The sequence below is a fragment of the Salvelinus fontinalis genome, chromosome 22 (assembly GCF_029448725.1).
Source record: "Salvelinus fontinalis isolate EN_2023a chromosome 22, ASM2944872v1, whole genome shotgun sequence".
Classification (NCBI taxonomy): Eukaryota; Metazoa; Chordata; class Actinopteri; order Salmoniformes; family Salmonidae; genus Salvelinus; species Salvelinus fontinalis.
The window spans coordinates 599,420-671,508 of NC_074686.1; the positions used below are offsets into that span (position 1 = coordinate 599,420).

At 43.0% G+C, this 72,089-nt stretch overlaps 2 protein-coding genes across 3 annotated transcripts; both read right to left on the reverse strand.

The window, feature by feature from the left end:
- Positions 1-1,732: 1,732 nt before the first annotated feature.
- Positions 1,733-16,270, reverse strand: ndufv1 (NADH:ubiquinone oxidoreductase core subunit V1). 2 transcript variants are annotated; one of them, XM_055875831.1, is made up of 11 exons: positions 16,166-16,270; positions 15,184-15,302; positions 14,989-15,071; positions 14,605-14,775; positions 14,192-14,375; positions 13,552-13,741; positions 13,131-13,343; positions 12,592-12,758; positions 12,256-12,337; positions 11,971-12,116; positions 1,733-1,920 (listed from the first exon to the last, which is right to left on the reverse strand). In XM_055875831.1, the coding sequence occupies exons 2-11, from the start codon at positions 15,292-15,294 to the stop codon at positions 1,843-1,845; spliced, it is 1,425 nt and encodes a 474-aa protein (XP_055731806.1). In that variant the 5' UTR covers positions 15,295-15,302; positions 16,166-16,270; the 3' UTR covers positions 1,733-1,842. The 2 variants fall into 2 exon arrangements, with proteins under 2 accessions (XP_055731806.1, XP_055731805.1); XM_055875830.1 differs by having other exon boundaries at positions 16,133-16,241.
- A 12,321-nt stretch (positions 16,271-28,591) lies between these two features.
- hcn3 (hyperpolarization activated cyclic nucleotide-gated potassium channel 3) lies at positions 28,592-41,809 on the reverse strand. Its single transcript, XM_055875832.1, has 8 exons — positions 40,996-41,809; positions 34,097-34,301; positions 32,865-33,089; positions 32,094-32,255; positions 31,638-31,856; positions 31,140-31,286; positions 29,189-29,429; positions 28,592-28,827 (listed from the first exon to the last, which is right to left on the reverse strand). Exons 1-8 carry the CDS (start codon positions 41,517-41,519, stop codon positions 28,625-28,627), a joined length of 1,926 nt encoding a protein of 641 aa, XP_055731807.1. The 5' UTR covers positions 41,520-41,809; the 3' UTR covers positions 28,592-28,624.
- Between the last annotated feature and the right edge of the window lie 30,280 nt (positions 41,810-72,089).

Genomic DNA, 72,089 nt, shown 5'->3' on the forward strand with positions numbered 1-72,089 from the left:
TTTACATATCTCGCATTACTCATATACTGTATCCTTCACTATCTATTCCTTACTATCTATTGCATCTTGCCGTTCTGTCACTGCTCATCCATATATTTTATACTTATATATTCTTATCCCATTTCTTTACTAGATTGTGTGTATTTAGTTTTGTTATGGAATTTGTTAGATATTTGGTTTTGTTGTGGAATTGTTAGATATTATCTGTTAGATACTGCTGCACTGTCAGCTCTAGAAGCATAAGCATTTCTCTACACTCGCAATAACATCTGCTAACCATGTGTATGTGACCAATAAAATGTGATTTGATTTCCACCGGTCCAATGTGCATTGCTCATATTTCTTTGCCCACGCAAGTATTTTCTTCTTATTGGTGTCCTTTAGTAGTGGTTTCTTCACAGCAATTCAACCACAAAGGACTGATTCACTGTCTCCTCTAAACAGTTGATGTTGAGATGTCTGTTACTTGATCTCTTTGAAGCATTTATTTGGGCTGCAATCCGAGATAGCAAAAGCAGGTTGCCCAGCCCAGCGGAGATACAATCTTCGGCAAAATCATTCACAAGGAGATTCCTGCAAAAATATTATCCTTTGCAGCAGAGGTAACTCTGGGTCTTCCTTTCCTGTGGCGGTCCTCATAAGACCCAGTTCCATCATAGCGCTTGGTTTTTGCAACTGCACTTGAAGAAACTTTAAAAGTTCTTGAAATTTTACACATTGACTGACCTTCAAGTCTTAAAGTAATGATGGACTGTCAATTCTCTTTGCTTATTTGAGCTGTTCTTGCCATAATATGGACTTGTTCTTTTACCAAATAGGGCCATCTTCTGTATACCACCCCTACCTTGTCACAACACAACTGATTGGTTCAAACGCATTAAGGAAAGAAATTCCACAAATTAACTTTTAACAAGGCAAACCTGTTAATTGAAATGCATTCCAGGTGACTACCTCATGAAGCTGGTTAAGAGAATGCCAAGAGTGTGCAAAGCTGTCATCAAGGGTGGCTACTTTGAAGAATCTCAAATATATTTTGATTCAAGACTTTTGTGGTTACATGTCATATGTGTAATTTCATAGTTTTGATGTCTTCACTGTTATTCCACACTGTAGAAAATAGTAAACATAAAGAAAAACCCTGAAATGAGTAGGTCTGTCCAAACTTTTGATTGGTACTGTAGCAATATAGTTTCTTTGCAACAAAACCTAGCCTAGTATTCATGGAACACTATAAATATCTGACCGCTACTAGGAAAGTATTCTGTACAAGACTAAATAGATAAATAAGACATTAGTTAATATGGAACAGTAAATTAAAATATTCAATATAACTTTTGTTTTGGATCAAGGTAGCTAGAAAACGACTGCCGGAGTATGCAGGGATTTGTAGTCTTGTACGAAGTCTACTTCTACTGCTAAATAGCATTTTCGAATCAGAGGACTGCCAAATATATTTATGTCACCTTGCCCAACCGATTTACACAATTATCAAAATGTCACGTCAGGGTAAGCCTACAGAAAATACAACCCTTATTTTAAGCGTTTCTAAAAAAAAATGTATGGTGGAAAAAAACTATTGGAACCATTTCCCTGTTTGACCGCTATGTTTTATGGGTATTATGAATCATACTGTGGCATTGTATGTGCTTAATATACCATGCGGTCATAACAGTGGCGTAGCTCCATTTCGCGGGGCCAGCAAAGTTAACGGGGAAAAGAAACATTTGCACTATTTAGTTACATACAGATTTATTGGGGACTTCAGACAAAGGCAAAAAAAAAATGCATTCTTATTTAAATAATTTGTGAATGAAGGGTAGAGGAAGGGGACGAAGGAGTGATTTAAGCTCTGGCTTGGTCCTTCTGCTGGAACTCTGCAATTCGGGTCTCCATGATAGGCCTGAAGTGTCTGATTAATCCCTATAGAGAGAAAGAAGAGTAGGAGAGAGTGAGTTAAGAAAAGGGAAAGTCAGCTGACTACACTATTTCCAAATCAAATACAGTCTGTTTAAATAGCGGTCTCTATGGACAGATACAGGTTTCTATGGACTGTGCCTGCATTACTTACCACCAATACACACTAATGGCTCACTCTATAGGACTGACCCGAACCATACTGTGCTGGCTTGGATATTTTCACTATGAGGGATTATTGTGTAACCAGGCCAGCCCAGTATAGCTTAGCTTGTCACTTTAATGTGAATCAGGCATAACAAGTTGAGCCTCAGTGAGTGTATGCACAGTGCATTCAGAAATGATTCAGACCCCTTGACTTTTTACACATTGTTACGTTACAGCCTTATTCGAAAAATGATTAAATTAAAAAACCAAGCCATGAGGTCGAAGAAATTGTACGTAGAGCTCCGAGACACGATTGTGTCGAGGCACATATCTGGGGAAGGGTACCAAAACATTTCTGCAGCATTGAAGGTCCCCAAAAGTAGAGTGATCTCCATCATTCTTAAATGGAAGACGTTTGGAACAACCAAACTCTTCCTAGAGCTGGCCACCGGGCCAAACAGAGCAATAGGTGGAGAAGGGCCTTGGTCAGGGTGGTGACCAAGAAACCGATGGTCACGCTGACAGAGCTCCAGTGTTACTTGTGGAGATGGGAGAAACTTTCAGAAGTACAACCATCTCTGCAGCACTCCACTAATCAGGCCTAATGGTAAAGTGGCCAGACGGAAGCCACTCGTCAATAAAAGGCACATGACATCCCGCTTGGAGTTTGCCAAAAGGCACCTAAAGGCCTCTCAGACCATGAGTAACAAGATTCTATGGTCTGATGAAACCAAGATTGAACTCTTTGGTCTGAATGCCAAGCGTCACATCTGGAGGAAACCTGGCACCATCCCTACTAGAGGTCGACCGATTATGATTTTTCAATGCCGATACCGATACCGATTATTGGAGGACAAAAAACCCGATACCGATTAAATCGGCCAATTTATAAAAAATAAAAAACATGTTTTATATATATATCATACACACACATTTTTGTAATAATGACAATTGCAACAATACTGAATGAACAATGAACACTTATTTTAACTTAATATAATACATAAATACACACACACACACACAGCTCTGAAGTGACAATGATACTGAAGAGTCTGCTTAGGAGACAAATACTCTCAACTGTTTGAATAAAAATAGAGTTTAAGTTACCTGTGATGAATGTTGAAAACAAAAACTGTCATTTCTATATGCAGGAAATCCTATTTTAATAATGGGCATGGTAAGAATTGACGACCAAAGTGCGAGTCAAAATTCCCATGACACCTTCTAGCAAAATCTGAAAAGCGGTTCCTTCATTTATTCCATAGGATATTTTTTAGATTTACTTAAAATAAGGTCTGTGTTTCGTGTAGGCTTACATCACCTTGCCAATTTTATAACTGTGTAGATATCCATAGGACAAGGTAACTCTGATCAATATTGGCTAAGTATAAGCGAAGATCATTTTTTTTGTAGAGTGGATTTATGAAAACATGTTGACAAACGTTACCTTATCCTAGTGAGATTTACACGGGTATCAAAACGTCGAAGCGGTTTAAGCCTGCACGAAACACAGACCTTATTTGAAGTAGATCAAGACATTCTCTATGGAAGACATGAACGGTAAAATAACGAAGGAACCCTTTTCAAGTTCAGCCGCAAGTTATTACAGGAATTATAACGCGTCGACTATTTATCTTTAAACCATATACCTTTGACTAATCCGGAAACTATCACCTCGAAAACAAAAAGTTTATTCCGTTCCGTATTTTATCTAACGGGTGGCATCCATGAGTCTAAATATTCCTGTTACATTGCACAACCTTCAATGTTATGTCATAATTACGTAAAATTCTGGCAAATTAGTTCGCAACGAGCCAGGCGGCCCAAACTGTTGCAAATACCCTGACTCTGCGTGCAATGAACGCAAGGGAAATGACACAATTTCACCTGGTTAATATTGCCTGCTAACCTGGATTTCTTTTAGCTAAATATGCATGTTTAAAAATATATACTTGTGTATTGATTTTAAGAAAGGCATTGATGTTTATGGTTAAGTACACATTGGAGCAATGACAGTCATTGATTGATTGTTTTTTATAAGATCATTTTAATGCTAGCTAGCAATTTACCTTAGCTTACTGCATTCGCGGCACAGACAGGCTCCTCGTGGAGTGCAATGTAATCAGTGTAGGACTAGTTAACTGTAAGGTTGCAAGATTGGATCCCCCGAGCTGACAAGGTTAACCTTTCTAGGTTAACACATTCCGCTAGCAGAACCCCCCCCCCCCCCCCCCCCCAACATTCCGCTGAAAAAGCAGCGCGGGAAATTCAAAAATATTTTTGAAATATGTAACTTTCACACATTAACAAGTCCAATACAGCAAATGAAAGATAAACATCTTGTTAATCTACCCATCGTGTCCGATTAAATAAAATGCTTTACAGCGAAAACACAACATATGATTACGTTAGATCACCGCCAAGTCCAAAAAACACAGCCATTTTCCCAGCCAAAGATAGGAGTCATAAAAAGCAGAAATAGAGATCAAATTAATCACTAACCTTTGATGATCTTCATCAGATGACATCATGTTACACAATACATGTATGTTTTGTTCGATAATGTGCATATTTATTTCCAAAAATCTTAGTTTACATTGGCGCCATGTTCAGAAATGCCTCCAAAATATCCGGAGAAATTGCAGAGAGCCACATCTAATAACAGGAATACTCATCATACACTTTGAAAGATACATGTTTTACATATAATTAAAGATACACTTGTTCTTAATACAACCGCTGTGTCAGATTTTTTTTTTTTTATTACGGAAAAAGCACACCATGCAATAATCTGAGACGGCGCTCAGATATAAAAAAACATTTCTCCGCCATGTTGGAGTCAACAGAAATACGAAATTACATCATAAATATTCCCTTTGATGATCTTCATCAGAATGCACTCCCAGGAATCCTAATTCCACAATAAATTGTTGTTTTGTTCGATAATGTCCGGTATTTATGTCCAAGTAACTATTTTTGCTAGCGCGTTTAGTACACATATCCAACGCTCGCGCAAGTCCCGCATAACGTCGGCCGAAAACTTCAAAATGTTATATTACAGGTCGAATAAACTGGTCAAACTAAGTAGAGAACCAATCTTCAGGATGTTGTTATATATATCCAATAACGTTCACAACCGGAGCATTCCTTCGTGTCTGTAGAAGTAATGAAACGCAAGGCGATATCATGTGGAATGCGCGTGACCAGGAACTGGGAATCTGCCAGACCACTGACTCATTCCCCTCTCATCCGGCCCCACAACACAGTATAAGCTTCATTCAATGTTCTACAGACTGTTGACATCTAGTGGAAGGCGTAGGAAGTGCAGACAGATCCATATCTTACTGGGATTTGAACAGGCGATGAGTTGAATATCGACCAGCCTCAGAATTTCCACTTCCTGTTTGGAAGTTTGCCTGCCATATGAGTTATGTTATACTCACAGACATAATTCAAACAGTTTTAGAAACTTCAGAGTGTTTTCTATCCAATAGTAATAATAATATGCATATATTAGCAACTGGGACAGAGTAGGAGGCAGTTCAATTTGGGCACGCTATTCATCCAACGTGAAAATGCTGCCCCCTATCCCTAAAAAGTTAACTGACTTGCCTAGTTAAATAAAAGTGTAAAAAAAGGTGTCCAAAAATACCGATTACCGATTGTTATGAACACTTGAAATCGGCTCTAATTAACTTCTTTGGGGTAGGCGGCAGTATTTTCACGTCCGGATGAAAAGCATGCCCAGAGTAAACGGCCTGCCACAAAGCCATAAAAGCTAGAATATGCATATTATTAGTAGATTTGGATAGAAAACACTCTGAAGTTTCTAAAACTGTTTGAATGATGTCTGTTAGTATAATAGAACTCATATGGCAGGCAAAAACTTGAGAAAAAATCCAACCAGGAAGTGGGAAATCTGAGGTTGATCGATTTTTAACTCAGCTCCTATTGAAGATACAGTGGGATATTGGTAATGTTGCACTTCCTAAGGATTCCACTAGATGTCAACAGTCTTTAGAACCTTGTCTGATGCTTCTATTGTGAAGTGGGGGCGAATGAGAGGGGAATGAGTCAGAGGTCTGCCAGCAGCCATGAGCTGACCATGCGCGTTCACATGAGAGTTCGCTCCCGTTCCATTTCCATTCCGATTAATCGGGGCCGATTTCAAGTTTTCATAACAATCGGAAATCGGTATTTTTGGGCGCCGATTTTCCGATATTTTTTTATTATATTTTTTATTTCTTATTATTATTATAATTTTTTTTTTAAATACACCTTTATTTAACTAGGCAAGTCAGTTAAGAACACATTCTTATTTTCAATGACGGCCTAGGAACGTTCTGCCTCGACAGATTTTTAAGAACACATTCTTATTTTCAATGACGGGCTAGAAACGGTGGGTTAACTGCCTTGTTCAGGGGCAGAATGACAGATTTTTACCTTGTCAGCTCGGGGATTCATTTTTGCAACCTTCCGGTTACTAGTCCAACGGTCTAACCACTTGCCTTACATTGCACTCCACGAGAGCCTGCATGGCAGGCTGACTACCTGTTACGCGAGGGCAGCAAGAAGCCAAGGTAAGTTGCTAGCTAGCATTAAACTTATCTTATAAAAAACAATCAATCTTAACATAATCACTAGTTAAATACACATGGTTGATGATATTACTAGTTTGTTTATCTAGCGTGTCCTGCGTTGCATATAATCGATGTGGTGCCTGTTCATTTCTCATCGAATCACAGCCTACTTCGATAAACGGGTGATGAATTAACAAGCGCATTTGCGAAAAAAGCACTGTCGTTGCACCAATGTACCCAACCATAAACATCAATGCCTTTCTTTAAAATCAATACACAAGTATATATTTTGAAACCTGCATATTTAGTTATATATAGATATATACACTGCTCAAAAAAATTAAGGGAACACTTAAACAACACAATGTAACTCCAAGTCAATCACACTTCTGTGAAATCAAACTGTCCACTTAGGAAGCAACACTGATTGACACCCCCAATAAAGGAGTGGTTCTGCAGGTGGTGACCACAGACCACTCAGTTCCTATGCTTCCTGGCTGATGTTTTGGTCACTTTTGAATGCTGGCGGTGCTTTCACTCTCGTGGTAGCATGAGACGGAGTCTACAACCCACACAAGTGGCTCAGGTAGTGCAGCTCATCCAGGATGGCATATCAATGCGAGCTGTGGCAAGGAGGTTTGCTGTGTCTGTCAGCGTAGTGTCCAGAGCATGGAGGCGCTACCAGGAGACAGGCCAGTACATCAGGAGACGTGGAGGAGGCCAACAACCCAGCAGCAGGACCGCTACCTCCGCCTTTGTGCAAGGAGGATTAGGAGGAGCACTGCCAGAGCCCTGCAAAATGACCTCCAGCAGGCCACAAATGTGCATGTGTTTGCTCAAACGGTCAGAAACAGACTCCATGAGGGTGGTATGAGGGCCCGACGTCCACAGGTGGGGGTTGTGCTTACAGCCCAACACCGTGCAGGACGTTTGGTATTTGCCAGAGAACACCAAGATTGGCAAATTCGCCACTGGCGCCCTGTGCTCTTCACAGATGAAAGCAGGTTCACACGCACGTGACAGACGACGCCGTGGAGAACGTTCTGCTGCCTGCAACATCCTCCAGCATGACCGGTTTGGCGGTGGGTCAGTCATGGTGTGGGGTGGCATTTCTTTGGGGGACCGCACAGCCCTCCATGTGCTCGCCAGAGGTAGCCTGACTGCCATTAGGTACCGAAATGAGATCCTCAGACCCCTTGTGAGACCATATGCTGGTGCGGTTGGCCCTGGGTTCTTTCTAATGCAAGACAATGCTAGACCTCATGTGGCTGGAGTGTGTCAGCAGTTCCTGCAAGAGGAAGGCATTGATGCTATGGACTGGCCCGCCCGTTCCCCAGACCTGAATCCAATTGAGCACATCTGGGACAACATGTCTCGCTCCATCCACCAACGCCACGTTGCACCACAGACTGTCCAGGAGTTGGAGGATGCTTTAGTCCAGGTCTGGGAGGAGATCCCTCAGGAGACCATCCGCCACCTCATCAGGAGCATGCCCAGGCGTTGTAGGGAGGTCATACAGGCACGTGGAGGCCACACACACTACTGAGCCTCATTTTGGCTTGTTTTAAGGACATTACATCAAAGTTGGATCAGCCTGTAGTGTGGTTTTCCACTTTAATTTTGAGTATGACTCCAAATCCAGACCTCCATGGGTTGATAAATTTGATTTCCATTGATAATTTGTGTGATTTTGTAGTCAGCACATTCAACTATGTAAAGAAAAAAGTATTTAATAAGAATATTTAATTCATTCAGATCTAGGATGTGTTATTTTAGTGTTCCTTTTATTTTTTTTGAGCAGTGTATATATATATATTTTTAAATATTGCCTGCTAACATGAATTTCTTATAACTAGGGAAATTGTGTCACTTCTCTTGCGTTCCGTGCAAGCAGTCAGGGTATATGCAGCAGTTTGGGCCGCCTGGCTCATTGCGAACTGTGTGAAGTCCATTTATTCCTAACAAAGGCCGTAATTAATTTGCCAGAATTGTACATAATTATGACATAACATTGAAGGTTGTGCAATGTAACAGCAATATTTAGACTTAGTGATGCCACGCGTTAGATAAAATATGGAACGGTTCCGTATTTCACTGAAAGAATAAACGTTTTGTTTTCGAAATGATAGTTTCCGGATTCTACCATATTAATGACAAAAGGCTCGTATTTCTGTGTGTTATTATGTTATAATTAAATCTATGAGTTGATATTTGATAGTGCAGTCTGACTGAGCGATGGTAGGCAGCAGCATGCTCGTAAGCATTCATTCAAACCAGCTCTTCGCAATTCTTCAAGCATTGCGCTGTTTATGACTTCAAGCCTACCAACTCCCGAGATTAGGCTGGTGTAACTGATGTGAAATGGCTAGCTAGTTAGCGGGGTGTGCGCTAATAGTGTTTCAAACGTCACTCGCTCTGAGACTTGGAGTGGTTGTTCCCCTTGCTCTGCATGGGTAACGCTGCTTCGAGGGTGGCTGTTGCGATGTATTCCTGGTTCGAGCCCAGGTAGGAGCGAGGAGAGGGACGGAAGCTATACTGTTACACTGGCCATACTAAAGTGCCTATAAGAACATCCAATAGTCAAAGGTATATGAAATACAAATCATATATAGAGAAATAGTCCTATAATAACTACAACCTAAAAATTCTTACCTGGGAATATTGAAGACTCATGTTAAACGGAACCACCAGGTTTCATATGTTCTCATGTTCTGAGCAAGGAACTTAATCGTTAGCTTTTTTACATGGCACATATTGCACTTTTACTTTCTTCTCCAACACTTTGTTTTTGCATTATTTAAACCAAATTGAACATGTTTCATTATTTATTTGAGGCTAAATTGATATTATTGATGTATTATATTAAGTTAAAATAAGTGTTCATTCAGTATTGTTGTAATTGTCATTATTACAAATAAATAAATTAAAATTATTTAAAAAATTAAACGGCCGATTAACCTGTTTTGGCTGCAGGGGCAGTATTGAGTAGCCAGATAAAAGGTGCCCATTGCAAACGGCCTCGTACTCAATTCTTGCTCGTACAATATGCATATTATTATTACTATTGGATAGAAAACACTCTCTAGTTTCTAAAACCGTTTGAATTATATCTGTGAGTAAAACAGAACTCATTTGGCACAAACTTCCTGACCAGGAAGTGGAAAGTCTGAAAACTATGCTCTCTTCTAGGTCCTGCCTATAAATGGGCATGATACGTATTAGTATACATGCACGTCATACACCTTCCCCTGGATGTCAAGAGGCGGTGAGAGAAGAAATGGGGTGTTTATCTTGGTCTGAAGTGGAATAACAGCTCTTGGAATGACGTGTCACCCATTTCCTGTTTTCAGGAAGGCGCGAGGAGGGACCTGGATTTGCCTTATGAAAAGCTTTCGTTATAGGCGACTACTATCTCCGGCTTTGATTTTATTTGATACATGTGACCATATCATCGTAAAGTATGTTTTTTCAATATAGTTTAATCAGATTATTGAAATTTTTTCGGGAGTTTTGCTGTGTTCCGTTCTCTTCCGTTTGTTGACATGGAGAGATTCGCGCCACTTGGCTAGTGTGCTTGCTAAATCGAGAGGGAAAGAGGCCGTTCTAAATCCAAACAACGATTGTTCTTGACAAAGGACCCCTTGTACAACATTCTGATGCAAGATCAGCAAAAGTAGGAAACATTTTATGATGCTATTTCATATATCTGTCGTACATGTGAACTAGTCGTCGGGGCCCAGCTTTTGGGTACTCTAGCTATACCGAAGCTGTATGTCGTAATGAAGTTATTTTTAGAATTCTAACACGGCGATTGCATTAAGAACTAATGGATCTATCATTTCCTATACAACATGTATTTTTTTGTTATGTTTATGAATAGTTATTTGGTCAGAATATGTGTGTCAGAAAAAGTGTCAGAAAAATATCCGGACGTTGTGGGAAAAATATGCTACCTTAGCACAATGTGTAACCACTGATTTCAGCTCTAAATATGCACATTTTCGAACAAAGCATAAGTGTATGTATAACCTGATGTTATAGGACTGTCATCTGATGAAGAATATCAAGGTTAGTCAAAAATTATATATCTTTTACTGGTTTGTCACGATCGCTAACTTTTACTGCTGGGGAATGGCTTGTGTTTCTGGCTATTGTGGTAAGCTAATATAACGCTATATTGTGTTTTCGCTGTAAAACACTTAATAAATCGGAAATATTGTCTGGAATCACAAGATACCTGTCTTTCATTTGCTGTACACTATGTATTTTTCAGAAATGTTTTATGATGAGTATTTAGGTATTTGGCGTTGGTGTCTGTAATTATTCTGTCTGCTTTCGGTGCAATTTCTGATTGTAGCTGCAATGTAAACTATGATTTATACCTGAAATATGCACATTTTTCGAACAAAACATAAGATTTATTGAATAACATGTTATAAGACTGTCATCTGATGAAGTTGTTTCTTGGTTAGTTCGGTTGGTTCTTGGTTAGTTAGGTTGGTTTTGTGAATGCTACCTGTGCTGTGAAAAATGTCTGTCCTTTTTTGTATTTGGTGGTGAGCTAACAAATATACGTTCTGTTTTCTCTGTAAAACAATTTAAAAATCGGACATGTTGGCTGGATTCACAAGATGTGTACCTTCCATTTGCTGTATTGGACTTGTTAATGTGTGAAAGTTAAATATTTCTAAAAAATATATTTTGAATTTCGCGCCCTGCACTTGAAGTGGCTGTTGTCATATTGTGGGCGGCCTCGGGCTTGCAGCCAGAAGAAGTTAATCGGTATCGGCTTTTTTTGGTCCTCCAACAATCGGTATCGGTGTTGCAAAATCATAATCGGTCGACCTCTAACCCAGGAGTGGCTTCGGGACAAGTCTCTGAATGTCCTTGAGTGGCCCAGCCAGAGCCCGGACTTGAACCCGATCAAGCATCTCTGGAGAGACCTGAAAATAGCTGTGCAGCAATGCTCTCCATCCAACCTGACAGAGCTTGAGAGGATCTGCAGAGAATAGGAGAAACTCCCCAAATACAGGTGTGCCAAGCTTGTAGTGTCATACCCAAGAAGACTTGAGTCTGTAATCGCTACCAAAGGTGCTTCAACAAAGTACTGAGTAAAGGGTCTGAATACTTATGTAAATGTGATTTCAGTTTTTTTTATTTTATACATTCGCAAAAATTTCAAAACCTGTTATTGCTTTCATTATGGGGTATTGTGTGTAGATTGAGGGGGGGGAAAACCATTTAATTTATTTTAGAATAAGGCTGTGGAAAAAGGGGTCTGAATATTTTCTGAATGCACTTTGTATACAGTATCTCCTGTATTTACCTGTACGGGCCACGCGGCTCCATCACCCAGGGCACAGATGGTGTGCCCCTCAATCTGCTTGCTGATTTCCCAGATCATGTCAATCTCAGCCGCCCGCGCATCACCCTTCACAAAGCGCCACATCATCTTGTTCATCCAGTCCACTCCTTCACAGAGGACAACAGAGATGGAGAGAATAAGTAAGATAAATATGGGAATAGGGTAGAAAGAGAGAGACAAACAGACTTGTAGCAGTCTTTAAAAGGCACAACGTTTGGATCAAAATAGTTAAGTAGCCTTCCTTACCCTCCCTGCAGGGGGTGCACTGGCCACAGCTCTCGTGTTTGTAGAACTCAATCAAGCGGGCGATGGCTCTGATGACGTCAGTCTGCAATGAGAGTACATCTCTCAACAACATATCTCAATGTGTCAGATCAAATTTCAATTATCCTAGTTGTAAGAACCACTTTCTCATCAGTGTTATACTGTTACTTATACATACAGGGCTGGTTTCCCAGACACAGATTAACCCTACACCTGTCCAAAATATCATTTTCAATGGAGATTTTCCATTAAAAGTGTTTCTTATTCCAGGACAAGGCTTGAACACTGTCTGGGAAACCAGTGTGGATGAGAGTTTACAGATTTGTCCATGACGATGAGAGCGGCAGTGCCGAGGCCAGTCTGAGCCTGGACCAGGCCGTCAAAGTCCATCAGCACGGTGTCACACACTGAACGGGGGATGAGGGGTGTGGAAGAGCCTCCAGGGATCACACACAACAGATTGTCCCAGCCACCGCGCACACCACCTGGGAGAGAGAGAGAGAGAGAGAGAGAGAGAGATTCACTTTGGTCAGTTGAATTGAGGCTGCACGTGTGTGTTAATGAGCAAGTACAATATATATATACTGTACCTTAATACTGAGAAAGGTTTGTTGTGGCATTAGTGTTTCCTAGGAAACCTGATTCAGGGCTTTGATACAAAAGCACCTGATAATCTTAAAATCCTCTGGATTGCTTTATTACTAATTTAAGACAACATACAGTACATATATTGGATATCTTTGAACTGGCATGTTTGCTAACTGTAGCAACAATGGTGAGTGAGGTGGTTATTATACATTGGGAAGAGAGATGCAGCTCAGTTTTAAATGCTCACGTGGTGTACGGTAAGGACGTACCTGCGTGTCTCTCGATGAGGTCCTTGAGAGGAACAGACATCTCCTCCTCCACTGTGCAGGGGGTGTTGACATGACCTGAGATGTTGAAGAGCTTTGTGCCTGAATTCCTCTCTCTGCCAAAGCCTAGGAACCACGTGCCGCCACGGCGACAAATAGTGGGCGCCACGGCTACCGTTTCCACGTTGGCGACAGTTGTTGGGCAACCAAACACACCTTGGAGGGAACAAAATGGTCAACCAGTTTAGAACTAAACTTTTAGAAGAAAAGTTAAAGGATATTTGGATGTTACTGGTATTGACGTAGAAGGTGTTCTGTTGAACCTCTAAATTGACCTATTATCATCAAATATGTATCATTGCCATGCTATGATTAGTTCCATATTCTGGTGGACTCCATCTTCCTCTCCACCTCAGAAACTCACCAACGTCAGCAGGGAATGGGGGCTTCAGGCGGGGCTTCCCCTGCTTGCCCTCAAGGGACTCGATGAGTGCCGTCTCCTCTCCACAGATGTAGGCACCAGCCCCACGCATCACAAACACGTCAAAGTCGTAGCCAGAGCCGCAGGAGTTCTTCCCAATCAGACCAGCTGCATAGGCCTCGTTGATGGCCACCTGAGGTCAAAACCGGCATCAAATCAAAATGTATTCTTACATCAGCTGATATCTCAAAGTGCTCTACAGAAACCCAGACTAAAACTCCAAACCGCAAGCAAAGCAGGTGTAGAAGCACGGTGGCTAGGAAAACCTCCCTAGAAAGGCCAGAACCTAGGGAGAAACCTAGAGAGGAACCAGGCTATGAGGGGTGGCCAGTCCTCTTCTGGCTGTGCCGGGTCAAGATGGCCAAGATCAAAGAAGACGTCAACGAAAGTCATTCAAAATCAATTACCTTAAAAGGAACCATATATGTGTTGAACGTACTAGGAACATTGGAAAAGGTGAAAAAGTGTGCCACATCTAAGAAGAGTCCTACAATGAGTAGGACTCTTAACTGTCTAGAGATCAACCTCTAAACCATTGTAGTTATGAACTTGTTTTCCCTTTTCATGCAGTCCACACTCTCACCTGCAGGTTGGAGGACTCATTGTAGAACTCTCCCCTGATGTAAATATAGGCAGCGCGGGCTCCCATGGCCCTCCCGGCCACCAGGCAGCCCTCCACCAGCTTATGGGGGTCGTTACGCATGATCTCCCTGTCCTTACAGGTGCCAGGCTCTCCTTCATCAGCATTCACCACCAGGTACTTTGGTCTAAGGATCAGATGAAGGGGGGATAGGAGTTTTAGATTCCTTTCTCAGGTCAAAGTTGGCACAGTGTCAAATGGGGGTTTAGGGTAAAGTTGCCCCTGGATTCTGATTTTGGGTAAGCTTAGCATTCACCCCACTAATGGTTAAGGTTAGTATTGGGGAGGGAAAGCTGATCCTAGATCAGTACCTAGGGGAAACGTCACAACGGAGCATCACAGGCAGTACCACTGACCTGCCATCACTGGGCTTGTTCATGAAGCCCCACTTCATGCCGGTGGGGAACCCTGCTCCACCTCTCCCCCGCAGCCCTGAAACTTTGATCTCGTTGAGGATCCAGTCCACTCCCTTCAGCAGGATCTCCTTGGTCTTGTACCAGTCACCACGACTTTGAGCTCCCTTTAGCCTGGAACGACATAGGGAGAGAGTAATAATATGACACCTAATTCCTAAGAATACTATTACATTAGCATATTACTGTATGATTAAGTTATACGCATGGAATGTTATATAATTGTACCGATGAAGAATGCTGGTCCAAGCTCTCATACCCAGAAGGCCAGCATTTCTGACATTGTGTAGAGTGTTATTGTGTATAGAGAACAGTTTGTAACGGCACCTCCAGTCATGTCGGCCATACAGGTTGGTGAAAATTCTATCCTGGTCAGCCAGTGGTCCAAATGTTGTCTTCTTTGGTGGTGCCTAAAGAGATTGCAAAACGTTAGGCCTAATAGTCTAAATACAATACAGAATATTTGCTACCAATAGTCTGGAACTGTCAAGTTTGCACTTTACACAGCTTGTGGAAGGATACCTCAGCAGTTGTGCTGTTGAATCGTGTGATGGATGTCACTCTGCCTTGACAGACAGCAACTGGGCCCCGAGCCGCAGCACAGACCAAAGCCAACCGGGACAAGGACAGCATCCTGATAACTGATTGCGGGACAGGATGCAGCCAAGTGCACAAGTTGATAGTTCAAATCATTTCAAATGTAGCCACAATACAATTAAATACATTGGTCAACATCCAGGGCAGGCTTCAGTTCCATCCCCATTACAAAAGCTCAAGCAACAACATTACAAGACCCAATGGCAATGTGACACGACCCAAATACAACACAAAAACATTAGGCGCCGTTACATGAATGGCATCAACGTCCATCATAAAATCCATGCCAAGGAAGCGTAACTATTTCTTATGTGTCAGGCAACTTTTTTTCGTCGCCACTGAACAAAGAATACTGTTGTCATTGTCAACTCAATACTTTAACCAACTTATCTAGCTAAATCAGAGGTGTTAGTTAGATAAGGATGCATAGCACTGAAATTGTAACATTTCAAGGGCCTAATGTTCAAAGGTGTATAAAGTGTTAGTTAGATAAGGATGCATAGCACTGAAATTGTAACATTTCAAGGGCCTAATGTTCAAAGGTGTATAAAGTGTTAGTTAGATAAGGATGCATAGCACTGAAATTGTAACCTTTCACGGGCCTAATGTTCAAAGGTGTATAAGGAGAAATCGTCAAATATCTAGCTAAAAGCCAAACACATTTCCCCTGGCACAGAACTAGCAGGACCTGCAAACGTCCCACCATGACCTCCACTTTGTGATAGCTAACGTTACAGTAGCTAGCTAGCATGCTAAACAGGCTACGACAATCAACTTCTGATGCATAAAACTGCTCCAAGTCTCATAATAATCGTATTATTTTTGTTACGTTTAGCATGATATATTAATGTAGCTATGAAAATAACAAAATTACCAATGTTTTTCCTGCTAACGTGGTTCTTCGTACCTTGGTGTTGTGTCCCCCCGAACCTGTGTTACAAAATGACGTTCTTCTTCGTCTTCTATGAGGTTTCTATGAGGCATCCCATTTATTGCATTACCGCCACCTACTAGACTGGAGTACAACTCCCGTACACTTCGCTTGATAGATAAAATGTAACAAATAAATACCACTACCCTCTAACACTACGCTCACTAATTTCAAAATTATATATAAAACAAAATTAACACCACCCTACTCCACTAATTAAATGCATTTATTCCTACCTCATCATCCCGAATTCGATTTGTTTTAAATTTAACCAGGCAAGTCGGTTAAGAACAAATTATTTTTACAATTATAGCCTAGGAACAGTGGGTTAACTGCCTTGTTCAGGTGTAGAACACCAGATTTTTACCTTGTCAGCTCAGGGATTCGATCTAGCAACTTTTCAGTTACTGGCCCAACACTCTAACCACTAGGCTACCTGCCGCCCCAAGGAAAGGATGGGACATCACCACTTAACACACCCTGTAACTCTTGATGTCAAATCTCGTACACCCAAATACCTCTCTGCAACTGCCACCACAACTTAAATGTTCTGCGACTTACATTCCATCCCTGCAATACAATTGATAACCATAACTATAAATGCTAAAAATCCAATCTTACAGAAACACATATCACTTGATGGCCTATCCCTCTGTACTGGGACAGATCTACTGCTCACACCACTCCTCTCAGAATCCCTCCCCCTTGACCCATCTTCCTCTACTTTCTTCACTGCCTCAGCATATGACAACTTCTGCACTACTCTAACCCTGGAAACCTCAACCTGTCTCTCTCGCACGGGACATTTCTGATCCCCAGCTGCCATGGGCACCCCTACAATTAACACATTCCACTACTTTCCCCAATGCTACACATTCCATTGTCTCATGCCCTTCTGCACACTTCTCACACCTAGGAACCTCCCTCCTACACACTGCTGCCACATGCCCATAAGCTTGACACCTGTAACAACGTAATGTATTTGGTACAAAAGCTCATACATGATAATACTGCACTTCTCCTGACATACATGGTCGACATCCGGTTTGGAGCGAGCGGTCGCATTTGCATTCGCTCTGCAGGTAGTATAACTTTTCATTACATTTCATTATAGTACAACGGTTTAATTTGTCTAACCTTAGCAATTTCTTCTTAGCTAGCTACTTAGCTAGCTACTTAGCCGTCTGTGTATAAAAGATAATTGCGTAATTATCGTATTCCGTCGTCTATCGTAGTCCACACTGCTATCTGCCCAGCAGCTAGCAAACGTCCACCGTCTACCGAATAGTAGTATAACTTTTCATTACATTTCATTATAGTACAACGGTCTGATTTTCATTTTCATTACAGTACAACGGTTTGGTTTGTTTGATCTTAGCTAGCTACATAGCCGTCTTTGCATCAAACATAATTGTGTAGTTATTGAGGTTCGCCAGCCAGCTATTTTCGCCCTAACGTAACGCAACGTAGCCAACACTGCTAGCTAGCCAGCTTGCCACCGAATAGCAGCATTGTAGAAACGAGTGCATCACAACGGAACGACTTGATCAGTGTAGTGTTGGCTGACTACACAGTTGTCTTTGCTATCTTTGATTTGTATTTGTTCGATCTTAGCTAGCTACTTAGCTGGCTACATAGCCGTCTTTGAATCGGTGATAATTGTGTAGTTATGAAGGTTCGCTGAGGTTCGCTAGCCAGGTATTCTCGCCCTAACGTAACGTAACGTAGTCAACCCTGATAGCTAGCCAGCTAGCCACCGATTAGCAGCACTGTAGAAACGATTACATTACAACGGAACGACTTGACTTGTGTAGTGTTAGCTAGCTACATAGTTTTCTTTGCTATCTTTGTATCTAAGATAATTGTGTAGCTTTGAGTAATTATCGGTTAGCTAGCCAGCTATTTTTCGCCTACCTAGCCAACACTGCTAGCTAGCCAACTTCTACGGAATAGCAGCACTGTAGAAACTTACATTACAACGGAACGACTTGATTAGCGTAGTGTTAGCTAGTTGTCTTTGCTGTCCTTGTATCCATGATAATTGTGTAGTTTAGAGAAATTTAGTGAAATTGTCGAGGTTACCTAGCCAGCTTCACTTTCAACAACGTAGCCACTGCTAGCCAGGCTACTTCACCAGCCAGCAGTACTATATCATTTTAGTCAATAAGATCTTGTATTTTATTTTATTTTTGCAACGTAAGCTTAACTTTCTGAACATTCGAGACGTGTAGCCCACTTGTCATTCTAATCTCCTTTGCATTAGCGTAGCCTCTTCTGTAGCCTGTCAACCATGTGTCTGTCTATCCCTGTTCTCTCCTCTCTGCACAGACCATACAAACGCTTCACACCGCGTGGCCGCGCCCACCCTAACCTGGTGGTCCCAGCCCGCACGACCCACGTGGAGTTCCAGGTCTCCGGTAGCCTCTGGAACTGCCGATCTGCGGCCAACAAGGCAGAGCTCATCTCAGCCTATGCGTCCCTCCAGTCCCTCGACTTCCTGGCACTGACGGAAACATGGCTCACCACAGATAACACTGCTACTCCTACTGCTCTCTCTTCGTCTGCCCACGTGTTCTCGCACACCCCGAGACCTTCTGGTCAGCGGGGTGGTGGCACCGGGATCCTCATCTCTCCCAAGTGGTCATTCTCTCTTTCTCCCCTTACCCATCTGTCTATCGCCTCCTTTGAATTCCATGCTGTCACAGTTACCAGCCCTTTCAAGCTTAACATCCTTATCATTTATCGCCCTCCAGGTTCCCTTGGAGAGTTCATCAATGAGCTTGAGGCCTTGATAAGCTCCTTTCCTGAGGACGGCTCACCTCTCACAGTTCTGGGTGACTTTAACCTCCCCATGTCTACCTTCGACTCATTCCTCTCTGCCTCCTTCTTTCCACTCCTCTCCTCTTTTGACCTCACCCTCTCACCTTCCCCCCCTACTCACAAGGCAGGCAATACGCTTGACCTCATCTTTACTAGATGCTGTTCTTCCACTAACCTCATTGCAACTCCCCTCCAAGTCTCCGACCACTACCTTGTATCCTTTTCCCTCTCGCTCTCATCCAACACTTCCCACACTGCCCCTACTCGGATGGTATCGCGCCGTCCCAACCTCCGCTCTCTCTCCCCCGCTACTCTCTCCTCTTCCATCCTATCATCTCTTCCCTCTGCCCAAACCTTCTCCAACCTATCTCCTGATTCTGCCTCCTCAACCCTCCTCTCCTCCCTTTCTGCATCCTTTGACTCTCTATGTCCCCTATCCTCCAGGCCGGCTCGGTCCTCCCCTCCCGCTCCGTGGCTCGACGACTCATTGCGAGCTCACAGAACAGGGCTCCGGGCAGCCGAGCGGAAATGGAGGAAAACTCGCCTCCCCGCGGACCTGGCATCCTTTCACTCCCTCCTCTCTACATTTTCCTCTTCTGTCTCTGCTGCTAAAGCCACTTTCTACCACTCTAAATTCCAAGCATCTGCCTCTAACCCTAGGAAGCTCTTTGCCACCTTCTCCTCCCTCCTGAATCCTCCTCCCCCTCCCCCCCCCCTCCTCCCTCTCTGCAGACGACTTCGTCAACCATTTTGAAAAGAAGGTCGACGACATCCGATCCTCGTTTGCTAAGTCAAACGACACCGCTGGTTCTGCTCACACTGCCCAACCCTGTGCTTTGACCTCTTTCTCCCCTCTCTCTCCAGATGAAATCTCGCGTCTTGTGACGGCCGGCCGCCCAACAACCTGCCCGCTTGACCCTATCCCCTCCTCTCTTCTCCAGACCATTTCCGGAGACCTTCTACCTTACCTCACCTCGCTCATCAACTCATCCTTGACCGCTGGCTACGTCCCTTCCGTCTTCAAGAGAGCGAGAGTTGCACCCCTTCTGAAAAAACCTACACTCGATCCCTCCGATGTCAACAACTACAGACCAGTATCCCTTCTTTCTTTTCTCTCCAAAACTCTTGAACGTGCCGTCCTTGGCCAGCTCTCCTGCTATCTCTCTCAGAATGACCTTCTTGATCCAAATCAGTCAGGTTTCAAGACTAGTCACTCAACTGAGACTGCTCTTCTCTGTATCACGGAGGCGCTCCGCACTGCTAAAGCTAACTCTCTCTCCTCTGCTCTCATCCTTCTAGACCTATCGGCTGCCTTCGATACTGTGAACCATCAGATCCTCCTCTCCACCCTCTCCGAGTTGGGCATCTCCGGCGCGGCCCACGCTTGGATTGCGTCCTACCTGACAGGTCGCTCCTACCAGGTGGCGTGGCGAGAATCTGTCTCCTCACCACGCGCTCTCACCACTGGTGTCCCCCAGGGCTCTGTTCTAGGCCCTCTCCTATTCTCGCTATACACCAAGTCACTTGGCTCTGTCATAACCTCACATGGTCTCTCCTATCATTGCTATGCAGACGACACACAATTAATCTTCTCCTTTCCCCCTTCTGATAACCAGGTGGCGAATCGCATCTCTGCATGTCTGGCAGACATATCAGTGTGGATGACGGATCACCACCTCAAGCTGAACCTCGGCAAGACGGAGCTGCTCTTCCTCCCGGGGAAGGACTGTCCGTTCCATGATCTCGCCATCACGGTTGACAACTCCATTGTGTCCTCCTCCCAGAGCGCTAAGAACCTTGGCGTGATCCTGGACAACACCCTGTCGTTCTCCACCAACATCAAGGCGGTGGCCCGTTCCTGTAGGTTCATGCTCTACAACATCCGCAGAGTACGACCCTGCCTCACACAGGAAGCGGCGCAGGTCCTAATCCAGGCACTTGTCATCTCCCGTCTGGATTACTGCAACTCGCTGTTGGCTGGGCTCCCTGCCTGTGCCATTAAACCCCTACAACTCATCCAGAACGCCGCAGCCCGTCTGGTGTTCAACCTTCCCAAGTTCTCTCACGTCACCCCGCTCCTCCGCTCTCTCCACTGGCTTCCAGTTGAAGCTCGCATCCGCTACAAGACCATGGTGCTTGCCTACGGAGCTGTGAGGGGAACGGCACCTCAGTACCTTCAGGCTCTGATCAGGCCCTACACCCAAACAAGGGCACTGCGTTCATCCACCTCTGGCCTGCTCGCCTCCCTACCACTGAGGAAGTACAGTTCCCGCTCAGCCCAGTCAAAACTGTTCGCTGCTCTGGCACCCCAATGGTGGAACAAACTCCCTCACGACGCCAGGACAGCGGAGTCAATCGCCACCTTCCGGAGACACCTGAAACCCCACCTCTTCAAGGAATACCTAGGATAGGATAAAGCAATCCTTCTGCCCACCCCCCCCCCCCCCCTTAAAAGATCTAGATGCACTATTGTAAAGTGGCTGTTCCACTGGATGTCATAAGGTGAATGCACCAATTTGTAAGTCGCTCTGGATAAGAGCGTCTGCTAAATGACTTAAATGTAAATGTAAATGTACATCTTGTTCTTGCCTTCTCAAGGTGCGCCATTTAACCGGCTGTCACAATCACCATACAATCAGCACAAACCCCTTGGGATGTAGCGCTCAACAGTGCATCCCACTCATAAAGCAGCTTCGTCTTGATGTTCTTCTTTATCTCCCTATAAAAAAATGAGCAGAAGCAGAAGCAGCAGTAGCCGCTTCTTCTTCTTCTTCTTCTGTAATATCTTGGTGGTCCGCAAACAATCGTTTAAGTGCATGCCGCCACATACTGTGCTGGAATGTACGATCACTCATGATCTGCCCAATTCTGTACTACCATGATTTAAAAAAAATAATAAATCACTACTAACTTCTACCACACCATATGTCACCCCACATTTACAACACTTAACCTTCACATTGCTCCCACATTCATCGTAATCATGTTCGCCTCCAACACTTGGCACATATTTTCCTTCCTTTACATTGAACAGCTACATTTCCCATTCTTTAGCTTCTTATTCTTCTTTAAGGTTTCATGGCAGTCTACACCTATTGGTGTACTGCTACCACCTACTCAATGGGTAGTGAACAAAATATAAAAATAAACATCTTATACAATACAAAAATCAAATAAATGCAAAACATCCCCACCCCACTCCTTCAGTGATAATCCAAATCACATCCCTACACAGGGCCAAGTGCCTGTGTGGACGCAACATTCATCGACGGGATTCCTTGTAATGCCTCTTCTGTAAAATCCCTGAGTCCCAAATAACCTTCAGCTGCACTCACAACGATGCCTATTTTCTCCGATTTCATCTTTGTTTGCGCTGTGCACTTTATAACCAATGCAATAAATAATACAAAGTCCACCCTTTTATGGTAGGATCCTGTTGGCGAGTAATATTTAGTGATGTCTCTAATCCAACTACCATGATTTCTTCAATGTTACTCCCTTCTTCCACTCCTCTCACCGCCTCCAGATAGGCAACATGCTGGACAGCCCTTATTCTTGCCACCTCGGTCTCCATCACCCCAACAGAGCACTTCATTAATTCTGGCGCAGGCTCGCCACCACAATTGCAGCATTTCGCCTCATGAGCGGAAGCTAATACCTCTCGCCCGGAAACAGTCCGCCTCGGAAATGGTCCGGGTGCCGCTGTTGCAAGGTATTTGAAACTTTTCTAACAACCGAAAATTGGTTACCTCAGGTTCATTCAGCCGTTCCTATTGGGAAAATGAATGGGGAAAGAACAGGGTTTTGGGATGAATGCAGAACATTAATTTTAGCGGTAGTAGCGGACCAGCACTTGTGATCCTTAAACCCCACCCACACAAAATGTGTGATAGGAAGATGACATGTTGGGCCTATGGGATTGGGTGATCAGCACTGACAGACTAGCACTATTGTTGGTTGTAGGAACGCATGGGAAATGGCAGATGTCAAGATTGAGTCTGATGCAGCTACCAGTGAGAGGAGTGAAGAGAGTGAGAATTCTGGATGGACGACTGTTGCTAAAAGTCGGAGTAAGATAGCCAAAGTGTCAGTTGAAACGCAGTTTAGTAAGCAGAAGGCTCATGCTCCAACTTCTCAGTTTGTAGTGGGAGTAGGTTTTAGGGATAAGGAGATGTACGTTGGGAATCCGTTCTATGTTTACGAAATGGTGAAGAATGCATTGTGTGCTGTGGAGTCTGTGAGGGTGACCAGAGGTGGAATTGTATTGTTCTGTTGTGCATCGGAAAGCAAAATCAGCGAGCATTGAACCTCATTGAAACAACACCACAGGAGTAAGGTATGGTGGCCATGCATGGACAAGGCTGCAAAGAGACACGTCAAGTCATGCCATGGTTGTCAGATTGTACCACGACCAGATGTGCCAGAACCGCTGAGACCCACAGCGCTACCTGATGGGCCGTGGCAGGACGTTGCCACTGACCTACAGTACACTCAATACTAGTAGTTGTAGACTACTACAGCAGATATTATGAATATTATATCATGCAATCTACTACCACAGAAAAGGTGATTGGAGACTATTTTCAGTCGTCATGGTCTACCATTAACAATCTGATCTGATTGTGGCCCACAGTACATATAATCGCAGTTCCAGAACTTCTGCCAGGAAAATGGGATACAGCAGGTAAAAACAATGCCAAAATGGGCACAGAGAAGTGGAGCAGGAAAATGCCTCCCACATGAAATGGATTCGCATTGCACAAGCTGAGGGGCTGGACTGAAAGCGGGACCTAGGCAAGTACGTGACAGTATTTAGATCCATTGATCACTCTACCACGGGCAGGAGCCCAGCTGATCTCCTTTTCAAAAGGAAAATGAGGGGAAAGCTTCCAGATATAGCTACACCACAGAGTGACCTGGAGACACGAGACTATGATGCCGAGCAGAAAGGGAATTCCAAAAACTATGCAGATAACCGTCGCAGAGCCAAACACTCTGATGTGGACCTCAGAGATCAGGTTCTCCTACAACAGGACAAAACAGACAAGTTCACAACAACGTTCAACAAGATACCACACACAGTGATCAATAAAGAGGGAAACAATGTGGTTGTTCAATCTCCAACTGGAGCCAGGTATTTAAGGAATACAACATTCGTGAAGAGGTATATAATTGAGGAGCCGGATCCACAATCAAAGGACAACTAATCTGAGACAGTACATAGAATCCAAACCAGAGACCATCTGTGAGGGATCACTACAAAGACCACATGCCAGTCAGGCCTCACAGACAAATTAAACTACCACAGAAGTTAACAGACTTTGTCATTAAATAATTATCCTGATGTGAAGATTCTGAATATTTGAGTTATGTTGTGGGGGAAAAAAAGTTAAAAATATTTTGTCACAAAAAAAGGGAAGTCCATTAGGAGAACAGAAATAATAAGACATTGAACATATTTCAGTTGTTTATTGATAAGATAAAGTTTGCTATACAGATAAAGAACAAGTGCTGTTGTGTATGTCAGGTTGACATTGACGTTCATATCCATGTAAAGGAGGGATGTCGTGTATTGACGTGACATACTGAGATAGGACGTCACCACGTCAGTAAAGGAATTTGGGGATTACACAGATAGTGATGGAGTAAAGACATGTTGAAGTTTACCTCTGAGTCTGGTTGATTTCATTCAGTATAGTATCTTAACTAAGTGCGAGTTGTAAGTATAAGATTGAACACACACCACTGTTATACTGTGCCATTTTTTGCCTGTTTATGCTCCGCCTGTTAGCTTGCAAGATTCTTGCCATTCTCCTTTGACCTCTCTCATCAAAAAGCTGTTTTCGCCCACAGGACTGTTGCTGACTGGATGTTTTTTGTTTGTCGCAACATTCTCGATACACCCTAGACACTGTTGTGCGTGAAAAGCCAGTTTCTGAGATACTGAAACTGGCGCGCCTGGCACCGACGATCAAATCATGCTCAAAGTTGCTTAGGTCACTATTTTTGTTCAATCAAACAGTAACTGAATGCCTCAATGCCTGTCTGCCTGCTTTATATAGCAAGCCATGACCACGTGACTCACTGTCTGTAGGAGCGAACCATTTTCGTGAACGGCAAACCTAATAAACTGGCCTCTGAGTGTATACCACCCCCTCATGTTTTATTCAACGAGGAACCTTCATTTTGTGCCTATCTGTCTCTGTCTGTCTGTCAACATATCGGTCATTAGCAATGTCTTTCTTTTTCAATTCACAAGTGCAATTTTTTTTTTACATAAGAGATAAATAAATTGTATTTACATGTGCCATAATACACATAATATACAATCAAATAAAGCATAATTTCCTTCAGCTAATGAGAAATAAATTGATAAGACAGACTATGTCAATAGAAACTAAACGTAACATAGAGGATAGATAAAGAGGTAAGTTACATTTTGGGCAACAGAAGTAAATAGAAATAAACTATACTGAACAAAAATATAAACGCAACATGCAACAATTTCAAAGATTTTACTGAGTTACAGTTCATATGAGGAAATCAGTCAATTGAAATAAATAAATAATGCCCTAATCTATGGATTTCAAATGACTGGGAATACAGATATGCATCTGTTGGTCACAGATAGCTCAAATTGCCATCGATAAAATGCAGTTGTGTACGTTGTCCGTTTGTTATGCCTGCACATACAGTGCAATAACCCCACCGCCACCATGGGGCACTCTGTTCACAACGTTGACATCAGAAAACCGCTCGCCCATATGATGCCATACACATGTTCTGTGGTTGTGAGGCGGTTGGACGTACTGCCAAATTCTCTAAAACGACATTGGAGGCAGTTTATGGTAGAGAAATTAACATTAAATTCTCTGGCAACAGCTTTGGTGGACATTCCTGCTGTCAGCATGCCAATACACACTCAAAACTTGAGACATCTGTGGCATTGTGTTGTGTTATAAAACTGCACAGTTTAGAGTGTCCTTTTATTGTCCACAGCACAAGGTGCACCTGTGTAATGATCATACTGTTTAATTAGCATTTTGATATGCAATACCTGTCCGGTGGATGGATTATTTTGTCAAAGAAGAAATACTCACTAACAGGGATATAAACAAGTTTGTGCACAACATTTTTGAGAAATAAGCTCTTGTTTTTTTATTTCAGTTCATGAAACATGGGACCAACACTTTACATGTAGCATTTATATTTATGTTGATCATTGGTAAAGCCTAATTTAAGGGGTAACAAAAGGTAAAATTTTAAACAGCATTATCGCAAATGTCCTCACTAACCTAATGCAGAAAACTACTAGCCAGTGAAGCCAGTGCAAACTATCTCTGGCATTGTGAGATGAAGTAACATCACATGTACAGTGCTTTCAGAAAGTATTCACACTACTTGACTTTTTCCACATATTGTTGTGTTACAGACTGAATTCTAAATGGATTCAATTGCAATTTTGTGTCACTGGCCTACACACAATACCCCATAATGTAAAAGCTGAATTATTTTTTATGATTTTTCTTCTCCAAATTCATTAAAAAAGAAAAGCTGAAATGTCTTGTGTCAATAAGTATTCAACCCCTTTGTTATGGCAAGCCTAAATAAGTTCAGTAGTAACAATTTTCTTAACAAGTCACATAAAAAGTTGCATGGACTCACTCTGTGTGCAATAACAGTGTTTAACATGATTTTTGAATGACTACCACATCTCTGTACCCCACACATACAATTATCTGTAAGGTCCCTGAGTCAAGCAATGAATTTCAAACACAGATTCAACCAGAAAGACCATTGAGGTTTTCCAATGTCTCGCAAAGAAGGGCACCTATTGGTAGATGGGTAAAAATAAAAAGGCAGAAAGAAGTTATTAATTACACTTTAGATGGTGTATCAATACACAGAGTCACTACAAAGATACAGGCATCCTTCCTAACTCAGTTGCTGGAGAGGAAGGAAACCGCTCAGGGATTTCAACATGAGGCCAATGGTGACTTTAAAACATTTACAGTTTAATGGCTATGATTAGGGTGAAAACGGGATGGATCAAGAACATTGTAGTTACTCCACAATACTAACCTAAATGACAGAGTGAAAAGAAGAAAGCCCGTATAGAATACACATATTCCAAAACACGCATCCCGTTGCAATAAGGAAATAAAGTAAAACTGCAAAAAATGTGGCAAAGAAATTAACTTTATGTCCTGAATACAAAGTGTTATGTTTGGGGCAAATCGAATACAACACATCACTGAGTATCACTCTTCATATTTTCAAGCATGGTGGTGGCTGAATCATGCTATGGGTATGCTTGTCATCGGCAAGGACTAGGGAGTTTTTTAGGATAAACATTTACGGAATAGACCTAAGCACAGGCAAAATCCTAGAGGAACACCGGGTTCAGTCTGCTTTCAAGAGACACTGGGAGACAAATTCATCTTTCACAAGGACAATTACCTAAAACACAAGGCCAAATATACACTGGAATTGCTTACCAAGATGACATTGAATGTTCTTGAGTGGCCTCGTTACAGTTTTGACTTAAATCGGCTTGAAAATCTATGGCAAGACTTGTCTAGCAACAACCAGCTTGACAGAGCTTGAAGAGGGGGAGAAGGACCTTGGTCAGGGAGGTAACCAAGAACCCGATGGTCACTCTGACAGAGCTCCAGAGTTCAGCTGTGGAGATGGGAGAACCTTGACTAGTTAGGATCGAGGGGAAGATGAATGGAGCAAAGTACAGAGAGATCCTTGGTGAAAACCTGCTCCAGAACGCTGAGGACTTCAGACTGGGGCAAAGCTTCACCTTCCAACAAGACAACGACCCTAAGCACACAGCCAAGACAATGCAGGAGTGGCTTTGGGAAAAGTCTCTGAATGTCGTTGAGTGGCACAGCCAGAGCCAGGACTTGAAACCGATTGAAGATATTTTGAGAGACCTGAAAATAGCTATGCAGAGATGCTCCCCATCCAACCTGACAGAGCTTGAAAGGATCTGCAGAGAAGAATGGTAGAAATTCCCCAAATTCCAGTGTGCCAAGCTTGTAGCGTCATACCCAAGAAGACTTGAGGCTGTAATCGCTGCCAAAGGTGCTTCAACAAATTACTGAGTAAAGGGACTGAATACCCTGTTTTTGCTTTGTCATTATGCGGTATTGTGTGTAGATTGATGAGGAAAAAACCTATTTAATCAATTTTAGAATAAGGCTGTAACGTAACAAAATGTGGAAAAAGTCAAGGGGTCTAAATACTTTCCAAATGCACTGTATGTGGGGGACTGGGTGTGAAGAGGGGAGGGGGGTACTATTCATAAAAAAAAAGAAAATGTGTTGGTTTTGATGTGTCCATTTTGTTTTGATGTATATTGCTGTTATTTTATCTGTTGAAAAGGGAAGCTCATTGATATGTTTATACACTTGTTTCCATTGTAATATGCTTCTTGATAAACATATTTGAAGCATAACTTTCTATAAGTAGGTTCCCAAACTAAAAACAAGAGCAACATGTCCATTGACTGTCTGATCTTTATCAGTTGAATGCCCTCCATCTTGTCACATAGGTTTCCACTGTGCTGCCTGTGTCAGCTCTCCTCTATGAGCCCATAAGTCTCAGTCAGTCTGTGGAGAAGCTCATGAAGGGTTCTCGCCCCTGTACCCGGTCCAGACGGTCCACAGCCACACTCTCAAAGGCCCTCCTCATCAGCGGGTGCTCCTCCAGGACCTCGTTGAAGCTGTCCACGCTCAGGGAATAGAGACGGCAGTACGTATCAGCCCTCACGCTTGCCGTCCGACGTCCACGGGTCAGCAGGCAGATCTCTAAGGGAGGTGAGGAGATTCTCTTCAGTTTATCCCCATGTACTCAAAAATACATGTGATGTTTAAGGTGAATAATATTTCCCAATAAAGGTGTCTGTATAAAACAGTTACATTGATTGTTTCGCAGTGTTGAGATGCTAGGTTATTAAACAGAATTGAGTAAAGAGTAGGGAAGAAGAGTAGCGATATAGAGGAAGATCAAAAAGGCAAGGATAGAAAAAAGAGAAAGGGGGGAGTAGAAACATGAGTTGAGGACAAAGGAAAAGAGTTGAGAGAAGAGTAAATCAAAGGGGTGAATGAGAAAAGAGGGTGTAAAACATTGGTGGAGAGCGCTTTTAAACCAAACTCGCAAACAGCTCACCCCCAAAGTAGGCTCCATCACTAAGCTGTATCTCCTTTTTTCCGCGGGGGAGCACGGTAACGCAGCCGTGTTGGACAAAGTACATCTTCCGCCCCAGTGTCCCCTCCCGTATGATGAAGTCATTAGGCTGAAAGACCTCAAAGCGCAGCTTGGTCAGAATCACTGTTACAAAATGAGGGTCTGTATTGGCAAACAGCGGCATGTTGGCTACCAACCCACGGCAGTTGAAGCTCACAATTTCCTAATGGAGAAAAGAAGAGAAGATAGGAATCATTAAGAACAGAATGTCTGTACAGTACAGGAGTACTGTAGATAGTCTGTGACAGTGAAACAGTGATAGACCACATCTTGGGCAAATATAAATAGTTTTCTTTGTCTTTCTACACTACCGGACAAAGGTTTTAAAACACTTACTCATTCAAAGTTTTTTCTTTATTTTTACTATTTTCTACATTGTAGAATAATAGTGAAGACATCAAACTATGAAATAACACATATGGAATCATGTAGTAACCAAAAAAGTGTTAAAAAAATCAAAATATATTTTATATTTCAAATAGCCACCCTTTGCCTTGGTGACAGCTTTGCACACTCTTTGCATTCTCTCAACCACATTCATAAGGTAGTCCCTGGAATGGATTTCAATTAACAGGTATGCCTTCTTAAAAGTTAATTTGTCAAGAACAGCTCAAATAAGCAAAGAGAAACGACAGATCATTATTACTTTAAGACATTAGTCATCAGTCAATACGGAAAATGTCAAGAACTTGAAAGTTTCTTCAAGTGCTGTCGCAAAAACCATCAAGCGCTATGATGAAACTGGCTCTCATGAGGACCGCCACAGGAATGGAAGACCCACAGTTACCTCTGCTGTAGAGGGTAAGTTCATTAGAGTTATCAACGTCAGGAATTGCAGCCCAAGTAACAGACACATCTCAACATCAACTGTTCAGAGGAGACTGCGCGAATCAGGCCTTCATGGTCGAATTGTTGCAGAGAAACCACCACTAAAGGACACCAATAATAAGAAGAGACTTGCTTGGGCCAAGAAACACGAGCAATGGACATTAGACCGGTGGAAATCTGTCCTTTGGTCTGGAGTCCAAATTGGAGATTTTTGGTTCCAACCGCCATGTCTTTAAGAGATGCGATGTGGGTGAACGGATGATCTCGGCATGTGTAATTCCCACCGTAAAAGCATGGAGGAGGAGGTGCTACGGTGTGGGGGTGCTTTGCTGGTGACACTGTCTGTGAATTATTTAGAATTCAAGGCACACTTAACCAGCATGGCTACCACAGCATTCTGCAGCGATATGCCATCCCATCTGGTTGAGGCTTAGTGGGACTATCATTTGTTATTCAACAGGACAATGGCCCAACACACCTCCAGGCTGTGTAAGGGCTATTTGACCAAGAAGGAGAGTGATGGAGTGCTGCATCAGATGACCTAGCCTCCACAATCCCCCGACCTCAAACAAATTGACATGGTTTGGGATGAGTTGGACCGCAGAGTGAAGGAAAAGCAGCTAACAAGTGCTCAGCATATGTGGGAACTCCTTCAAGACTGTTGTAAAGCATTCCAGGTGAAGCTGGTTGAGAGAATGCCCAGCGTGTGCAAAGCTGTCATCAAGGCAAAGGGTGGCTATTTTGAAGAATCTAAAATCAAAAAAATATTTTGATTTGTTTAACACTTTTTTGGTTCCAACAATTTCATGATTCCATATGTGTTATTTAATAGTTTTGATGTCTTTCCTATTTTTCTACAATGTAGAAAATAGTAAAAATAAAGAAAAACCCTTGAATGAGTAAGTGTTTTAAAACCTTTGTCCGTTAGTGTATGTTTGCTCCAACTGTTTTGAAAGGGGAAATGGCAAGTATGTAAGGGTATAGACAGAGAGAGAGTGAAAGAGACAGAGAGACAGAGAAGAGATTGAGGTGTAATGGAAGAGACCTCCTTGAGCGGGTCGCTGAGTTCTCCCAGAATACTGTCTTCGTCAAACATCTTGCCCTGGAAGCGAATCTCATAGTACTCATGGATCCTCTGCCTCACGTCCGCCGGCAGCTTATGGAACGACATGTACTGCTCCACCTGCTTATACTGAAAACATGGGTTCCAGACAGAGAACATTGTGAGTGGGTCTGTTTAATTTGTTTTAACCTTATCCAGTAAGTCCTGTTGGGGTCAGAAGACCTCTTTTACAAGGGAGATCTGGCTAAGAGGCCGTCATTGTAAATAAGAATTTGTTCTTAACTGACTTGCCTAGTTAAATAAAGGTTAAATAAAAAAATATATTAAAAAAAGAGGGCAGCAGACTGTACATATTTGATGTAAAATGTAGATTTATGTAGCACTGTACTGTGTTGAAGAAAGAACATCAATGTAGTAGAGTATATTTTTCTCATCTATTTGTAAAAGGACTCTGCTCATGTGAGACAAAGAGCTGGGTACCTTATCCTGATACTGTCGTCGGGAGGCGTCTATGGACTGAACCAGGTTGGCGGCATGGCCCAGAAACATGGCATAGCAGGTGGCGCCCACGATCATACTCATGATAGTCAGCCATACGTCCGTCATGCCCTCGGGAGCCTGGGCACCATATCCTATACACAACATGTGACTCATCGCCATGAACAGGGCATATGAGTACTGTAAATGCCATGTGGAATTCTATGAAAGAGAGAAACAAGGGGTGAGGAGGCTAGGCTGAGGTAGCAAAGGGGTGTCATATTGAATAGGATGTATTCATTGTGCAGGATAATTTGATTGCTTTCTTACCTGGCTGATTATCTTTCTGACTATGTAAAGTAACTTTGTGTTTTGAAAAGTGATTAAAATAAAATGTATTATGATTATTTATTGTTATAAACCACAATGGGAATTCGCCACCTTCCAGTCCTCACTCACCACCATGTTGTTCTTGGTAACCCAGCAATCTGGTGGGAAATCCTGCAACATGGGCACCATGAATTGCATGCAGCCGTCCCAATGGCACAGCAGTAGCATCATACCAATCAGGTTTACTATACGCACAACAGCACTAGCCAGGTCATAGGTCATGTGGAATATCTGAGAGGGAGAATTTGTTATCGAGTTATAGAGAGGAATGTCAACACTGGCAAGGACTTACAATGGTTGTCTCCAAAATGGCACCCTACTCCCTTAATAGTGCAATACTTTTGACCAGGTCCCATAGGGCTCTGGTCAAAAGTAGTGCATTTTACAGGGAACAGGGTGCCATTTGGGACACAGGAATAATTATGTGGTATACAGTGAGCTCCAAAAGTATTGGGACAGTGACATTTTTTGGTGTTTTTTATACAATACCTTTTCTCCCCTAAAATGGAGGGACTATGTACAACAAGTGCTGTAATTTCACCTGATATGAATGAAAATAGCCTTAAGTTAAATAATTTCAACTCCAGGTGCTGGAATACAGAGCGTAATGAACAAATAGGTGTCACTGTCCCAATACTTTTGGAGCTCACTGTATTCATGCTAATAGAGAGGTATGGCTATTGGATACATTTCTAGACAGTATGAGTATGAGTGAATCTTTGACAGAGTGATTTTACAATGTGAGTGTGTAAGTACACAGCGTTTAAGTATATAGCCTTATCCTACATGAAATATGCTCACAGTCCACAATAAAACTCTGTCCTTCCCCCTCTCCCTCACCTCCTCCCACTGATGGATGTAGCGGATGAAGCGGGACAGTCTCAGGAGACGCAGCAGGCTGAGGATCTTGGTGAAGCGGACGATACGGAGAGCACGGGCCGTGCGGTACACATCCGAAGCCTCCATCTGGGCCTCCAGGTCCACTATCAGGAAGATGTAGTCCATTGGGATGGAGGAGATGAAGTCCACTACGAACCAAGTCTTCAGGTAACGCATACGGATCACCTATGATTAAATTATTGATTGACTGATTGATTTGACCTTCATTAAATCACTGACTCAAACTGTATTTGTTAAGCACATTTCATACAATATAATGCATCAGTGCAAAGGGTTTCACCTAGCTACAAAATGAATAATAAAAAATAAAACATATATAATAATAATTTCTAGACAAGGTGTAAATAGATATTAGTAGTAAAATAACAGTGGACTTGAGAGGCTAATGAAGCAAAACCTGTCACTAGCAATAACACTCCCGCCCAGTCACATATACTCCCCACCGGAGACTGGGATTCAGCTGCACCATTGAGAGCATCTTGACTGGCTGCATCACCGCTTGTTATGGCAACTGCTCGGCATCTGACTGTAAGGAGCTAAAGAGGGTAGTGCATATGGCCCAGTACATCACTGGGGCCGAACTCCTTACCATCCAGACCTATATACCAGGCAGTGTCAGAGGAAGGCCCTAACAATTGTCAAAGACTCCAGCCACCCAAGTCATAGACTGTTCTCTCTGCTACCGCACAGCAAGTGGTACCGGAGTGCCAAGTCTGGGACCAAAAGGCACCTGAACAGCTTCTACCCACCCTCAAGCCTTAAGACTAATGAACAGTTAGTAACATGGCTACCTGGACAATTTACATGATATATCCTGATTGCCTAGCCACTTTTATCCTTACTCACATGTACATACTGTATTATATCAACTACCTTTTAAGGCTGCACATTGACTCGGCACTGGTACTCCTTGTATAAAGCCTCTTTCTTGTTTTTATTGTGTTACTATTTCATTTTTTATTTAGCAATTATTTGTCTTACTTTTTAACTCTGCATTGTTGGGAATGGGCTCATAAGTAAGCATTTCAAAGTAAAATCTACACCTGTTGTATTCTCAGCATGTGACCAATAAAATTTGATTTGAAATAGCTGTGTCCACCCTTCTTACTATTCTTCCATTTGCCAATATCCCCCTTTGTTTCCAGCTGTCTTGAAAATGAGTGAAATGTAACCTTGGGGTCCAGGATGATCTGGTCGTCTCCCTCTAGGACGCCCGTGCGGAAGTTGAGGACCAGGTCGACCAGGAAGCAGGTGTCAGAGATGACGTTGAAAGAGATCCAGGGCAAAGTTTTCTGGTCTTCAAAGAAGGTGATGCCCCAGGGGAGGATTACCAGGTTGCACATCATCAGGAGTAGCATCACAATGTCCCAATAGAACCTGGATGGGACGGGGGGTTGAGGTCAGGGAGTTGGCAAGAGCACAAACAGATCTGGGAACAGGCTGAGAGAGAAGTCCATTGTTACAGAAATCTTGTATTTCCACATCAAATGAAAGTATTGTGTTTCCACAGTATGTAAAGTTACTGTCAAACTTCAGGATCCAGAATAGTGAAATAGACTATGGCTCTTTCTATAAACGTGGGTACCAGAGAGGCTTTACTACACCGAGCAACTTGTTACAGCTGTGTCATAAAACATTACTGTTCTGTCAATGCATTTATGGCAATGTAAATTGTTGTTGTATCATATATTAAGCATTAATCAGTGAAATCACACATCTAACTTGAACCCTGTAAGAATCCTGGATCTAGTTGTTGGACAGTATTTTTGCACAGAGGTCTCAGAAATGCAGTGTAACTACATAACATTTCATAACTCCATACGTTGTTTTGTTTTTTTGTTTGTTTTTTACTTAACCTTTAACCTTAACTAGGCAAGTCAGGTAAGAACAAATTCTTATTTACAATGACGGCCGGTTTTGGGGTAAAACAGTTTTCATTGGCACACAAATCCCCCAAAAAACAGGCATTCATTTGATTTCCATAGACGGGCCCATTTTTTCACGGGACCTCCTATGTGTGCGATTGCACACATTTTTTAAATGGGTGTAATAGTAAAGACCATAGGCAACTCATGAGTTTCAAGTTTGCGGAAGCTTACAATTTATCCTACCATTTCTACCGCTCTGCGTGCCAGTTCTGAATATTTATATATGCACATTTTCGTGGAACAGTTTAATTTCAATAATAATCTTTTCGTTTCTCAAAATCATTGTCACGTGGTTACTCATACACATCTGAAGTAAAATGATAAAAATCCAAAAGTTAAAATTCCAACTATGATTATAGCACTAGCCTCTGCCATATGGACAAATTGATACAGTGTGATCTGCTAGTCGATTACCTATCAACCAGACTCCGTAACATAATCCCTGTCAATAGAAAGTGCAAACATAACGGCATAATATTAAGTTCTTAACAGTCAAGTCATAACAATTGAGAAAGCATGACATTTTCTTTTTACTTCAGTTGTCATCTTCCTTTAAAAAAGATATATATAAACAGAGGACACGTTAACACAGTCTCTTGCTTACAGAATAAGCCTGTCCCGTGGGTTGCACAGTATTGGCTCTGAGAGGGGTAGGATTAGGGCCACGAGCTGGAGAGCTTGGTGGGGTAGAAGCCTCACCTTCAGTTGGCTCATGTCTCAATTATGCGCCCCTTACCATTAGGCCTGTACTGTTCACATCGAGGCTTGGTTATGTCAGGTTTTGGCCAGGACTATTCAGGTTTTGGTCACTAGATGCCCCCATTGCGCCTTTTTGAACCTTTTGTTTTTTCCCTTGTTCTATTGTTTGCACCTGTGCCTTATTTCCTTGTAGGTATTTAAACCCTTAGTGTTCCTCAGTTCTTTGCTCTGTGTTTGTATGTTAGCACCCAGCCCCAGCCCCAGCCATGCTGTGAACATATATTTCTCTAGTTGGATTTTCCTGAGGTACTCTGGTTTTGTTCTTGTTTATTTTTGATTAGTCATTTGAGGTTTGTTTTTTCCCTGCTGTTCTTACCACTTTGTGGATTTTCATTGTATTTTAGAGGATATTCATTTTTTTCTCTTGGCTTTACTTTTGACGTTGTGGATTTATATTTTTTGCCTGAAGATCTTTTACCTTGATTAAACCACCGTCTCTAGTACTGCTGTGTCTGCCTCATCTTCTGGGTTCTGCCGACTATCAGTGACTGTTTCTCACACCGGGTCCTGACAGGTTATTATCGAGGCAGGGAGTGATTTTTCAAATACTGAGGAACTATCATTCCCAATGGATGTTAAAAAAAAAGACTTTGTTAACTTGTTTGAGGGGAAGAAAAAATGAGTGGTGAACTAAAACAATGAGGTATAATACATTGCCAAACGGGCACTTTCCTACATACAGTACTGTATGCTTGCATTCTGGAGGCGCACCATCTTCGCCACAGTCCCCTCCGCTTCTTGAAGCAACATTTTTTATTATACTCAAGACATATTTTAGACGCGTTTCACTGACAGCCGCTACTCAATCAGCTAGACCTATTGTCACGTGCACTGCCCACATTTCGGGCTTCCCAAACACACTTGTGATTTGAAACAATCTACAGCAAAAAAAAAAGTGAGAGGCGAATGATCCTATGAGGCTAAGTCATGCTCCCTGGGGAAGTATTTTGAATGATTTTATTTAGACAGAAGTAATTATATAATTTTGGCGAAACATCGATTTACTTTAGGGCAATCCAGCATCCTAACAGTGCACTGTGCACCCGCCAACTTTCCTTTCCAATTCGCAAGAGGTTGCAACCAGAGATCAATATATAATGACGAGATGCTCATGTCTCCGCCCTAACAATGGCATATTTGTCCCAAAACAAAAGCGGGGGACTGCAAGCGACAAGCTTGGTTCTGAATATTATTCCCATAGAAACGCATTGGGTTTATACTGGACAGATTTAGGTGAGAGTGAGCCCTCTCGCGTCGCCTCTTCCACTCTGCTAAAACTATATCACCGGAGAAAGCATCCGAGTGAGCGAAACAGCGCCCCTCTAATATGTAGCCCATGTATCTGATACTGTCTGGACATGGCATACTCTTTTTGTCCAAACAGCATCAGATACATACACATACTGATACAGAGGGGCGCTGTTTCGATCGCTCCGATGCTTTAACTGAAATTGATGCGTCTTTCTCTATTCTGAAAGGCGCGCGTCTAGGTCAACTAAATTATTATTATTTCAATGTTTTCTGGATGGGCAAGGCGGTATGGTAGAGTGGCCAGGCCCCCTAAACAGGCTAACCACACCGCTGGCGTCGCAAAATAAATTTAGAAATCTATGTTATTCAATTATTGCACCCACACTACTCGCGTGAGCCAAGGAGCGTCTGCGTTGCCAAGGGCTAAAATAGAAGATATATCAGATACATTTCTGACCAGATTGCGCTGCAAGTCCTGCCTTTCCCATCTCCTCATTGGTTTATAGAAGGAGGTACCCACGTGCCATCTCCTCGGTAATGCACCTAATTTATGAAAGTTGCCAATTGCAATATAAAGTCAAGAGAAGAAAAAGCCTAGAAGGAAGAGAAACGATTCAGTTGACTGTTTTATGTGTGGATTAATTGGTGGAGTAGAGGACCTTGTGCATTTCAGGTAAAATAACAACTTAATGTTTATATCCTTGGACAAATTAGCTAGCAACAGCAAGCTAGCTAAATTTGCTAATTAGCTAGCAAGTGCAAGCTAACTAGCTAAATTGCCATAAATGTTTAATGCTTTTCGACCTGTCCCCAAATTAATATAATTGGTCCAGAGTTTGTTATGATATTTTAACCTGCATGTCGTGATCGCGTTTGGTGTGGGGGGACAAAATAAATGTATGCACGATGGCGCACGAGCGCAGCCGGTTTAGGTTCCATGTAAGGCCCGCCCATAACGCCGGCCCTGGCTGTCGTCATAGTCATATCGCATACGATGCAACAAAAGCCCAAGTGCAGGAAAAAAAAGTTGTTCAGGAGGAATGTTCAGAATATTTTGGTGTCTCATTCGTTACACCGGTGAAGACAGTTGTGCCTGGATCCAGGTTGGATCTAATATCCCTAGCGAATTGATGCTGATCATCTGTTGTTGTCTGCTAGATTTACAGTATGATTAATTAGATTTAACAGCAAAAGCATCAAAGTAATGTTTTTGTGCCTCGGATTGGACACCGAGTCATACTGTGCAGTGTGTGCGCAATTGTGTATTGCGCAAAATCCTACACTATCCCTATTAATTATATTGACAACAAATTACCAAGCCTAGTGGGCTTCTTCAAAATATGATATAGTAATGAAATGGTTTTACCCCAACAGAGTAAGTTAACCTGCCATTTTAAACAATAGGCTTGTTTAAACAAGGGGCTTGAAGTAGTCTAACGTTACTTGAACTATATTTTGTTGACTTCAGAAATCCAAGTACCGGCAAAGGCCTGCCTGAAAATCATACATTTCCTCAATGTAGTATTTGAAAAGGCCTTGTAATTAGTGTAGACATGTGCCTGGCCATTTTCGTTTTTTCCCCGCCACTTCAATTGAGTGGTGTTGCGCTACTCTGTTGCGGTAAAACCATGTGCAGTTATTTGGAGGACAACAACATCCAATGCTGGCTTCAACTTGGCTTTCCATAAAAATCCTTCCATTACAAAAGGAACCTGTTTTTTTGGTAGCTTGCGGTTAGAGCATTGGGCCAGTAACCGAAAGGTTGCTGAATCAAATCCCCGAGCTGACAAGGTAAAAATCTGTCGTTCTGCCCGTTACCCGGTAAACTGTTAATGTAAATAAGAATTTGTTCTTAACTGACTTGCCTAGTAATATCAAGGTTAAATTGAAAAAATGATATATACATAGGCTACAGAAAAATGAATCCAATTTATTTAGTCAGGCAAGTCCACATTATTCTCACATATTTTAGAATGTAATAATAGTTTCACACATTGGACCCATTATTTATAGAACGACCCATATCTATTGTATGACATCAGCATTTTCCCTGTTCTAAATGCTCTCGTAACTGTCAGACACTTGTTACCACTAAATGTAAATGTATGTTGAGTGAAATTTGAACTCAAGTGACAGGAGTACCCCTTGACATAATAGTGTCACAAAGATAAAGGCCAAGCAAGCCCATCCACTCAGAACAGTGATAGATGTCCAATGAGTGGTTTCTGAGTGCTATTGAGCCCTTACACAGACAGTCCCTGCTGTAAAAGGAAAGCCATTCATTAAAAATGTACACCACACCAAGTAGGCCTACAGCATCCTCAGCAAACTTCTATGAAGAGAAACAGAGGAGGGTCTGCTACAGTACAATATAAATTGGTTTAATAATGCACTAGTTAGTACACTAAAGCTGGGAACACTCCAAGACTTCTACAGTACATACAGAGATGACCGCATGTCGTCACATAAGCTCTCATTGTCTCATGTCTAGGTTTCCAATGTGTACTTGGTTTGGGTGTAATTGCTATGTCCAAAGTGGTCTCAGTCACTCAGTGGATCTCTTTGTCACTGAATGCCTGCGTCCAATGGCACCCTATAGTGCACTACTTCTGACAAGGGCCCTTTGAGCTCGGGTCAAAAGAAGTGCACTATAAAGGTAATAGAGTGCCAGAATAGAGTGCTATTTGGGATGTAAGCAGTGGTGAAAGTGGATTTAATTTCTTACTGGTATGGGACCTCATATGTGTGCACACGCTTGTTTGTGTACAACATTTTTTTATTGGCTTAATAGCAGTGATGGGGAAGCTGCTCTGAAAATATAGTTTAACAAGCTACCAATTACTTCACACTGGAAGAAGTTGATCTACACTAAAGCTACCCTTAAGTAAAATATAGTTTTCTTAACTGAAGTTACTTTGGAAAAAGTTTTCATGCGGCTGACAGGCGGTAATGATAAATTATATATATTACTTATTACTTACTCTATAAATGTATGTGAGCACATGTGTGCATTCAAGTTTCAGAACAGTATTTCCTTTTTAGATTGATAACATTGGTAAAGCAATCAATTGGATGTATAGATGTATATTTTCAAAACCCACCCCGTTAAAGTGAAGGTTGAACATGAGGTTGAAGAGGGCTGAGGGCAGACCTACAGTAATCTTTCTCTCATCTGTCTCAGTATTTATGACATAATACAGGGCAAGATTGGAATTATGGGGTTTCTTCTTGTTGGCAATAATCCCTTAGCATGGATTTAACCTCACTGTCTGGCATTAACCTATATAGTGTTGAGTATGTGTGGAAAATGTCTGATGTGTATATATAGACATTAAAGCTACTGCCACGGCCATTGACTGGCTTTACTATATGTTCCATGAAAAGTATTTGGGTAAAAATCTTAAAAGCTGAACACGCTCCAATTGAAAACGATACGATTCTTGAATTTGATTGCAACTTTTGTGGGAGTTTGGATTAGTACATGCATGGGATTTTAACATTTCCTTTAGGGTTAGGTTTACAGACAGGGCGAGACACAAAGGTACGTAGGGTTCTGCTCTAATCCAGATGATCTCATTCAATATACTGTATCACTAATCAAATCCCTTTATCTTCTTATCGACAGTGCAGGCTGCCCTTGAAAAATAAATCATAGCAGGTTTTTACCCTCTAAAATCCGTCTATTTACTGTACACTTGGGGACGGTTTCCAGTACAGAAGTCAAGCCTACTCCTGGACTAAAAAGCCTTTTCAATGGAGATTCTCCATTGATCTTGCTTTTTCTAGACTAAAAAGCATTTTCTTGCTTTTAACTCCAGGACTAGGTGTAATCTGTGTCCAGGACACTGCCCTTGATGTAACTAGTAGGCATTAATAAAGCATTTTTGAGTTGCTATGATATGTTTAGAAGTTATGGACAAGAAATAGCATGTTATCATGGATGGTTCTATCTACTCTGAACCAAAATTGCATCATGGATGGTCGTAATCTGAACTGGATTATTAATCTGAGTCATTGAAAAATCTGTTTGGCCTCCCCCATTGGTCTTGCCACTCAGTCTAGGCTTCTTTTTATTGTTCCAATCCTCTGTGCTCTCTATGTATCCCTGTTCCACTCCCACTTCTCTGAGTTACCTGAAGTCACTGTAGGGGTGGATGATCCACACTCCAAAGGATTTGACCCTGGCCTGCTCCGCTGCCACGCCCTTGTGACTACCAAACATGCGCAGGGAGAACTTGTTGACCCCTGGCTGGAGCAGCGCCCCAAACTGCCTCTGAAAGTATGTGGACTGGTCCACATGGTCATTCTCCTCCGTCTCTGAGGCCTGAGTAGAAGTGATGACTTCGGCTCCTTTGGAGAATGTGGTAGTGGCGGTATTGGTGGTGGTTGTGTCAGGTTCTGCTGACACCCACAGTTGGCCCTTGGGATCTGCTGTGGTGCTGTGATGGTCATTGTATTGGGAGTTGACAATGGAATTAAGTCTCTTACTAACATTGCTCCCTAGATCTTCCTTTTGGAATGACTGGGAGGATGAGCTCCATGTGGCAAAGGCGCGGAAGCTGCCCCTGGTGCTGCCTCGGTGCCTTGACTCCCCATTGGCAGGGCTCTCCCCCACACCTGTCTGTCCATCAATACTTCTTGTAGGACTAGTATCCATCTTTACACCATGTAGGTTACCTTCATCAGCCCCTGAATGACAGAGGATGGGCACAGTCTCCTTTTCTTCCAATATAAAAAACAGAAATTTGTTTTTCAGGACTTGCTTCAAGGAACAGAACAACGACAGTAAAAATCGGCCTATGCTTATTCTGGTCAGCCTATTCTGCAGCCCGTCGAAACGCGCGAATGAACGCTAAAACCAACATAAATATAGCCTGATGCATACATTTGACATGATTACTGTTCCAAAGAAAACTTCGAATCAACAATATGCATTTGATTAACAACCTTATAATATGGCAACCTTTTCTTGCGCGTAGTGTCCTCCACTTGATAGCCTAAATGTCCACAGATAATTCCTCCATACATCCCGACATTGATAAAATAGGTAGGCTAGTTCATCAAAGAAAAGTTGCAACTTTGCTTAATAAGTACTTTCTCTTTAGTTCTTCTATTACAACTAGTATAACAATTAAAATAAATAGCCCTTGTTCAGTGCATGCGACGGTTCTTCTAAGTGGGTCTTGCTCCTAAGTACTGCTGGTATGCACATAAATAGCCTGCACAGATAAGTGTCTCAATGTAATCGGATTGTTGTCATGACGGCGGAGTTCCTGTCACCTCTCTCTCATCCTTCTACTACGGAATGTCCCGCTCCCGACGGAGACTCGCGAGTCTCGAAGGCGCACGTGTCGGATTTGCAAAGTTTACCTGTTGCTGCAGGAGCAACAAATGATAGGGGGACAACACCAACATAGCACAAGGAGATGGAGATCTTAGAGGGGTAATCTTCTCCTTAAAAACAATTAAGTACCTTCTGAAGTTACTAACAAAGAGTAGGCTAAACTAAGCTAACAGTAACTGAATATTTATTGCAACATCTAGACCCCTATTGCTGATTATTCAAGGTGAATTCCATAGGCCCCTTCTTGAGTGTGTGTGTGTAGCCATACATGCTTTTTGTTTGTGATGATTAGCTCCATAGAACATTAACAATAATATAAGCAGGACTGATTACATGTAACAAAGAAACAAAGAAACTGTAACTGTAATTATTCAGTTACATTACAAGCAACAATATTGTAATCAGATTACAGATACTTTAGAAAACTATATATATATATGTGTTTTTATATATATAGTATTTTTTTAGGGGGTAGATCAGCTTTAATATTGCAGATAGATTGTAGCTTCATTTCGAATCCCCCATATATGTTTTTTGTAAATATATACAGTACCAGTCAAAAGTTTCGACACACCTACTCATTCAAGGGGTTTTCTTTATTTTTACTATTTTGTAGAATAATAATGAAGACATCAAAACTAGGAAATAACACATATGGAATCATGTAGTAACCAAAAAAAGGTTAAAAACATCAACATATATTTTAGATTTTAGATTCTTCAAAGTAGCCACCCTTTGCACATTCTCAACCAGCTTCATGGGGTAGTCACCTGGAATGTATTTCAATTAACAGTTGTGCCTTGTTAAAAGTTAATTTGTGGAATTTCTTTCCTTCTTAATATGTTTGAGCCAATCAGTTGTGTTTTGACAAGGTTAGTGTGGTATACAGAAGATAGCCCTATTTGGTAAAATATCAAGTCCATATGTGACCGACCACCTTGATTCGGTCTTATGTAGCAACATTTGAAATTGTGTTTTTTACATTGAATGAAAGCAGAGAAACAGAGCTACAAAATGGTATATCATACACTGCATTTTTGAGGAACAATGGGAAAGTAATTCTGCTTTGAAAGTTGATCAACTTGTAACCTCAGTTTTGAGAAAATGGCCTTTGAATATTTTGGTACTACTGCTGGAGAGCTTTCCTTTGTCTACACCAATTCAGCATTGTTCATACCCTCTTAAGCCAGCCCCACCCATTTCTTTAATGCAGGGATACATGGTTAAGTAAGTAGCCTCTGACTTCCCCCAATGGTGAGCCACTTCACTGTAATGTTATATGATTATGAAACTAACCTTCGATATATGAGACTGTGAAGGACTGTTATTCAGTCTAAGGAATCAAAATATAGAGCTTTAGCTTACCATCACGGTGTCAAACAATGGTGTTTGTAGGATTATGGACTTGAAACTTGTGATTTTAACTTCCATAATGAAGGTTTGAGAGTTAGTACACACTGTCTTTTGAAAACAGGTGTTAGCATTCATGCTTACATAACAGCTTCCAGTAGGAAATGATATGCACTCACAACAACTCTCCCCTTCTCTTTTACAGTGATATGAGAGAACTGACTATGCTATAACTGAAGAACAATCTGCTATTGGAGAATCCCACCAAGAATACATATTGCCTAAATCAATGTGACCATTTGTCAATGATTTGTACAAACAGTAATTCAAATATGTGTAGAAGGATGTCACGCCCTGGCCTTAGTATTCTTTGTTTTCTTTATTATTTTAGTTAGGTCAGGGTGTGACATGGGGAATGTTTATGTTTTGTTGGTGTTGGGTGTTTATATGGTAAAGGGGTTATGGGGTGTAGTATATGGTTTTGTGTTGAGTGTAGATGTCTAGCGTTGTCTATGTTGGTTAGTTATCTAGGAGAGTCTATGGTTACCTGAATGAGTTCCCAATTAGAGACAGCTGATTTCGGTTGTCTCTGATTGGGAGCCTTATTTAGGGTAGCCATAGGCTCTCATTGGTTGTGGGTAATTGTCTATGTTAAACGTTTGTAGCATGTGTGTGCACGACGTTAGTAGCTTCACGGTCGTTTTCTTGTTTTGTATAGTGTGTCAGTGTTTTGTTTCGTTTCTTGCCTTCTTCATAATAAAAGGAAGATGGCTTATTTTCCAACTGCTGCGTTTTGGTCCGTTAATCCGCCACACGATCGTGACAGAATTACCCACCATAGGACCAAGCGGCATGGAAAGCGGCAACAGGACCTACCTACACAGGATTCATGGACATGGGAGGAGATACTGGATGGTAAGGGGCCGTGGGTTCAACCGGGAGAATATCGCCTTCCTCGTGAAGAGCTGGAGGCAGCTAAAGCCGAGAGGAGGCGATATGAGGAGGCAGCACGGAGACAAGGCTGGAAACCCGTGAGTACAACCCAAAAATTTCTTGGGGGGGGGGGCCTTAAAGGGAGTGTGGCGAAGTCAGGTAGGAAACCTGCGCCTACTCCCTGTACTTACCGTGGAGAGCGAGAGTACGGGCAGACACCGTGTTACGCAGTAGAGCGCACGGTGTCTCCTGTACGCGTGCATAGCCCGGTTCGGTACATTTCAGCTCCACGTATCGGCCGGGCTAGACTGAGCGTTGAGCCGTATGTCATGAAGCCGGCCCAACGCATCTGGTCACCAGTGCGTCTCCTCGGGCCGGCGTACATGGCACCAGCCTTACGCATGGTGTCCCCGGTTCGCCTACATAGGCCGGTGCGGGTTATTCCACCTCCCCGCACTGGTCAGGCGACGGGGAGCATAGAACCAGGTAAGGTTGGGCAGGCTCGGCGTTCAAGGGAGCCAGTACGCCTGCACGGTCCGGTATTTCCGGCGCCACCTCCCCACCCCAACCCAGTACCACCAGTGCCTCCTCCACGCACTAACTATATGGTGCGTGTCTCCAGCCCTTTACCACCAGTGTCTAAACCACGCACCAAGCCTCCTGTGTGTCCCCAGAGTCCTGTGCGTCCTGTTGTTGCTCCCCGCACTAGCCCTGAGATGCGTGTCCCCAGCCCGGTGCCACCAGTCCCGGCACCACGCACCAGGCCTACAGTGCGCCTCAGCCGGCAGGAGTCTGCCGTCTGCACAGCAATGACTGAACTGCCCGTCTGCCAAGCGCCATCTGAGCCATCCGTCTCCCCAGCGCCATCTGAGCCATCCGTCTGCAATGAGCCTGCAAAGCCGCCCGTCTGCCATGAGCCTGCAAAGCCGCCCGTCTGCCATGAGCCCACTGAGCCGTCCGCCAGACAGGAGCCGCTAGAGCCGTCCGCCAGACAGGAGCCGCTAGAGCCGCCCGTCAGACAGGATCTGCCAGAGCCGCCAACCAGACAGGATCTGCCGGAGCCGCCAACCAGACAGGATCTGCCAGAGCCGCCAACCAGACAGGAGCAGCCAGATCAGTCAGCCAGCCATAAGCAGCCAGATCCGTCAGCCAGCCATGAGCAGCCAGATCCGTCAGCTAGCTATGAGCAGCCAGATCCGTCAGCTAGCCATGAGCAGCCAGATCCGTCAGCTAGCCATGAGCAGCCAGATCCGTCAGCTAGCCATGAGCAGCCAGATCCGTCAGCTAGCCATGAGCAGCCAGATCCGTCAGCTAGCCATGAGCAGCCAGATCCGTCAGCTAGCCATGAGCAGCCAGATCCGTCAGCCAGCCATGAGCAGCCAGATCCGTCAGCCAGCCATGAGCAGCCAGATCCGTCAGCCAGCCATGAGCAGCCAGATCCGTCAGCCAGCCATGAGCAGCCAGATCCGTCAGCCAGCCATGAGCAGCCAGATCCGTCAGCCAGCCATGAGCAGCCAGATCCGTCAGCCAGCCATGAGCAGCCAGATCAGTTAGCCAGCCATGAGCAGCCAGATCCGTTAGCCAGCCATGAGCAGCCAGATCTGTCAGCCAGCCATGGGCCGTCCCTCAGTCCGGAGCTGCAGTCCCTCAGTCCGGAGCTGCAGTCCCTCAGTCCGGAGCTGCCATTCATCAGTCCGGAGCTGCCCCTTACCCTGGAGCTGCCCCTTACCCTGGTGCTGCCCCTTACCCTGGTGCTGCCCCTTACCCTGGTGCTGCCCCTTACCCTGGTGCTGCCCCTTACCCTGGTGCTGCCCCTTACCCTGGTGCTGCCCCTTACCCTGGTGCTGCCCCTTACCCTGGTACTGCCCCTGATCCTGGTACTGCCCCTTACCCTGGTACTGGACCTTAGTCCGGAGCTGTCCCTTAGTCCGGAACTGCCCCTTAATACAATGGGGTTAATGTGGAGGGGGGTCGTTTGGAGGAAGCCTAGGAGGTGGTTAGGTACTGTGGTGACGTGGGGACCGCGACCAGAGCCGGAGCCGCCACCGTGGAGGGAAGCCCACCCAGACCCTCCCCTAGACTGTGTATGGTGCGCCCGGAGTTCGCGCCTCAAGGGGGGGGTTATGTCACGCCCTGGCCTTAGTATTCTTTGTTTTCTTTATTATTTTAGTTAGGTCAGGGTGTGACATGGGGAATGTTTATGTTTTGTTGGTGTTGGGTGTTTATATGGTAAAGGGGTTATGGGGTGTAGTATATGGTTTTGTGTTGAGTGTAGATGTCTAGCGTTGTCTATGTTGGTTAGTTATCTAGGAGAGTCTATGGTTACCTGAATGAGTTCCCAATTAGAGACAGCTGATTTCGGTTGTCTCTGATTGGGAGCCTTATTTAGGGTAGCCATAGGCTCTCATTGGTTGTGGGTAATTGTCTATGTTAAACGTTTGTAGCCTGTGTGTGCACGACGTTAGTAGCTTCACGGTCGTTTTCTTGTTTTGTATAGTGTGTCAGTGTTTTGTTTTGTTTCGTTTCTTGCCTTCTTCATAATAAAAGGAAGATGGCTTATTTTCCAACTGCTGCGTTTTGGTCCGTTAATCCGCCACACGATCGTGACAGAATTACCCACCATAGGACCAAGCGGCATGGAAAGCGGCAACAGGACCTACCTACACAGGATTCATGGACATGGGAGGAGATACTGGATGGTAAGGGGCCGTGGGTTCAACCGGGAGAATATCGCCTTCCTCGTGAAGAGCTGGAGGCAGCTAAAGCCGAGAGGAGGCGATATGAGGAGGCAGCACGGAGACAAGGCTGGAAACCCGTGAGTACAACCCAAAAATTTCTTGGGGGGGGCCTTAAAGGGAGTGTGGCGAAGTCAGGTAGGAAACCTGCGCCTACTCCCTGTACTTACCGTGGAGAGCGAGAGTACGGGCAGACACCGTGTTACGCAGTAGAGCGCACGGTGTCTCCTGTACGCGTGCATAGCCCGGTTCGGTACATTTCAGCTCCACGTATCGGCCGGGCTAGACTGAGCGTTGAGCCGTATGTCATGAAGCCGGCCCAACGCATCTGGTCACCAGTGCGTCTCCTCGGGCCGGCGTACATGGCACCAGCCTTACGCATGGTGTCCCCGGTTCGCCTACATAGGCCGGTGCGGGTTATTCCACCTCCCCGCACTGGTCAGGCGACGGGGAGCATAGAACCAGGTAAGGTTGGGCAGGCTCGGCGTTCAAGGGAGCCAGTACGCCTGCACGGTCCGGTATTTCCGGCGCCACCTCCCCACCCCAACCCAGTACCACCAGTGCCTCCTCCACGCACTAGCTATATGGTGCGTGTCTCCAGCCCTTTACCACCAGTGTCTAAACCACGCACCAAGCCTCCTGTGTGTCCCCAGAGTCCTGTGCGTCCTGTTGTTGCTCCCCGCACTAGCCCTGAGATGCGTGTCCCCAGCCCGGTGCCACCAGTCCCGGCACCACGCACCAGGCCTACAGTGCGCCTCAGCCGGCAGGAGTCTGCCGTCTGCACAGCAATGACTGAACTGCCCGTCTGCCAAGCGCCATCTGAGCCATCCGTCTCCCCAGCGCCATCTGAGCCATCCGTCTGCAATGAGCCTGCAAAGCCGCCCGTCTGCCATGAGCCCACTGAGCCGTCCGCCAGACAGGAGCCGCTAGAGCCGTCCGCCAGACAGGAGCCGCTAGAGCCGTCCGCCAGACAGGAGCCGCTAGAGCCGCCCGTCAGACAGGATCTGCCGGAGCCGCCAACCAGACAGGATCTGCCGGAGCCGCCAACCAGACAGGATCTGCCAGAGCCGCCAACCAGACAGGAGCAGCCAGATCAGTCAGCCAGCCATAAGCAGCCAGATCCGTCAGCCAGCCATGAGCAGCCAGATCCGTCAGCTAGCTATGAGCAGCCAGATCCGTCAGCTAGCCATGAGCAGCCAGATCCGTCAGCTAGCCATGAGCAGCCAGATCCGTCAGCTAGCCATGAGCAGCCAGATCCGTCAGCTAGCCATGAGCAGCCAGATCCGTCAGCTAGCCATGAGCAGCCAGATCCGTCAGCTAGCCATGAGCAGCCAGATCCGTCAGCTAGCCATGAGCAGCCAGATCCGTCAGCCAGCCATGAGCAGCCAGATCCGTCAGCCAGCCATGAGCAGCCAGATCCGTCAGCCAGCCATGAGCAGCCAGATCCGTCAGCCAGCCATGAGCAGCCAGATCCGTCAGCCAGCCATGAGCAGCCAGATCCGTCAGCCAGCCATGAGCAGCCAGATCCGTCAGCCAGCCATGAGCAGCCAGATCAGTTAGCCAGCCATGAGCAGCCAGATCCGTTAGCCAGCCATGAGCAGCCAGATCTGTCAGCCAGCCATGGGCCGTCCCTCAGTCCGGAGCTGCAGTCCCTCAGTCCGGAGCTGCAGTCCCTCAGTCCGGAGCTGCCATTCATCAGTCCGGAGCTGCCCCTTACCCTGGAGCTGCCCCTTACCCTGGTGCTGCCCCTTACCCTGGTGCTGCCCCTTACCCTGGTGCTGCCCCTTACCCTGGTGCTGCCCCTTACCCTGGTACTGCCCCTGATCCTGGTACTGCCCCTTACCCTGGTACTGGACCTTAGTCCGGAGCTGTCCCTTAGTCCGGAACTGCCCCTTAATACAATGGGGTTAATGTGGAGGGGGGTCGTTTGGAGGAAGCCTAGGAGGTGGTTAGGTACTGTGGTGACGTGGGGACCGCGACCAGAGCCGGAGCCGCCACCGTGGAGGGAAGCCCACCCAGACCCTCCCCTAGACTGTGTATGGTGCGCCCGGAGTTCGCGCCTCAAGGGGGGGGTTATGTCACGCCCTGGCCTTAGTATTCTTTGTTTTCTTTATTATTTTAGTTAGGTCAGGGTGTGACATGGGGAATGTTTATGTTTTGTTGGTGTTGGGTGTTTATATGGTAAAGGGGTTATGGGGTGTAGTATATGGTTTTGTGTTGAGTGTAGATGTCTAGCGTTGTCTATGTTGGTTAGTTATCTAGGAGAGTCTATGGTTACCTGAATGAGTTCCCAATTAGAGACAGCTGATTTCGGTTGTCTCTGATTGGGAGCCTTATTTAGGGTAGCCATAGGCTCTCATTGGTTGTGGGTAATTGTCTATGTTAAACGTTTGTAGCCTGTGTGTGCACGACGTTAGTAGCTTCACGGTCGTTTTCTTGTTTTGTATAGTGTGTCAGTGTTTTGTTTCGTTTCTTGCCTTCTTCATAATAAAAGGAAGATGGCTTATTTTCCAACTGCTGCGTTTTGATCCGTTAATCCGCCACACGATCGTGACAAAGGAATTACATTTTCTGCCAAAATCTCACCTCAAATTTTCTAAACAATTCCAGAAAGTGATTTGGAATGGTCAATCATTACAATGGTAATCAAGTTGATTTAAAATATTTACTTTATAATAGAAAGTACTAAGCTGGATCTGCTGGATTCATTATCTCTACATGTAATTTTATATCTAAATTATACTGAATTATAAATTAGTGTTCTTATAGAAGTATCCTTCCGAATACACATTCTTGTAATAAAAAATTCTATTAAATCTTGGTTCATAAACTTGTATATTACATCAAGGAAATACTGCTGTGGTGACCAGTCAAATACAAGCTTGTTCCTTGTTCATGTAAAACATTCCCCATGCCCAGAAAACACTACATTCACCAGTGAAAGTCTACACACCCCTTGCACAGACTTCATGTTTTGCTGCCTTAAAATGAAATCTAAAATGTTTTTCAGAATCAAAAAACATGAAAGGAGCAAAGCCCAGGTAAAAAGTTAGAGGAAAACCTGGTTCAGTCTTCTGAAAACCTAACAGTTTTCAGCGGCACAATTTCACAAGGTTTAATGCCAACGACACACGAGAACGGCTTTCCAAAAGGTGCTGAGTGTTCCTGAGTAGTCCAGTCTCAGTCCTGATTTTAAATTTGCTTGAAAATCAGAGACAGTTTGAATATTGCTGTCCATCAATGATTCCCAACAAAATGTAATGAGCTTGAGCAATTTTGACAAAAACAATGGATAAATGTGGCAATAAGAGTTTGTAAGGCTGGTGGAATATTATTCAAAATGATTTACAGCTGTAATGACTGCCAAAGGTGCTTCTATCAAGTATTAACTCTGGTGTGTGAAGACATACTCTTAGAAAAAAATTAACTATCTACCTGTTTCTAGGTAGAACCTTTTCGGGAACACAAAGGGTTTTCCAATGGGGACAGCCGAATAACCCTATTGGAGCCTTTATTCTAACACGGAACCCAAACCGGCTGTGAGCGTGCGCAATCGTGCGCCATGGTGCATACATTTATTTTGTCCCCACACCAAACGCGATCATGACACGCAGGTTAAAATATCAAAACATACTCTGAACCAATTATATTAATTTGGGGACAGGTCGAAAAGCGTTAAACATTTGAGGCAATTTAGCTAGTTAGCTTGCACTTGCTAGCTAATTTATCCTATTTAGCTAGCTTGCTGTTGCTAGCTAATTTGTCCTGGGATATAAACATTGAGTCGTTATTTTACCTGAAATGCACAAGGTCCTCTACTCAGCCAATTAATCCACACATAAAACAGTCAACCGAATTGTTTCTAGTCATCTCTCTTCCTTCCAGGCTTTTTCTTCTCTTCTCTTTCTTCTCTGCGATTGGCAACTTTCATAAATTAGGTGCATTAAATTAGGTGCACTGACCTCGTTCGTCTTTCAGTCACCCACATTGGTATAACCAATGAGGAGATGGCACGTGGGTACCTGCTTCTATAAACCAATGAGGAGATGGAAGAGGCAGGGCTTGCAGCGCGATCTGGTCAGAAATAGAACTGATTTCTATTTTAGCCCTTGGCAACGCAGACGCTCGTTGGCACGTGCGAGCAGTGTGGGTGCAATAATTAAATAACATAGATTTCTACATTTATTTTGCAACGCGAGCGTATGCGAGCGGTGTGGTTAGCTTGTTAGAGTGTACACGATCAAAACATATTTGTTCATTAGGAAAATGTTCTATAATTTTCTTTCACTTTGAAAATGTGGAGTAGATTGTGGAGATCTGTAGGTGGAAAAAAATTCTAATTGAATCCCTTTTAAAATGTAATTTTAAAACAGCAAAATGTGAAGATTGTGCAAGGGGTGTATAGACTTCCACTATGCACTGTAGTATGTCATGCCATGACATCACAAGGAAGCCATATACTTCTGTGTACATAATCAACTATTTTCTATAACCTGTCCCTAATGTAATCCCCTATGCAGAACATAGTAAAAGACCATGGAATGAATTATCATCTGGAGAAGTACAATAGAGACAATACATCAGTTCTTGATGCTTTTCTTGTCGACATTTTATTGTTTGGTTTTTACAGAATCATTTCACAAAATGTAATTGTTCGGTAAGAATAGAATTAAAGTCATCACAAACATTTATTGAAGACTGATTCTCTATCAGAGGTGATTCATCTGGGTAGTTAAAATGTCTTGTGGATGAAAGAATGTTCCAAGGTGTTCAAAGGCCGCCACTGTAAGGGGTCAAAGAGCATACAACTGAGGTAGCTTTCACCCTAATTAAGTATACATTTACACAACTTGAATGTTATTGATTGCTTTTCAGATTTGAATCAGTTTCAGATTTATACAGTTACTCACCTGCAGGTTGGGAAGTCCGGTGCATTCCAGCCATCCATGTATTCCTGCATAGTCCGGTTGAAACTAGGGCCCGGGATGTCTCCTGAAGGATTCAGTCTTCCACAAGCTCCACACACCTTGTCAGCCATGTTTGCACTGACTGTCACTATGATCTCCTGAGAGAGGCTGTATGACACCCGAAGGCCTGACATCCTCTCAATCATCACTGTCTTGTCAGAGACCTTCACTGAGACCTCATTACTCATCAGGCGTGGTAGAGTCACCTTCTTACCGTTTATCTGTGAACAACATTGAAAGAGAAAGTAACACTGATGGAATAGTAGACCATCTGACAATCCTAGATACTGAAGGGAATTGGTGTCATCCATAAACAATATTTAATAGTAAATATACGAGGTGACTCACCCAAGTTTCATGCTTGCTATTGACAGTGACGATCAGGTCATTAAAATAGACGTACACTGCAACAACGCTCTTGAGGCCAGTCTTCCCACAGGCCTGCAAGCTCACCACCACTCTGAACCACTCTTCCACAAGAGCATTGTCACAAACGTTGATGATCTCATAGTTCCCCATGGCTGTGATTGCACCACTTATTCCATTGAAAAGGGTGAAGGCACCATTAGTCTCCAACAAACACTTTTTGAGATAGCAGCCCCGGTGACCATCCTTGACCTGGCAGCTCTCATCAGCCTTGCACTTGGTGGCCTCACACTTCACATCACCAGAGGCAGTGCAGGTGCAGAGCTCCTGGCAATCCTCTGACAACACAGACTCACCAATCTGAGGGAGAAAAATAGGTATAGTACATTGTTTTTGTGGTAATGTCCTGGATAAATACATTAGAGAATCTAGTTTGAGAAACAGATGCCTCACAAGTCCTCAACTGGCAGCTTCATTAAATTCTACCCGCAAAACACCAGTCTCAACGTCAACAGTGAGTTGGCGACTCCGGGATGCTGGCCTTCTAGGCAGAGTTCCTCTGTCCAGTGTCTGTGTTATTTTGCACATTTTAATCTTTTATTTTTATTGGCCAGTCTGAGATATGGCTTTTTCTTTGCAACTCTACCTAGAAGGATAGCATCATGGAGTCGCCTCTTCACTGTTGACGTTAAGACTGGTGTTTGCGGGTACTATTTAATGATGCTGCCAGTTGAGGACTTGTGAGGTGTCTGTTTCTCAAACTAGATTCTCTAATGTATTTGTCCTCCTGCTCAGTTGTGCCCCGGGGCCTTCCACTCCTCTTTCTATTCTGGTTAGAGCCAGTTTGCACTGTTCTGTGAATAGAGTAGAACACAGCATTGTATGAGATCTTAAATTTCTTAGCAATTGCTTGCATGGAATAGCCTTAATTTCTCAGAACAAGAATAGACTGATGAGTTTCAGAAGAAAGTGCTTTGTTTCTGGCCATTTTGAGCCTGCAATCGAACCCACAGATGCTGATGCTCCAGATACTCAACTAGTCTAAAGAAGGCCAGTTTTATTGCTTCTTTAATCAGAACAACAGTTCAGCTGTGCTAACATAATTGCAAAATTGTTTTCTAATGATCAATTAGACTTTTACAATTATAAACTTGCATTAGCTAACACAAGGTGCCATTGGAACAGAGGAGGGATGGTTTCTGATAAATGGGCCTCTGTACACCTATGTAGATATTCCATTAAAAATCTGATGTTTCCAGCTACAATAGTCATTTACAACATTATCAATGTCTACACTGTATTTATGAGAAATTTGATGTTATTTTAAATGGACAAAACATGTATTTTCTTTCAAAAACAAGGAAATGTCTAAATGACCCCAAACTTTTGAACAGTAGTGTAGATCTAACAATAATGTGGATTTGTGGTACATATTCTTCTATTGTAAAGTAAACACTACACATTGTTGGTGTATGTTCTAAGTAAACCCCACCTTGTATGTGCGTCCTTTGTGGTAACAGCTGCACAGGTCCCACTTAACACAGCCTGTCCCATTGAAGTAGTAGTCTGCATTGCAGGCACAGCCCTCAGCACAGGTGGTGGGGCAGGTGATAATGTCAGAGAGGCCGGGACATGGGTTGGCACAGATCTCAGAGCAGCTCTGGTAGTGGCTGTTGGCAGGACAGTCCAGGGCTACACGGGAATCAATTAAGTGATTAGACATGCAATATTGTGTCCAATCACAACACTCAATAGTTCAGACTTCAGGAATCGAAATCACCTTTATTCGCCAAATACATTTACACGTACGAGGAATTTGACCTGATGAAATGGTGCTGAAAACAATAATCAGAATATACAGACCGAATATCTATACAAAAGAAAACCAAAGCCAAATATGTCCCAATCCCCAGACTACTAAATACTTACGACAGAAGGTTGCTGTTCTCCAGTTACTAATGTTCACCCCAAAGTCCTGGCAGTCAATCATGTACGCTGATATGCTTTGACAGAGAACCTTACGGTCTCCCTCAGACAAGCAGACATCATAGACACAATCTCTGAAGTAAGAGATGGGGTCTATCACATTGTGGCAGGTGGCGAAGGGACCATGAGGGTTTGTGATGATACTACAGTCGGCCTCAAATATGAGTTTCTTCTTGGCTTCACACTTGGGGCAGAATTCTCCGCTGCAGCCATCCTCACAAACCACATGTGGCACACTGATCTTCCAGGCTGCGCCAAAGGTCAGGAGGTCCTTGGTTATTTTCCCATCAGGCAGTTGAAACTCATCATTCTTGTTGTCGTTGAAATTTCCACACAGACCACAGGTCTTGCCACGGTAGTGGCCAGGGACGGTCACAATGACGTGGTACACAAGGTCATAGGAGACTCTCAGGCCGAAGTCTGTTGTGATGACATCATAGGTGCCCTCTTGGTAGGCCTGCACTGCTCCGTTGTTAAGATTCACAGGGAGACTCATCATAATTCCATTTACCTGGATGAATGGCATATCAAATATGACAATAACAAATGGCTAGTATGAAGCCTATTCTAATTATATGCACTGGGTTAGTCATATACCTTATGACCTCTTATTTTCTGAAAGTGATTACGGAATTGTCTCATGTTAATTAATCAAACACAAAAAGAATATGTGTGCATTTGTCATACCAGTCAAGTGAAATACTAACCATTATCATTCCTGCTTGATTCCTCCTTAGAACCAGGGTATTACCATAGACTTCTACAGCCACAAGCTTGGCAACAGATACTTTTGGATTATTTGACATGGCGTACCACTTCTCATTCTCCACCACAACAGAGAAGGGGTTGAGGCGTGTCCCCTCTAGATGGCAGCCTTGAGCTGCAGTGTAGGTGCAGGTGCCTTGGAAGTCATATAAGCTGTTGTCAAAGGTCTTGTAATGTGGGTCACCTGAGATGGTGCAGACTCCCTTTCCAACAGCCTGGCAATGCCTGACACCATTTTTCACCTCACACCTCTCATGGGGGCCACAGCTGAACTTCACACAATTCACCTGATAAATAACACAACACATACTTTATTAAGCCATGAAAATATCCTTCACATGAAAACTTTTATTGTTTGGATGTATAGCTTAACACTTGATGTGATCAAGGTCAAACATGTTTCTTTGCTCAAATATTTAAATGTTCAATTAAACCATGCATCGTTCCAAAATGTTAATACACATACAGCTACATTTGAAGTATTTACAGAATTTAAACAAAATACAGAAAATGGACCAAGAGGCAAATATATGACTAGCATTTCTTACTAAGACCAATGTAAACATACCTTGCCATTGCATGTGCACTCCTCCTGACAGAGCCCATTGGGATGGAAGACCTGGCCATTTTTGTAGAATGTATCATTGTAAAGACAACCACATTGTGACAGGGGCACACACTTTTTTCCATGAAGCACATAGCCCTTGTCACACATACAGCTCTTCACACAACTGGTTTTGCACATGGAGGGACCTTCTGGGTCTTCACAGGTGGCAGGGCAGCCCCTTCCACACACCTCATAGTGGCTGTTCTCTGGGCATTCAGGGGCATCTTTTGGGGGGATTAAGGGCAGAAATTATAAGAAAAGTATGGTTACACTGTCACACAGCAAGGGTTCACCAGTCACCCTTGGGAGAATCCCTGTTACTTGATACACAATATGACACGTTTGATTGACATACCTGGGTTACCAGAGGCAGGGGATCCATAGCCATTGGCATAAGCCCCACCAATGCTGTAGATAGCGAATGGGGAGTTAGCGTGGGATATCTGTTGGAAGCTAGCTCCAGTACCATACAAGACCTCAGCCCATGAGTACTCGGTTCCGTCCACTTTGTGCCACTCGATGTTTAAGGGCATTGGATGCTTGTCTACCGTGAACCCACCCAGGTCCTTGGAAAGAGCCACCATTAAGAACATGTTGTAGAAGCCAGCTTGCCCTTCTAGAGCGTATGAAGTGCTGAATTGATCATTTGGTAGAATGGTGAACAGAAAAGGGTCGTAGTATTGCTTCTTTCCCACATCACCTCCGTTGAACTCATACAGGACCTGAATGCCTTTGTCAGCACTCAAGTAATAGGAATTTGGCCAGGTGACAATGAGCTCCAACGATTGTCCTGGGAACATTGGTAGTGTAAGGAAATCGATACCAGTTTGCATCACTTTGACTTGAGTGACCTGAGATGTTTGGATGTAAAGACTATCATATCTGTTGATATCTTTATGGAAAGGTAGTGGTGCAACAATGAATTCCTTCCCCCAACTCTTAACGGGCTGGAGCTGCTCATAGACGTGGTTGCAGCCAGTATATTTCTTAGTACAGCTGTGTCCTGAGAGAACTCCGACTGGAAACTTAGAGATCACGTTGGTGCCGCTCAGATCAAACTGGCTCTGAATCTGTACACTCTCAAAGGGCATAAGATCAATTGTCAGCATGCTGCCTGCAAAATACATTTGCCTTTGGAATGTCACCGGGCCAGTCAGATAGACCTCAACCCCAAAGTTCTTCTCTTTGTAGTTGATGATGGAAAACTCTTTGGAGAACCTATCACCAGCGGTCGACATGGGGGTGAAGATGAAGTACTCTGTTCCCCAGTCCTTCACGGGGTAGATGACAGAGGTGTCAGCTGTTTCCTTTTTGTAGTTGAATGACAACACTGTGACCTCCTGGGAAGCTTCAATCAGGACAGTGGGGAGGTTCTTTTTGCTGCCAATCATCTCTACTCCTTTGGGTAGGTCAAAGGTCACACTTTTACCAGGGTCAACTGTCTTCTCATAGTCCTTCCCAAGGGCAGTTACCTTGACCTTAGTGGGTTGGAGGGAGATGGGGGGAGATGCCACTTCAATCTTAAAGCTTGAGCCTTTATAGTCTTCAATATAATTTTGCATGAAGGCTGTGGCAAACTCTTTCCCTGCCGGCCCAGCAGAGCAAAGTCCTAGAAAACAATGTTTCAAAAATGTTCATAAAATCTATGGAAAAAACAAACTAATAAATATGCAAGCCACCAACATTACACTATCTATTTTTGAGGAGACATAAATTCTGAAGGTAAAGTTAATAGTGCAGTTAGAATAGTGTGAGATAATGATAATATTATGATTTAGTAAGGGAAAAAACCTTTGTTAACTGACTCAGTTTAGCTTGAAGTCAAAGACAACCGTGGTAATTTTCAGGAGAAAAACAACACCCCACATGAAAAATTACTACAGTTAACTATCAAATTCCATAGAAAAGTGTAGTACAGTATACTGTAAAATACTATGCTCCACACTGTAGTATTCCTAGATCATGTGTAGAACTTAGGGACAGATCTAAATTTACTGGGGGGAGAGGCAGGTCCAACTCAAGGTGTCATCCCCCCAAAAATGCACCCCCTCCCAAACATAAAAAACATTTGCCACATGACCCTCCCCTTGTACTGTAAAATAAAATGAACACGCTCCCTCCACATATAACTAACTCAAAATAATGTTGACAAGAACAAATAACAATAACTGTAGTGATCCTGTGTTTATGAATGTTCGCCAACCACCACAGACGAGCTCAGATGAAAAGAAAGTACAGGGAGTGAATATTTAATGAATAAACAGACAGGAAACAAAACACAACCAGTGTCTGGACAAAAGACACATAACGACATTAATGCTGACTCGGGAAAGAAACTGAGTAAGTGACAGATATAGGGGAGGTAATTAATAACGTGACGGAGTACAGGTGAGTCCAATGAAGCGCTGATTCGCGTAACGATGGTGACAGGTGTGCGTAATGATGAGCAGCCTGGCGGCCTCGAGCACCAGGGAGCGGTAGAGGGGGCAGACATGACAATTTCATTACACTATGATCAGCTATGGAGAATTCAGATTTTCTACATTTTGATGCCATATTTATAATTATACAACGAATTTTCCTCCAACAGGTTTCTGTGCCAATCCACCACACAACCAATTAACAAAGCAAACCGACTTTGGGCACTTCAATATCATTGTTTGCTTGTTCAACACCAAAATAGTAGACTGTCAATCTGGATAAACAGAAAATACATCCCTCCCTACTAGAGCTGGCCCCATTTTGGTTGACTGAGATTTCTTAATTAAAGCAGTCTCAAATATGTTTTTTTCATAGCGCACAAGACACCAATCAGAGTTGCACATGTCTCAGTGGACTAATCCATTGTGGAGGATGTGGGGATGGCACAGTCCATCACTCTAAGACATGTGCTACCTGAAATTGTATATGGTTATATTATGTAAGAACAATGGTGCAACAAGGGTTGCAAAATTACTGGAACTTTCAATAAATTCCCTGGTTTTCCCAAAATACAGGACGGAGGTGTACCGGAATAGGGATGGAATAAACAGGAAATCCGGAATCCTCCAACCAGGATTTTTGGAAAACCAGTGAATTTATAGAACATTACTGGAATTTTGCAACCCCTAGGTGCAACACTAATAAATTAACATTATTTTATGACCAATTTCACCTGCATTGGATAGCGGTTGCGGTCTGCAGTTCTGAAACATAGCTTAATCTTCTATGCGCAGTTGAATTAGTGCCTTTTCCTAGACCATGTTGCTATGTGCATAATGGCAAAGTTAACCAGTATATTGGTGTTGAGAACAATGCGACGGAGGCAGCAGCGGAGTGAGAAGAGAAAACAGCCCTTGCCTTGTCTAAGAAAAGTGAGGAGAGAGAAACCCCATCTTAATTAGGTCTGTAATCAATAGCCTAACAGTTAAATGTGCCTGGCTTTATGAACAATCCATATATATCTACAGAAATAAGACAGATCTGACTTCTGTTGCCTTTTGAGTAGTGATTTCTTAGCCTCACGCAATTTTACAATTTCGTCTGTTGTGAATCTTTGCTATGCTATAAGAAATATAATGTTTTTTCATGGACAGCCTCACACCCTACCTTGTAAAATTACCCAGTATCTAAGGCTTGACAATTTCACAATGTCATTAAACTTGTTGGTGTTTTGTAAAAGATGTCTCTGTCCATTCATCAAATTGCTGCTGCACAGTTTGGATTAACTGATAAAACCAATCCCAAAAAATACATATATAGACAAAGATTTTTAAAAGTGACTGGGATTGCACAAAAAAAGTCAGGGACTTATTACCATTGTGGGTCACATTTTTTACATACACTACCGTTTAAAAGCTTGGGGTCACTTAGAAATGCCCATTATCAGCAACCATCACTCCTGTGTTCCAATGGCACGTTGTGTTAGCTAATCCAAGTTTATCATTTTAAAATGCTAATTGATCATTAGAAAACCATTTTGCAATTATGTTAGCACAGCTGAAAACTGTTTCAGAAGAAAGTCTGTTGTTTCTGGCTATTTTGAGCCTGTAATCGAACCCACAAATGCTGATGATCCAGACACTCAACTAGTCTAAAGAAGGCCAGTTTTACTGCTTCTTTAAATCAGCACAACAGTTTTCAGCTGGATGTCTGATAAATGGATGTCTGATAAATTTCTCCAATTAAAATCTTCACGGTCACATTGTCCAGCAGAAACTCTGGAATACATATATTGTTTTTATACAGATTTTAGAATATTTACATGAAAATGTGTCTCCAATATGATGGAAACCTAGCTATAGACACCCTAAAGACTATGGTAAGTGCGCTAGTCCAGTATCAATTTGATTATGCCTGCACATCGTGGTTCACCAGCAGGCCCAAGCATCTAAAGAATAGCCAATCGCTACAGACCAGACAAACAAGCTTGAAAGAATTTTACTTAAACTCCCCCCTCATTCTCATCTGGAGGTTGAGCATATTTTTTTGTCTGTATATCTGTAACGTGTCTGTATCTACGTAGCCTAGTTGTATACACTACCGTTCAACAGTTTTGGGTCACTTAGAAATGTCCTTGTTTTTGAAAGAAGAGTAATAAAAAAGTCCACTAAAATAACATCAAATTGATCAGATATACAGTATTGTCGTGTCTTTGGCTATGCCGGATAAAGTGATATGACATGCTATTCTATAAAATCCTTTCTCTGTAATTAATATTACCTGATTGAGCTAATCATGTACTGTAAATGTAATTAACTAATAATATTAGTAGAGCAGTTATCTTCCGATGATTAAAATCAGCCTGTAACAACATCAAAAACACTATTCATTGGGTTTTGATGTGTAGCATATGCAAAACCTTATAGCCTATGCATGCTTATAGCCTATCGGCTTACAGTGGATTCTGAAAATATTCAGACGCCTTCAATTTTTCCACATTTTGTTACATTCCAGCTTTATTCTAAAATGGATTAAATAATAAAAATCCTCAACAATTTACCCTCAATACCCAATAACGACTAAGTGAAGAGAGGTTTTTAGAAATTTTTGCAAATGTATTAAAAATAAAAAAACAAATGACCTTATTTACATAAGTATTCAGACCCTTTGCTATGAGACTCGAAATTGAGCTCAGGTGCTTCCTGTTTCCATTGATCATCCTTTAGATGTTTCTACAATTTGATTGGAGTCCATCTGTGGTAAATTCAATTGATTGGACATGATTTGGAAAGGCACACACGTTTATATAAGGTTCCACAGTTGACAGTGCAGTTAAAGGCACATGACAGCCTGCTTGGAGTTTACCAAAAAGCCCCTAAAGGACTCTCAGACCATGAGAACAAGATTCCCTGGTTTGATGAAACCAAGATTGAACACTTTGGCCTGAGTGCCAAGCGTCACATCTGGAGGAAACCTGGCACCATCCCTACGGTGAAGCATGGTGGTGGCAGAATCATGCTGTGGGGATGTTTTTTAGCAGCATGGACTGGGAGACTAGTCAGGATCGAGGGAAATATGAATATCTCTTGAGAGACCTGAAAATAGCTGTGCAGCGACGCTCCCCGTCCAACCGGACAGCGCTTGAGAGGATCTGTAGAGAAGAATGGGAGAAACTCCCCAAATACACGTGTACCACGCGTGTAGCGTTATACCCAAGAAGTCTCAAGGCTGTAATCGCTGCCAAAGGTGCTTCAACAAAGTACTGAGTAAAGGGTCTGAATGCTTGTATAGAACATGAAAATCTGAAATATCACATTTACAAAAATGTCTAAAAAACATGACAGGGTATTGTGTGTAGATTGATGAGGGGGGGGAAATGTATTTAATACATTTTAGAATACGGCTGTAACGTAACAAAATGTGTAAAAAGTCAAGGGGTCTGAATACTTTCTGAAAGCACTGTAGGTTTCCACTGTATAGTACTCATCTAAAAAAGAGAAGCTTAGGCCTAGCCAAAGAGAGAGATAGAGATATGCTGGCGCCATGCTACATACAACACCGACCTGCATTACTTTATGTTAGATGGCTACTGTGTCTGCTATTCAGATATAGATGTAGGCTTCAGATGGAGTCTAATTCATTCATTTTCTATCAGAATATTTTGTATAACGATAAGCATTATATTGTTATCAGCTTCATATTTTTTGGTAGGAAAAAAGCCTGCAGTTAGGCCTATCGGCTAAGGGAAACCCTGGCTCATTTTCAGAGTTGTGTTTCCATCAAATTGACTTGTTGCAGATAAAAGTCTGTGGGTGACTATGTAGTCCGCATAAACATTTATTTTGAGGTTAATATTTTGAGAAAATACAAGTTAAATGGGTTTCCATCGCATTATCACCTCTGTGCCTACTGATGGTTTTGTCACAAAAAATGTTGATTATAGGTAGACTATTCTGAATGTGCCCACTCTGGTATTGGTATGTGCACTATAGCCAACAGTTCGCAGATACAGTGGAGGTCTAGCCCACTACATGATGAGATTATTATGGACAAAAGTGCACAATTTTTTTATTTGTCAAATGGCAGCCAAGCATTGATTATCATTCACCATAATAAGACCCTTGATAATTATTGGAAAGGAGCATCAACCTCACCACTGTGCACTTTCACCACCCAGTGAAGTTCATCGTAACTTATTTCATCTGTAGCTTAATAAACTGCATGCTTTCTCATGATGTTGTGACATTTTTCTTTATCCGACATGTGGGCTACTTTACGCTCATAACAAGTTTGGATGGAAACCTAATCAATATCAAGCCATTTTGATGAGGATGACATTATATTTGGGATGAATGTGCGCAGGCCTTCAAGAGACTTTTGAAGTAGCCTAATCATATTAAAACATTGCGACCGGTTGTGTTATGCCACATATCAAAAAAGGTACTACAATTTATAAGTGAAATTATAAATATTTAGGATATATTGCGCGAAGAATAGTCGCTCAGATTGGAGAGGAGGCAGGGCATGTGTTAAGCTTTCCTGAATAACTGAGTGTGCCGGGAGCATATGTGGCCACATTGTTATAGGACAACATGGGAAAATGATGATCTGCAACAGACAACGCATTCAGTATCAGGAGTAAAAAAACAGCCAGACTTGGCCTGCTACTGTGCCTTCTCGACTGTCGAGAGTTTACTCACAACTGATCTAAAATGAATGAAACATTCAGATACGTTTTTTTTGTTGCAGTTATTCAAATAGAATGTTCACTGCAGCCTAGAGTAGAATGTTGTAGTTGCTTGAAAACAATAACGCTATTATTCATTGCGTTGTAGTGTTGTAGGCTAGTCTAGGTAGGATCATTGTACTATCCATAAACAACCTCAATAGAGGAGATTTGAGCTGTGTCACATCTTGACTGTTCTGTCATGCACAATGATGCACCTGGCTTCTCCGCTGCCTATCCGTTATTCTTATTGGTTCTTGTGGATTCATATCACAATTGATGCAGTTTTGAATGCTTTTATGTGTGGTATGATTGCTAGTTAGCCTATTGCAGATCTGGACAAACGATCCACCTACCACGATTGTCACTATGAATGGTGGATAGAGTGCAGGATAGACCATTAGACAGGTGGACTATAGTGACCTGCCGTGTTGTAAAAGTTAGGAAAAGCGTTGTGCGTAAGGAAAGTACCGAAACACCTTGATAAAGGGGAGACACATGCAAGTAAAACCTGCTAACAGCAAATGTAAACCGGGGGGGAAAAATGCGCTACCCTCCCCTGTACCCAATAAAAAAAACACACAACCCTCACCAGAGCAACTCTTCCCCAGTAAACAACACCATCATTAAGTTCGCAGACGACACAACAGTGGTAGGCCTGATCACCGACAACGATGAGACAGCCAATAGGGAGGAGGTCAGAGATCTGGCCGGGTGGTGCCAGAATAACAACCTATCCCTCAACGTAACCATGACTAAGGAGATGATTGTGGACTACAGGAAAAGGAGGACTGAGCATGCCCCCATTCTCATCGACAGGGCTGTAGTGGAGCATGTTGAGAGCTTCAAGATCCTTGGTGTCCACATCAACAACAAACTAGAATGGTCCAAAAACACCAAGACAGTCGTGAAGAGGGCATGACAAAGTTTATTCCCCCTCAGGAAACTAAAAAGATTTGGCATGGGTCCTGAGATCCTCAAAAGGTTCTACAGCTGCAACATCGAGAGCATCCTGACTGGTTGCATCACTGCCTGGTACGGTAATTGCTCGGCCTCTGACCACAAGGCACTACAGAGGGTAGTGCGTACTGCCCAGTACATCACTGGGGCTATGCTGCCTGCCATTCAGGACCTCTACACCAGGCGGTGTCAGAGGAAGGCCCTAAAAATTGTCAAAGACCCCAGCCACCCCAGTAATAGACTGTTCTCTCTACTACCACATGGCAAGCGGTACCGGAGTGCAAAGTCTAGGACAAAAAGGCTTCTCAACAGTTTTTACCCCCAAGCCATAAGACTCCTGAACAGGTAATCAAATGGCTACCCGGACTATTGCATTGTGTGCCCCCCCCAAACCCCTCTTTTTTACACTGCTGCTACTCTCTGGTAATCATATATGCATAGTCACTTTAACTATACATTCATGTACATACTACCTCAATCAGCCTGACTAACCAGTGTCTGTATGTAGTCTCGCTACTTTTATAGGCTCGCTACTGTACATAACCTGTCTTTTTACTGTTTTTTTATTTCTTTACTTACCTATTGTTCACCTAATAACTTTTTTTGCACTATTGGTTAGTGCCTGTAAGTAAGCATTTCACTGTAAGGTCTACACCTGTTGTTTTCGGCGCACGTGGTCTAGGGCACTGCATCGCAGTGCTAGCTGCGCCACCAGAGTCTCTGGGTTCGCGCCCAGGCTGGGCTAGGTTCGCGCCCAGGCTCTGTCGCAGCCGGCCGCAACCGGGAGGTCCGTGGGGCGACGCACAATTGGCATAGCGTCGTCCGGGTTAGGGAGGGTTTGGCCGGTAGGGATATCCTTGTCTCAGTATGTAAAATGTAATGAAATGTAAAAATTGTAATAAAATGTATGCACTCTACTGTAAGTCGCTCTGGATAAGAGCGTCTGCTAAATGACTAAAATGTAAAAATGTAAAAATGTAATGATTTGGAAATAGCAATCTGTCCCTTACTATCTAATTTGTAGTATACTATACTACACACTGTAGTATCCCTCGATCATCTAGTGCTGTAGGGCAGCCCCCGAAGTGACTCTTATCAAAACTCCTTGCAAAAGGTTTTATTGTCTTCTCAGGAATTCAGCCTTCTCTGTGTTGATCTCACCAACCCCCATTGTCACACCTCTGGGTAGCAGAGGTTCTGTTGTGATTACATCATGTAGGTCTGATATCTGATTGGAGGTTAATGTTACAGTAATACTATTGGTCAACAACTCAGATTTTGAATCCAAACATCTCATGTTATAAAGGCTGTTAGTTTCATTGTCTCTTGCTATTTTTTGTTCCTGAACTGCGGTGGTGAGATTCTCTCTCTCTCTCTCTGTCTCCATCTCTCCCTCTCTCTCTCTCCCTCTCTCTCTCTCTTATCATGTGTAGTACTTACTATAGAATATTGTACTCACATTGTAGTATCCCTTGATCATGTAGTGCTTAGTTTAGGATTTTGTAGTATATGTAAGGCTAATCAACGAGGGGCTATGCATTCTATGGAAAATAATGAAGGACATGGAAGGTGTGTCCTGACCTTCCACGGCGGTCAGGACACAACGCATTGAGGCCCGAGTTGATTATCCATTTCATATCATAGCTATAATTTAACATATTTGCCACTAGAAATGTGTTCATTTGCCGGTAGAAATGTGTTCAACATCCACTGAAGTAGCTCGCAAGTTTACTACCTACAGTAGTTGCCGAGGTAACCAAACAAACAAAACAAACATACTTCCTAGTTTAGCTAACCAAAGCCATCAGTCCTAGCTTGCTATTATTAAAATATAATTCAGCAATACCAATACCGTTTTCAATTTGACTTTTACTTTCAAAAGCAGCTCAAACAAAACTTGGAAAAATTAACTATAGCCATTGAATTCATGAAAATATCCTGTGCGTTATATAATGCACACTCTAGAATGCCCTTCAAACCAATCAGAAAGGAATACGCCACAATTCCATGGTATAATTAAGTGATAAGGCCTGAGGGGGTGTGGTATATGGCCATTATACCACAGATAGTACAAAAAAAAAAAAAAAGATTATACCATGGCATTGTTGAATACTTATTTCTGATTGACTTGAAGGGCTTTCTAGTGTGTTCAGTATTTCCAATAACGCACTGTATATTTGCACGGTAAATAATCTGGAAAATTATGCAACTCCGTGGAAGATCAGTTTCACTTCGCTAACGCATCGTGTAACACACCTTCCACGTCGTTCATCATTTTCCATAAAATGCATAGCCCCTCGTTGATTATCCCCTCATATACCAAGGCTAACGGCTGTACTTAAGCACAACAAGGAGTGCCTGGATAAAGTCATTAGCCATGGTATATTGGCCATATACCACACACCCCCAAGGCGGCTTATTGCTGTTATAAACTGGTTGCCAACGTAATTAGAACAGTAAATAGTATTTTTTTGTTATTTATGTATACGGTCTGCTATACCACGGCTTTCCGCCAATCACCATTCAGGGCTCAAACCACCCAGTTTATAATACAGTATTCTACAGTCATGTCCGCAAAAAATTGCTTGCTCACTATCTACTACTTACCAGTAAGCAGCAGAACCCCGAAGCATTGCAGTGACCCCTTCATCCTTACGGCCCAAAGAACAACCTTTCTGTGAGAAAGACAGGAATGTATAAGCAGTAAAACATCTAAAGGACATGCCAAATGGATTCTACATATGGTAGGCTAGTGTACAAGACAACTTCAGACACATCAGAAACACCCCAAACATAGTATTGTCAAGGGAAATGAGTAATACAATTATTGTTCTACAAGCGTACAAAAAATCTGAAATATCTTACCTGGATGACTGGCTTGATGGGCTCCTGGGTGCATGCCTTATATTTGGTTGGGCTTCCAAATAAGAGCCAATCAGTACAGAGGTGCCACCTGCCAAGACAGGTGTCACCTCTGTACATGGCAAACCCTTCTGTCCAGATGTTATCACTGATCAGATCTTATATCGACATACACCCACACAATCCGGATGCTTGGTTGCTGCTAATGTGTATTCTATTAGCAACTCAAAACCATTTGCTGTATCCACAACAATGCAGAGTTTAACGGTCCAATACAGCCATTTTTATCTCAATATCAAATCATTTCTGGGTACCAATTAAGTACTTTACTGTCATTGTTTTCCATTACATTGGTCAGAAACACAATTCCTTATTGGACTATTAACTAATTTACCGCCTGGTGATGTCACCAGGCTGGCAAAAACTGCCACAGGCTGTAATTTCAGGCGGTCTTTTCAAACAGCTCTTACACTAAAAGGGCATTTTCAACATTCTCACAATTTCAGTTTTATTCCAACCTCATAGTGTGGAAATGTACACTAATTGGACAGTTTATTAGGTACACTATCTCGTACCGGGTCGGGCCCCACCTTGCCTTCAGAACAACCTGAATTCTTTAGGAAATGGTAACATTGCTAAATTGGTATTAAGGGACTTAACGTGTGCCAAGAAAACATTCCCCACATCATTACACCACCGACACCAGCCTGTACTGTAGACACCAGACAGAATGGGGCCTTGGACTCATGCTGTTCACGCCAAATCCTTACTCTGCCATCAGCATGATGCGACAGGAACCGGGATTCGTCGGACCAGGAAAAGTTTTCCACTCCTCAATTGTCCAGTGTTGGTGATTGCTTGCTCACTTGAGCTGTTGCTTCTTGTTTTTAGCTGATTGGAGAGGAAGCCGGTGTGGTTGTCTGCGGCAATAGCCCATCCGTGACAAGGACCGACGCGTTGTGCGTTCCGAGATGCCATTCTGCACACGACTGTTGTACTGCACTGTTATTTGCCTGTTTGTGACTCACCTGTTAGCTTGCACGATTCTTGCATCTCATCAACGAGATGTTTTTGCCCACAGGACTGTCACTGACTGGATGTTTTTTGTTTGTCGCCTCATTCCCGGTAAACCCTAGACACTGTCGTGTGTGAAAAGCTCAGGAGGCCGGCTGTTTCTGAGATACCAGCGCACCTGGCACCGACGATCATACCAAGCTCAAAGTCGCTTAGGTCACTTGTTTTGCCCATTCTAACGTTCAATCGAACAATAACTGAATGCCTCACGGCATGGCTGACTGATATATATATAGCAACCCACAGCCACGTGACTCACTGTCTGTATAAGCAAACCATTTTCGTGAACGGCGTACCTAATAAACGGTCCAATATATTAAACAAAGGAATATCATGTTTTTGACTGCACTGGGGGGTTAAGTAAAACATATTGATAAATATGGAAAATAGATAATAATGGGTAATGACATTTGGTAGCTTCAGTAAAATGTTATTGTAATATTCAGTAGATGTTACATCTAATGGCAAACAATCCCCAACAAATAGATTGCAGTTGAGTTGGTCATCCAGCATCCCTATGACATTAGGTGAAATTGATCATTGTAAAGTGTAGACCTATGCATTACTATCATCAAACTGCTGAAAGTGGCCTGTCTTCACAAATTAAATGGGCGGCAGATAGCCAAGTGGTTAGAGTTACTGTCTGTGCCCTTCAGCAAGGTCACTTAACCCTGATTTCACCACGGCCGCCATCCACAATGGCAGACCCTGGCTGTGACCCCACTCTCCGAGGGTGTCTCGGGGAGAGTAGGATATGCAAAAAACACATTTCCAATTCACACACGCGTATGAATTACATACTTGTACGTCTGAAATAGGACAAAAATATAAGCACCCACCAAAGCACCTCTAGCTCTAGTTAGATCCCTGGTGGCCTACTGTGTAAAGCTTTAGCTTAGGATGGGTTATGGATGGGGGAATACTTTCAACCTACCTTTACTTGGCGATACTTCATTCATTCTTGATTTGGAGAATGAAGAAAAGACTGCCAGGTAAGGTAAAGTTTAATGTTGTTGTACTGTATTGTCTATAGAACATCTGCTTGACCTCAGACACAAGCTTTAGATATAGGGGAGAGTGGGGTATGTTGAGCCATTTTTTACATTCAGCATCACTACGTCAAGGGAAATAAGGCATTACTTTAAACAAAGATATCGACATATATTTACATATATTTCAGGATGTTGGATGTTGTGTATTCCTGTATCAGAATTCATGTAAACATAACAGTTTAAAAAACATAGCTTGTCCAAAAAAAGTGGTCTCTTGGTGCAACTTACCTCGGGCATGGGGTAAATTGAGCATAGGGACAGGGTAAGTATGGTGATTAGCTCAACTTGCCCCTAGCCAAATGACACAATTTGTACTATGTTAGCAACCATTTTGACTATATTAACCCACAAAGCTACAAAGATTCACTTTCTTACTAGGTTTGGGACTTCCTATTATAGCTTATAGAGACCCCAACTGATGTATAAAACAGTCTTAAAACGATCTACTTTGGTTGAGATACACTACATTTAAAAAAATATATATATTTCACCTTTATTTAACCAGGTAGGCAAATTGAGAACACGTTCTCATTTACAATTGCGACCTGGCCAAGATAAAGCAAAGCAGTTCGACACATACAACAACACATAGTTACACATGGAGTAAAACAAACATACAGTCAATAATACAGTGAAAAATAAGTCTATATACAATATGAGCAAGTGAGGTGAGATAAGGGAGGTGAAGGCAAACAAAATATATAAATAAATAAATAAAAACATAAAAAGGCCATGGTGGTGAAGTAAATACAATATAGCAAGTAAAAAAACACTGGAATGGTTGGTTTGCAGTGGAAGAAGGTGCAAAGTAGAGATAGAAATAATGGGGTGCAAAGGAGCAAAATAAATAAATACAGTAGGTAAAGAGGTAGTTGTTTGGGCTAAATTATAGATGGGCTATGTACAGGTGCAGTAATCTATGAGCTGCTCTGACAGCTGGTGCTTAAAGCTAGTGAGGGAGATAAGTGTTTCCAGTCTTAGAGATTTTTGTAGTTCGTTCCAGTCATTGGCAGCAGAGAACTGGAAGGAGAGGCGGCCAAAGGAAGAATTGGTTTTGGGGGTGACCAGAGAGATATACCTGCTGGAGCGCGTGCTACGGGTGGGCGTTGCTATGGTGACCAGCGAGCTGAGATAAGGGGGGACTTTACCTAGCAGGGTCTTGTAGATGACCTGGAGCCAGTGGGTTTGGCGACGAGTGTGAAGCGAGGGCCAGCCAACGAGAGCTGACCAAAAGTATGTGAACACCTGCTCGCCGAACATCTCATTCCAAAATCATGGGCATTAATATGGAGCTGGTCCCTCCTTCGCTGTAATAACAGCCTCCACTCTTCTGGGAAGCCTTTCCACTAGATGTTTCACTAGGGACTTCCTTCCATTCAGCCACAAAAGCATTAGTGAGGTCAGGCACTGACCTCGGCGTTCCAAATCATCCCAAAGGTGTTTGATAGGGTTCATGTTGGGCAATGTGCAAGCCAATCAAGTTCTTCCACACCGATCTCAACAAACTATTTCTGTATGGACCTTGCTTTGTACATGGGGGCATTGTCATGCTGAAACAGGAAAGAACCTTCCCCAAAGTTGGAAGCACAGATTCGTCCTGAATGACATTGTATGCTGTAGCATTAAGATTTCCCTTCACCTGAACTAAGGGGCCTCGTGCGAACCATGACAAACAGCCCCTGACCATTATTCCTCCTCCACCAAACTTTACAGTTGGCACTATGCATTCGGGCAGATAGCATTCTTCATGAATCTTCTGACAAACAGTTCTTGTGCTGACGTTGATTCCAAAGGCAGTTTGGAACTCGGTAATGAGTGTTGCAATCGATGACAGACAATTTTTACACGCTATGCACTTCAGCACTCTGCGGTCACTTTCTGTAAGCTTGCGTGGACTACCACTTCGCGGCTGAGCCGTTGTTGCTCCTAGATGTTTCCACTTCACAATAACAGCACTTACAGTTGTCCGGGGCAGCTCTAGCAGGTTCGGAATTTGACAAACTGACTTATTGGAAAGGTGGCATCCTATGACGGTGCCACATTGAAAGTCACTGAGCTCTTCAGTGCGGACCATTTTACTGCCAATGTTTGTCTATGGAGATTGCATGGCGGTGTGCTCAATTTTATTTACAACGGGAGTTGCTGAAATAGCCGAATCCACTCATTTGAAGGGGTGTCCACATACTTTTGTTTATATAGTGCACAAGCATCATGAAACCTATAAAACAATACATTCATCTAAAATCTATTTTTTGGACCTAACTTGCTTACCACATTTTCCATATGGTTTCTGCCTTCACAGACTCCATGCAATGATGACCTCTACAATATAAATTGTCATATTATTCCTTTTGTGTATGGTTTCCTAGAAACAAGGAATGGCTCAACTAACTCTTTGACACGATTTACCCCCACTGTCCCCTACCACTTAGGTTCGAGCCCGCTTGGCTAATGCATCTCCTCACAAATGTGTTGTTAAACATAATAATGTAATGGTTACATAACCTCTTACTCTAATATGCATTCATTTCAAAGGATGTGGAACCAATGTTTGGTTCTATTTTTCTGCAATGTTTCCTGACTATTTTCACCTATTTTCACCCAGCTCAGAAAACCAACAGGTTTCCTGAGCTGGTCTTCATGGGACAAATGTGACTCATGGTTTTTAGCTCATTATCTGCTGAGGAAATTGTATGTGATGCTATTGAATAACAGTTACAGTATTTAGGTTCAGGGTGGTGAATGAAAACGTTGTTTTAGACACACCCTACAGGAACTTTAAACCCAACACACAAATTATCAAATGATGGATGGAGATTGTTTGACATTGTTAAAAGGAAAGATTAACATTGTGCAGAACACACGTTTCATTGTTTCACAGATATTAGGTTGATAACAGAGAAAGTTACTGCAATCATGATCCACTTTCTCAGGTTGCAAGTTCAAGATGGACAGGTAAAACATTTAAAACAACACATTTCACTACACCTATCTGGTGTATGTGACAATAAAACATATATAATATATTTATTTATTTGTATTTTAATACAAAGTTCTAACAAGTAGGCTAAATCACAAT

Bases quoted from the DNA above. Each gene is read 5' to 3' on its own strand.
- ndufv1 (XM_055875831.1), bottom strand. From the start codon at position 15,294: ATGCTGTCCTTGTCCCGGTTGGCTTTGGTCTGTGCTGCGGCTCGGGGC. The intron at 14,776-14,988 runs GTGCCGTTACAA...ATGTCGTTCCAG, and splicing joins TATGGCCGACATGACTGGAG to GCTAAAGGGAGCTCAAAGTC. The intron at 13,742-14,191 runs GTGAGAGTGTGG...TTTTGACCTCAG, and splicing joins ATGAGTCCTCCAACCTGCAG to GTGGCCATCAACGAGGCCTA.
- hcn3 (XM_055875832.1), bottom strand. From the start codon at position 41,519: ATGGATACTAGTCCTACAAGAAGTATTGATGGACAGACAGGTGTGGGG. The intron at 34,302-40,995 runs GTAACTCAGAGA...CGTCCCATCCAG, and splicing joins CACCCCTACAGTGACTTCAG to GTTCTATTGGGACATTGTGA. The intron at 32,256-32,864 runs GTGAGGGAGAGG...TCTCCCTCTCAG, and splicing joins ACATCCATCAGTGGGAGGAG to ATATTCCACATGACCTATGA.